The sequence below is a fragment of the Salvia splendens genome, chromosome 12, assembly GCF_004379255.2.
Source record: "Salvia splendens isolate huo1 chromosome 12, SspV2, whole genome shotgun sequence".
Classification (NCBI taxonomy): domain Eukaryota; kingdom Viridiplantae; phylum Streptophyta; class Magnoliopsida; order Lamiales; family Lamiaceae; genus Salvia; species Salvia splendens.
The window spans coordinates 31,280,934-31,352,033 of record NC_056043.1 but is presented as its reverse complement, the minus strand read 5'-3'; the positions used below and the strand labels follow the sequence as shown (position 1 = coordinate 31,352,033).

General features: G+C 38.0%; 6 protein-coding genes and 2 pseudogenes across 10 annotated transcripts; 3 read left to right on the top strand and 5 right to left on the bottom strand.

The window, feature by feature from the left end:
• Window positions 1-2,162: 2,162 nt before the first annotated feature.
• LOC121757886 (agamous-like MADS-box protein AGL29) lies at window positions 2,163-3,108 on the top strand. Its single transcript, XM_042153349.1, has 2 exons — window positions 2,163-2,464; window positions 2,616-3,108. Exons 1-2 carry the CDS (start codon window positions 2,163-2,165, stop codon window positions 3,106-3,108), a joined length of 795 nt encoding a protein of 264 aa, XP_042009283.1.
• Window positions 3,109-9,325: 6,217 nt separating this feature from the next.
• On the bottom strand, window positions 9,326-10,639 carry LOC121757885. Its single transcript, XM_042153348.1, has 5 exons — window positions 10,544-10,639; window positions 10,453-10,457; window positions 10,042-10,358; window positions 9,913-9,935; window positions 9,326-9,835 (listed from the first exon to the last, which is right to left on the bottom strand). The coding sequence occupies exons 1-5, from the start codon at window positions 10,637-10,639 to the stop codon at window positions 9,326-9,328; spliced, it is 951 nt and encodes a 316-aa protein (XP_042009282.1).
• A 5,512-nt stretch (window positions 10,640-16,151) lies between these two features.
• LOC121757075 lies at window positions 16,152-21,782 on the bottom strand (annotated as a pseudogene).
• A 2,718-nt stretch (window positions 21,783-24,500) lies between these two features.
• Window positions 24,501-28,989, bottom strand: LOC121757067 (serine carboxypeptidase-like 18). Of its 2 annotated transcripts, XM_042152547.1 has the most exons (14): window positions 27,112-27,344; window positions 26,891-27,036; window positions 26,688-26,764; window positions 26,475-26,597; window positions 26,268-26,370; window positions 26,165-26,202; window positions 25,981-26,082; window positions 25,753-25,839; window positions 25,513-25,668; window positions 25,367-25,438; window positions 25,172-25,290; window positions 24,970-25,083; window positions 24,833-24,893; window positions 24,501-24,743 (listed from the first exon to the last, which is right to left on the bottom strand). In XM_042152547.1, the coding sequence occupies exons 1-14, from the start codon at window positions 27,243-27,245 to the stop codon at window positions 24,660-24,662; spliced, it is 1,416 nt and encodes a 471-aa protein (XP_042008481.1). In that variant the 5' UTR covers window positions 27,246-27,344; the 3' UTR covers window positions 24,501-24,659. The 2 variants fall into 2 exon arrangements, with proteins under 2 accessions (XP_042008481.1, XP_042008483.1); XM_042152549.1 differs by lacking the exons at window positions 26,891-27,036; window positions 27,112-27,344 and adding an exon at window positions 28,978-28,989.
• A 6,211-nt stretch (window positions 28,990-35,200) lies between these two features.
• On the bottom strand, window positions 35,201-37,508 carry LOC121757884 (annotated as a pseudogene).
• A 2,214-nt stretch (window positions 37,509-39,722) lies between these two features.
• LOC121757069 (dentin sialophosphoprotein-like) lies at window positions 39,723-43,574 on the top strand. 3 transcript variants are annotated; one of them, XM_042152554.1, is made up of 3 exons: window positions 39,723-39,964; window positions 41,351-42,796; window positions 43,310-43,574. In XM_042152554.1, the coding sequence occupies exon 2, from the start codon at window positions 41,631-41,633 to the stop codon at window positions 42,786-42,788; it is 1,158 nt and encodes a 385-aa protein (XP_042008488.1). In that variant the 5' UTR covers window positions 39,723-39,964; window positions 41,351-41,630; the 3' UTR covers window positions 42,789-42,796; window positions 43,310-43,574. The 3 variants fall into 3 exon arrangements, with proteins under 3 accessions (XP_042008488.1, XP_042008487.1, XP_042008489.1); XM_042152553.1 differs by lacking the exon at window positions 43,310-43,574 and having other exon boundaries at window positions 39,725-39,964; window positions 41,351-43,028; XM_042152555.1 differs by lacking the exons at window positions 39,723-39,964; window positions 43,310-43,574 and adding an exon at window positions 39,991-40,166 and having other exon boundaries at window positions 41,351-43,028.
• Window positions 43,575-47,017: 3,443 nt separating this feature from the next.
• LOC121759340 lies at window positions 47,018-49,174 on the bottom strand. Its single transcript, XM_042154895.1, has 2 exons — window positions 48,437-49,174; window positions 47,018-48,003 (listed from the first exon to the last, which is right to left on the bottom strand). Exons 1-2 carry the CDS (start codon window positions 49,012-49,014, stop codon window positions 47,295-47,297), a joined length of 1,287 nt encoding a protein of 428 aa, XP_042010829.1. The 5' UTR covers window positions 49,015-49,174; the 3' UTR covers window positions 47,018-47,294.
• Window positions 49,175-63,209: 14,035 nt separating this feature from the next.
• LOC121757108 (serine carboxypeptidase-like 18) lies at window positions 63,210-67,688 on the top strand. 2 transcript variants are annotated; one of them, XM_042152598.1, is made up of 14 exons: window positions 64,822-65,078; window positions 65,154-65,299; window positions 65,426-65,502; window positions 65,582-65,704; window positions 65,803-65,905; window positions 65,995-66,032; window positions 66,115-66,216; window positions 66,362-66,448; window positions 66,533-66,688; window positions 66,763-66,834; window positions 66,911-67,029; window positions 67,115-67,228; window positions 67,305-67,365; window positions 67,446-67,688. In XM_042152598.1, exons 1-14 carry the CDS (start codon window positions 64,957-64,959, stop codon window positions 67,527-67,529), a joined length of 1,404 nt encoding a protein of 467 aa, XP_042008532.1. In that variant the 5' UTR covers window positions 64,822-64,956; the 3' UTR covers window positions 67,530-67,688. The 2 variants fall into 2 exon arrangements, with proteins under 2 accessions (XP_042008533.1, XP_042008532.1); XM_042152599.1 differs by lacking the exons at window positions 64,822-65,078; window positions 65,154-65,299 and adding an exon at window positions 63,210-63,224.
• The last annotated feature ends 3,412 nt before the right edge of the window (window positions 67,689-71,100 follow it).

The following is a 71,100-nucleotide window of genomic DNA, read 5'->3' as shown; positions in this document are numbered from 1 at the left end:
ATCTCTACATTTACTATATTAAAATACCTATTTTACTGTTGTTGATTTATCAACTATCAAGTATCCACAAATTATGAATAAAGTTATTTGTTTGCTTAGTGTTTCTTGTTGTTTTTACTGTCTTTAATTTATATTGTTGGGTTCTCGGTGGTGCACACCCGAACTCCACATTAGTAATAATGACACCCAGCATGAAAATCTTGTCAATGTGGCCACTGATAATGAATGTGTTTTCATGGTGCATGATCTGATGTATGTTAATGTCTCTCCTATGTGTTCCTTTACTTCAAATGATTGGCTTTGTGATTGCAAAGTATGGACAAAATATAAGTAATTCACCACTAATAAGATCTTTACTACATCCAAATTATACGAAAATATAATGAATTTATAACTCACCAATGACTCACTTTTTTACGGCTCAACACAATCCAGAGGTACCTAATCACTAATCTATTGAATGAAAAAGGCACAAGCAATTATTCAAATAACCACGAGAGCAAGGAAAAGGAGAAATCAATAAGACATTCAATGGCACAAGCAATTATTCAAATAACCACGAGAGCAAGGAAAAGGAGAAATCAATAAGATAAAAACTTATGAATTTAGTTCCTCATATTCACAGCTACTCAATGTTCAAACAATTAAACTAAGAGAAATCAAACTAGATAGTCCCAACGGATGAATTATCGGAGTAGAAGCTTCAATTCTTCAATCTTCAATCTACAATCTTCACGTCCAAGAATGTTCTTGAGCGTTTAGGTAGTGTGTGTGGCAGCGGGTGCTGAATGGGGATAACACTAGGTATTTTTTTTCTTATTTCCCTCTCTCCATGTAAAAAATCACGCAAGGATGCGTGCAATTTACCTATCGAGTTGCAATAAGGGCCAAAATGACCAGGCCGGGTGGAACTTTTTGGGTTCGGTTTACATTAATAAATGTCCTCCCCGGCCGCATCATGCGTATGCACACGTGGCATCGCTACATCAGTGATGTACACGTTAACATTCTTACAATTCACCTATTAATTAATTTGCGATCAAGATATTACGACGAGAATCGCTCATTAAATAATGCAACTCACGGCCACGGATATGTTTAGCCTATATTAGTACTACCTCCATCCCTAAAAATTCGTCCCTTTTTTTCATTTTCGTATGTCCCCCAAAATTTGTCCCATTTCACTTTTACTATTTTTAGTAGTGGGTCCCATATTCCACCAACTCATTCATACTCACATTTTATTATAAAACTAATATATAAAAGTAGGTCCCACAATCCACTAACTTTTTCAACTCACTTTCCATTATATTTCTTAAAACCCGTGCCTGGTCAAACTGTGACGAATTTTGGGGGACGGAGGTAGTATTTTTTAAAGGCTAATTCACAAGTAAATTTGTTCTCAACCCTAGAAAAAATATCATATGTATACAATACTCCCTTCGTTCCATAGTAGTATAGTTATTTTGACATTTTGGTGCGTTCCATAGTAGTAGAGTTATTTCCATAAAAGTCAACATTTTTATTCTCACTTACTTTACTCTATCTACATCTTTCTACATTTTTCATTTCCTACTTTATTATCATTTACTTAACTCACTTAACACAAATTTTCTTAATTCGCGTGCCGAAAAAAAATGCCTATACTATCGCGGAACGAAGGGAGTAGTTCTCAATGAAATTTATTATTGTTTGTGACTTTAGTCATGCATTCCCAATTAAGAACGAGCTAGTACTTCACGTTCAAAAGTAACCAATCTTTACTTTTTATCTATAATTATATTAAAATATTATTTCAAATTTCATTTTAGATGTGCCCGAACCCGCGTCAAGGATTGTCATTTTTTATGTTAAGAAAATACTGATAATGGGTCTTTATTGTGACACCTATATAAACATAACAAAGAATCCTCAATAGTGATTTTTTATGATTAAAATTGAACAAAACGATGGAAAATTAATTAGAATTCACCTGTTCAAAGATTTGTCTCTTCCTCTGTTGGATTCTCCACGTGACAAAATCAGCAAGAACAATTACTCAAATTAATAATGAAGTAAAACCAATTTCAAAATTATACCTCACTCTCCATTATAAATAGAAACTCAACCTAGTCATTTTGTACCAAACACAAATATTATCCAATCAATTTTCATTTTTCACAATGAATGCATCAGATAACGGTAACGACTACCCGATGCATCCCGAAGACGGCGACGACCACATGATGGTGCATCCCGAAAACGAGCAACGGAGGAAGGGCAAGGGGAGACAGAAGATCGAGATGGCGAAGATCGAGAACGACACCAATCTCCAAGTCACCTTCTCAAAGCGCCGCGCAGGCGTCTTCAAGAAGGCGAGCGAGCTGAGCATACTGTGCGGCGCCGAGTGCGCCCTCGTGGTCTTCTCCCCGGGCAACAAGCCCCACTCCTTCGGCCACCCCAGCGTCGAAGCGGTCACCAACAGGTTATTCTGAAATAGTGAAAAAGCGCTAGAAAAATAATATTTCTTAATTCATCATATAATAACATTCTAAAATAGTTAAAAAGGCGCGAAGAAAATAATATTTCTTAATTCACCATATGATCTGTCAGTTCATAGTGGACTTCTGTATCAGGTTCCTCCAAGCTAACGGCGGAGGTGGAGGGGCTCCGCCGCCAGTGAATGCAGCGGAAAGGATGATCATGGTCCACAGCGAGGCGGCCACGGCCCAGCGCAACCAGGAGCTGGTTGCGTTGGAGACGCGGGTGGAGCAGGCGAAGCAGAGGAGGAGGGAGCTGGACGGCATGGTTCCTCCGCTGCAGATGGAAAATCTCAACTACGAGCACCTCGAGCAGCTGAGGAACTCGGTGTTGATGTACAAGCACGGGGTCGGAGCCAAGTTCAGCGGTGCCACGTCATCCTCGGTGGGCCCCGGTGCTTATCGCTACGGTCAGCCGGAGTTGGGATACACGGTGCAGTATCCGGCAATGGGGGATAATAATGGTATGGCTGGCTACAATTATGGAGATCCCTCCGCCGTTGTTCCGTATGACCCCGCCACCGGTACCTCTAACGCTAATTATGGAGGATTTCCCGGCAACTACCACCACCACCACCCTGGGTATTAGTTGCATCGTTGCTACCAACTTCACTCCACCACAGTTTACAGTTTTTCAATAAACATCTTCTCATCTCTACAGTGACAGTAGTTTATTAAAGTACCTATTTTATGTTGTTGAATTATGAAGTATTCACAAAGTTTTGAATAAAGTTATTTATTTGCTTAGTGTTCTTTATTATCATTAAGCTATCATTAATCTATTGATTAAATTATTCAATAGGCAACTTCAAGTTTTGCTTTATTTTAGTTTAGTTCATGACAACCCTACGGTGACACCAAATTAAATATTCATTAATTATGTCTTTTAAGTTTGCTTTCTTAATCATGATGTAGTGAGCTTCTTAACTAGTTACATAGATTAATAATATGTTTCATTTTTACTCAATATATTAAATGGAGTACATTGCAATGTGCATATGAGAATCATTATTAATATATGAATCCTTAGAGCATCCATAATGGCGCCTAGCGCACCGCCTAGCCGAGCGTCGGCGCTAGGCGGTCGCTAGGCGAACCATTGGAGGATTCGAAAACCGCCGAGCGGTTTTCCGGAAATCAATTTCGCCTAGCGCTAGGCGGTCAAAAACCGCTGGGCTATGCGCTGGGCGATCCGCTCGGCTCCATTGCAGCGCCCGGATCGCCCAGCGCATAGCCCAGCGGATTTTTTATTTTTGATTTTTAATTTTCGAAACACTATATATACGCGATTTGCACTTCATTTTCATTCGCACCACTTGTATTAACGAGTACTCTCTCTATCTTAATTTCTGTACAAGATCAACACCGAGAAATGGATCTGAACAACGAGCCAAGTTCAGGGACGAGCGGTTCTCAAACTCCCCCAATCCCCGTTGGAGGAGGATGGAATCAGATGCCCGGGTACTACAACATGTACCCGTGGCAGCAGATGCTACCCGGGATGCCGACCGGAGGGAGTCCGCCGGGGGGGTTCCCGGCGATGCGGGGTTGGGCACCCAATATGCAGATGATACCCGGGGGAGGTTCGGCGACGCAGGGGATGCCGGGGGGCGTACCGGCGACGCAGGTGACGCGGGGGGACGTCTATATCCCCAGTTTTGATTTTTTTACTGCTTCATCGCACACATCGACCCCAACGGATGCGTAGTTCACGCCGAGCGGCTTTGATGATTTTGTGTTGTCGGATTTGGGGTTTGATAGTCTCGGAGTTCCGGAAACTCCCGTTCAAACGGGGGGAGCAGTGCAGGGTAGTGGCGCCCCAAAGAAGAAGGGCAAGGGAAAGAAGGTCGGGGAGTCGTCGCAGCCGGGTGGGGATGACCCCACGGTACGGAGAAGGTGGACGGACGAGGAGAATGTTGCGCTGTCAAAGGCGTTGGTGAGTGTTTGCGACGATCCTTTTGTTTCTAATAACCAGAGGATAGTCAACGTGTGGGGCAAGGTAGCAGCAGCCTACCAGCTATTTTGCCCGGAGGGGAGGCCACACAACGGGGAGGATTGCCGGAAGGCGTGGAACCGAATCATGGCTGTCGTCTCCCAATTTTCGGGTTTGTACGCCAACGCCCTCCGCATGCAGAGTAGTGGCCAAACGGAGGACGACTGCAGGATGATAGCGGAGAAAGCCTTCCCCCCAGCCCGGGTTGTATAAGGACTTCACCTACTGGAACTGCTATCTTGTGCTGAACGACTCCGAGAAATTCCGAGTAGGTGTCGACGTTGGCTGGCCGAAGAAGAAACGATTGAACTATACCGGGGATTACAGCGGCAGCAGTGGTGGTTCCCACGACCTCCCCGAGACGGAACAGGTGCTCCCCAACCCTCGTTCGTTCGGCCGCCGACCTCGGCCCGCTGGGCAAAAGCGGGCGCAACGGGAGGCGAGGGGGGTCGCCGGGGGTTCCCAGGAGGTCCAGTCGGCATCCCCCTTTGACCGCCAGTCTACAGAGGAGCTAAAGTATTTCGCGCGTCAACAAACGCGCCAGATGATGGTGAAGACGTTAGCCGAATGGCGAGCGGCGACGGACCCCCAGGAGAAGAGATTTCTCTTCACATTGCTCGAGAGCATGAATGACGATCTGCGTGGAGGCGGCAGCGGCGGTGGCAGCGAAGGCGGCGGTGACAGTGGCGACGGAGGCGGCGGTGGCGGTGGCGACGGAGGCGGCGGTGGCGGTGGCGACGGCGACGACGGAGGCGAGGGAGCCGGAGAGTGATTTTTTTTAAAGTAATGTACTTTTTCGATTTTGAATGTAATTTTTTTATTAATGTACTTTTTAAAATTTTTGTACTTTTTTTAATTTATTGTACTTTTTTAAAAAATTAAAATAGTATTATTAATGTTTCCCGTATATGTCTCGTAAATTAAATTCCGTATATTGTGTTATTAGTGATGTGGCTATTGATGTGTCTGGGCTATTTATGATATGACTAGGCTATGGCTGAGCTATTTCTGATGTGGCAGGAGGATTTTTAGTATTGATGATGTGGCAGGAGAAGTTTGTGGCTAGACTATGGCTGGGTTATTGTTGGGCTATAACCACGGTGGATGCTCTTACATGAAGACAAAAGAGAAAATACAGCTGGTCAAATCTGTGCAATGTTGTCAACAAGGAATATTTGAAATTCTATGTGTTAGTAGTACCTCATTTCGTAACTGAAATATTGAATAAAGAAATACTCTACGTTTATTATTACTTTTTTCATTTTAATTTAATTTTGATACAATAAAAATTATTATTGACACTATTAAGTTCAAAAGTATAAAAAAATATTAAAGCTTATTTTGTCTAAAAGTTACATAAAAATGAACATATCAAATTTTCATGTTAAAGTAATTTGTATAATAAAAAAAAGTCAATAACAATTTTTAAGGCATTAGAAACAAAAAATAATAGTGAAAATGAATTTAACGAATTCAAATATTTTGAAATTATTTTAATGGATGAGTACTCAACTCATTGCTATCCTATATAAAAACCACATTAATTTTTACCTAAGAGTACGAAACAAAATCAATCATATACTATTATATATACACAATGATCACATACCTCCAGTCATCATAATGATACTCCCTCAGTCCCTAAAGAATATACATTTTGGGTTCGACACTGATTTTAATATAAAATTAGTAAAGTAAGAGAGAGGTAGAGAGAAAAAATAATTAAAGTATTGTTAGTGGAGAATGAGTCACATCACATTAGAGAGAAAAGGCTTTACAAATTTAGAAAGTGCATATTCTTATGAGACGGACTAAAAAGGAAAGAATGCATATTTTCGTGGGACGGAAGGAGTATATAGCAATCCAAAAGTAAACATGGATTGAAAAATTATTTTAAAAATTAGGTAATTAAAAAAAATACTGCAATCTACAATTAAATATATTAGTGGATTGCTGCATTTGTAAACAAATATTTACTTCCTATTGATTGATTAATTGTACACTTGTTTAACCAATTTATCATCAAAATTTAATACTGTAGTAGTATATTTTATCAATATACATATGAATATGAGTTAACTATAAAAATGGTCCATGGACTATGGGTTTATCTCGCTCATAGTCCATGAACTTTAAAAATATCGTCAGACATTCATGGTTTGAGGGTTTATCTCGAAAATGGTATTTTTTTTCACTGTTTTCGGTCGAAAATACCCTTTTGAGGGTTTTGGTGGGTTTGAGCAATTTGGTCTTTTTACACTTTTAACATTTTAAATCTGATATTATTTCAGTTAAGTACTAAATTTGATATTATTTCAAAATTTTCATTCTTCTTCCCTTTTGTCATCCTTCACTTTGTTTCTTTATTTCAAGATTTAATTTTAACAAATTAAATTTTAAATTTTGATTTTTAAATATCAATAAATTTTTATAATTAAAACTATTAATTCATGGACACTATAAATATTGATTAAAACTATTAATTTTTGTTATTTAATATAATATTCAGCTGAATTGAAGAAGTACAGAAAAATAATATTAATCATGATGGAAAAAATAAGAGTTATTCTACTTCGCCTCCGTTCGGTTGTTATAATTGTTTGTGATTGAATATTATGAAGTTGACTAAAAATTTGATCCTACTAAAAATTTTATATAGGAGTATTTTTGTTGAAATTTTCTACTAAATTTTGATTGTTTTCAAATTAATAAACGAAAATTATATTAGTCTTACATTAGATGCATATTTATTTCAGAATAAATCGTGTTATATAATCTATTTATGATTAAAGCTATTAAATATAGATTAAAACTAAGGCGTTGTCATACCTTATTGATTAAATATTAGACACTATCAAATATTGATTATGACTATTAATTTTTGTTATTTAATAATTTTTATAATTAAAAATTATTGATATTTAAAAATTGAAATTTAACATTTAATTTGTAAAATTAAATTTAATATTGAAATAAAGAAACAAAGTGAAGGATGACAAAAGGGAAGAAGAATGAAAATTTTGAAATAATATCAGATTTAGTACATAACTGAAATAAAATCAGATTTAAAATGTTAAAAGTGTAAAAAGACCAAATTAATCAAATCCCCCAAAAGGGTATTTTCGACCGAAAACAGTGAAAAAGACCATTTTCGAGATAAACCCTTAGTCCATAGATGTCTAGCGATATTTTTAAAGTATAGGGACTATAGGTGAGATAAACACATAGTCTAGTACCATTTTTGTAGTTGGCTCTATGATTATATGAATTAAAAGGTGTGCGTGATATTCATTAGTCATAGAAGCAAAAAAGATTATTTCTCTCAAAATTATTTCCGCGCAAATCTCACCGCCACTTTTTGGAACAAAATTATTTCTCTCAAAATTCTCAAAATTTCACCGCCTCTCTAAAGAACCCTAAACCTCCCTTCTCTCTCTAATTCTTCGTCCCACTCTGTTGTTAAACGAGATTTGACCTATTGGGTGGCGTTTAAGCATTTGGAGAAGATCGTCGAGCCGAGATCGGTGAGGTTATGTAATTGCTGTTTTTGATTTTTCAAAATTTCTCGATTGGAATCGGTGAGGTATCATCGATTTCTATTGTACTATCTGATTCGATTGAGGGTTGGATTGTTGACTCTGGTGCTTGATTGATGAGCTTTTAAATAATTTGAATTTTCGTGCTTTAGAAGAGTCGATTGAGGTTTGGATTTAGTGTGTGTATTTGGCTGATTTTGTTTTTGTGTGATTGCAAACGCGAAGAATCGCCTCTACTTGTGGAGGACTGCATGCATCTATGCTCATCACGGTTGGTTTCTACTTTCTATAGACTATAGCTATCTGTTTGATTACACAATTTGTCAAGTTACAGTGGTAAATGATGCACAATTATTTGATTTCCATGTAATTAAAGTTTTTTATTGGTTTGGAAAAATAGACAAAAGTTAAATGGGGAGTAATTGACATGGCTTCCCGGTGGGGATCAGCTAAGGCATAAGCTAAGCCACCACATAATACACTAATGAAAAATAGACATGTGGAATATATTTATAAAACTAAATAAAAGACTTAAAGTATAAATAAGTATAATGCATCTTATGCTACACCAATATTAATTAGACACATGGACAATCTTTAATATTGACTAAAGAGGATTAAAACTAACATCCGTTCACTATTTTAGTTAGAAAACCCCTTCATTTAACGCCAATTCCAAGTATTTGTGGTTAAGATGTTGAATTTTCCTTCTCCCACGGTTTTATACATACTTTTTTAATTCCATGTAATTAATGTCTTTTTTTATCATCTGCTGCTACTGTTTTTTTTAATACTAGTGGTATGTTTTAAGAGGTAAACATGAAATCGTATTTAGTAATGAGAAGCTGCAAATATTAACACCTCAAACAGATTTGCCAAACACTGAACTGCTAACTCAACTCCATCCATTCAATAATAAAACCTAAATCATGCTATTTGATCTGTAGAAAGAAATCAGATTGATATCAAGAAAAAATCATTTATCAGAATGAGAAGCTGCAAATATTAACACCCCAAACAGAATGTTCCTATCAACACAATAAAAGTAGTTAAAACAATAGAATAAATGAGTCAAACACAATCATGTAGAGGTAAATTGATAATATCAGAATGCAACTCTTAAATTAAAAATGAAACTCCCACAAAAATCTTAATCAAAACTTAACACAAGTCTGCCAAACAGAAAAGATCAAATAAAATTTATCCTTTGCAACAACGCCAAAATAAAATGACTTGCTCTTCATTGATGGCTGACTTGCAGCATTGCTAGACTAAAATTATGATGTTCTTTGAGGATCAAAAGCACTGTATGTCACGTTCCAGTAGTCATCATTAATGAGTGTAGTCTCTTCAGATTCCTGCATAGAAGAAGCATGTTGCGAACCACTCTTTGTTTCTTTTGGCTTTGGTTTTCGTTTTCTACTAATAGCCTGTTCCAAAGCATTTTTCGGCCTCTTACATGAATGATATGTAACTCTCCCTTTAGGTTTCAAGCCTTTAATTTGACTTTCATTGGTTTCATCATCAACTACAACATCTCCGTCCTTTGCCTCAATTGTCACATTATTTGCCTTCCCTATCATTCCATCCACACTGTTTTCCATTTTCAAGAGACAATCTAAAGCAGAAGTGTAGCTATCTTCACTCTCAGCTGCTTTTATTGCCACACGCATGAAAGAGTTACACAACTCTTTATACCGCTGCTTCTTTCTTATTTTTTCATCAACAGTGACAACTCCTACATCACAAACTCTTGATGTTCCACCCTTTGCATGTTTGGTCCATCGCTTTACGATATATTTATCGGGTATTTGAACAACATTCATAAATGTTAAGATTTTTAGACTATGTGAGCATAAAATACCTGAGAATTCAAACTTTCTACAGCTGCAAAAAATGGAACCTTCAATGGAATCATATGTGACCATATGTTCATTAGCCCGATGAAATGGTCTGACCTTATATATCACAGAAGTTTCAAGTTGACTCTCACCTTCAATCTTGCTTTCAATTGTCTTCCTCAACTCCTCACTAAACAATGCAAATATCTTATGTGTATATACGGTAGCCGCATGCTTCAATATTTCTAATGGAAATGTCATAACAGGAGAACTTTGAGCATTCTTGAAATCTTCTGCCGACTCTATTATTTTCTTTGGAGCCAACCCACAACTCTGAGCAACATCAACTTGTGTTTGCTGAATATTAGACATTTGTCTAAAACATCTAAACATGTAAGATTTTTCCGGATCACACAAATCATGGTTGTGTTCCTCGACAAACTTCACAATCCGAAACTTTCCACTATACCTACAATTGATTTTCATCAAAGCCTTACATCCACACCTAATTTCAGGACGGGGATTCTTAATTGTAACACATCAATTGTTTGTTGCTCTAAAACCTTCCCTGCAACAGCAAAAACTAATGTCCAAGATGTTGCCCGTAATTCGATCTCTGTGAGCAGATAGTTTTCGAGTTCCGAAACCTGTTACCTTAGCATATTTCATATAGAAATCATATGCCTCAACTTCTGTTTCAAACTCCATTCCTATCTTAGGAATATGGTCTTCTAATACATTGTCATCCATATCTGCAAAAGAAAAAATCGTATATTCAATAGCTATTTCTTTTACTCCATGCCAATTTCTTTGAGATAGTAGTTCCATTACAACGTTAAAAGCTAGACAACATAAATATGTATCTAATTTTATTTTGTTATGTCATTAAAGTTTTGAAGACATGTGCTAATAATCCAATCCTGTTACAACTCAAATAATGTAAATAGTTACTGTACTATTTGTATTATATTACTGTATATTTTATGAGTTGCTCCCCTGATGGTTTTATAAATTAGCTTCAAAGATTTTTAGCAAAATCCATATATTGAGACAAATGAACTAGTCTAAAATTGTTTTATTCAAAGTGATAAACATTAGTTGAAAGTTATTACCTTTTGATACGGTGAAATCTTATGTAAAGGTAGGTTAGGTTTTAGTTTTTATCCTCTTTAGTCAATATTAAAGATTGTCCATGTGTCTAATTAATATTGGTGTAGCATAAGATGCATTATACTTATTTATACTTTAAGTCTTTTATTTAGTTTTATAAATATATTCCACATGTCTATTTTTCATTAGTGTATTATGTGGTGGCTTAGCTTATGCCTTAGCTGATCCCCACCGCTTACTTCCCTCTCATTCTAAATGAACCATTTTCCTTTTTGGGATATTTTACACTAAACGACTCATTTTTTAAATATAAACATCACTCTCCACTTAACTCACAAAAAACACTACATAAAATCCCGTGTTGAAATAGAAATGCACCACTTAAAGTGGAACGAAGTGAGTATTAGAGCATCTCCAATGGCGGACGTCCGGTCGGACATCCGGTCGGACGTCGCGACGGGCGACCGGGACGTCCGCCATTGTGGCGTTTAGGTCGGATACGGACGTCCCGTGAGGACGTCGGGTGTCCTCGGACGTCCCGGCGACGGGCGGGCGGACGTCCGCCACTGTGGCAAGGGTCGGACGTCCCGGTCGGACGTCCGGAAATTATTATTTTTAAAAAAAAAAAACTCTATGTATACGGCTCGTTGAACTTCATTTCAACGCGGAGTGGGCCGGGGATGTTGGATTATGTAGAGGTTTAGGATGAAGCGTTGCATCCCTTCATTTCACAACCGAAAATAACTGATTGTTGGCGGGTTATAAAATTGCAATTTGGTCCTTCAATTATCGAAAATTCCATTTCCAGATGAAGATTTCTGCACAGTAACTTTAATGGCCCCAGCCAGAGGCTCTGCCCCTTGGACCCCGCCAGGGGCTGCCGCCCCTTGGACCCCGCTCTCGGGGGCGCTGCCCCCGAACCCCCGTCTAATCATAACGAATTCAAATAAGTGTGCACTCCGCACTTCCAACTTATTTGATGTCTCGTTTATAATTATATTGATCAATCAAGTTAATTCAATTACACTAAAATATCCAACAGATTATGTATTTTGCTTTTTTCGAATGACTATGTATTTTGCTTTTTTCTAACTATGTTTTTTTATGTTTTATGAATATGTATTTTTGCCCATATTTTGCTTTCCCGTATTCCGTGTCAAAATTATATTTCCGTTTTTACGTAATTAAATTATTGTGATTTTTTTTATTGCCGGATGTCCTAGTGGGAAGGGCGATGGGAAGGGCGGATTGTGCAGGGGATGTCCTAGTGACGTGGCAGTGGGATGGGAAGTCCTAGTGACGTGGCAGGAGGTGTTTTTGGGATGTCCTAGTGGATGTCCTAGTGGGATGTCCGCCCACTGGAGATGCTCTTACATCCGGTGAGTGAATAATCCAATTATTTTCAATTTTTGGCGCCTTCGAAAAATTTTATGGTAGGACATTTGGTGACTATTTCTTCCGTAAAAGCTATTTAATCATAATAAATTTTGTCACGCACTATTTATAACTCTCACACCTACTCCGTCCGCGAATAGGAGTCGCATTTTCTTTCTGACACGGATTTTAATAAGTATTAGGAAAAATAGATGGAAGAAAGTTAGTGGAATATGAGTCTCACTTGTATAGTACTAGTTTTAAATGATATATAAGTGTGTATTGAGTTAGTGAAATGTTAGACCCATGGACGGAACCAGAAATTTAAACAAGTTGTTGCTGATAATGAACCACAAATGCAACGAGCCACATATTTTTGATTTGTGAGTTTAAACTAATTATGCTGCCCAGACATGAGCGACTAGTCTTCTCTAGTGGTATAAGTGGTATGAAGTGACCGTGTCCAAGATTTTCAAGTTAGGAATTTAAACAAAATATTAATAGTATATTTTTATATTACTATAAATATGATATGAGATAGCTCAAGAGTTTACAAAATAAGCAATTAACATAGTAATTTAAATAGACATGATAATTAACCATAAATACAAAGAATTAATACAATATATTATTATACATATAAATAACAGAAATCTGACAAAGTAGTTGGCATTTTGTATTGTGGAAAAAAAATTAAAATTGAAGAAAGATTATATAATTATCCTCAAATTTTAAAACATAATTAGCGTAATTATATTCTTCCAAACTTATTTACATAGACAAAAAGAAGAAGACACAGTATATAATTCCCTAAACTTGAATTATTTAGAATATCCCCAAGGCCAAACTCCGTACACACAAAACCAGAAAATAATTAAAAGGTAATCTCCACTTCCAATAAAGTTAACAGTTTACAAGTATTATTAGTTATATTGTCCCTCTCTGTCTTCTCTATCTCTTCTCTCATCGTTCTAGATCCAACTTCTCTATCTTCCTCTATAAAAAAATCACAAAACACTTGCACAAGGTGAATGTGGCGGACGGCACCGGCCAAGCCTCCGCTGGAGTGGCGGCTTGGGATGTGCTAACTCTGCCCTTATAATTATGAACCGAGACTTCTATTTGCATTAAAATGAGAAATAAAATTTGAAATAAAATTTCTAGTCATGGATGGAGAAAGTACTCCTTTTTTAAAGAAAATAGAATTATGATATAAATGAATCGTGAGGGAAATATACTGCTGGAAATAAGTCATCACCGACTTTGCCGAAGATTCTCGAGAAATCAAGAGTAAAAAAAAAACTGATTAATTAATTAGGAGATATTTTGTGGTCATGCAACTTGTATTATTAAATTAATTAGTACTAACTATAATTCTCTAGTTTTAGAGATTCGGTGCTTAACCGACTTAGAACTGCTATAAATATAGGAATATGTAAGAGCATGCGTAACGCCATGGGCCGGGCCGCAAATCGATAGTCCCGGCCCGTCCCATGCATTACACGGAAGGCTGGCACGGCTCAGGCCCGTCCCGGGGCTGCGTTCCCGGCCTGGGGAGCGTCCCGCGTCACTGCCCGGGACGGCGTTGCACGGTGACGGGCCGCAACTGGCGAGTCCCGGCCCAACGTTACACGATCCTCGGGCCGGGCCGCAACCAATTTTTTTTTTTATTTTAAATTCGAAAATTTTTCTATAAATACTACTCCATTTTCATACACATTCAACTTCACATTCAACTTCAAATCTCTTCCTAGAATTCGAAAAAATGTCTCCTCGTCAAAGAATATTCGAAGATCAATTGACCCTAGTGTTAGGAGAGGCGGTACCGGCAATCCAAGAAGAAATGAACAACGAAGTTGAACGCTTCCAAGCTGCTATTCAAGCTTGGAACGAACAACGTTTTCCAGCATTGACGTTATGTTTTTATGTATTTTATTTTCAGTTTGAAAATTTATATGTTGTAATTTTGCCGTATTCGATGAAATTAAATTTTCCGTGTTATAAATTTTCAGTGTTTTTTATTTTACTTTCAAAATAGGTTGGAGTTGTGAATAGTGTCATTTATTAGTTGCGGCCCGGGCCGCAACCTGCAGGGTTACAGCAGTTGGGGCCTGGGCCGCAACTGTAGAAGAATGATGACGTGGAGGTGATTTGGGGCCGGAAATGGGGACGGGGTTACTGATGCCCTAATGTAGCAGAGTGAAGTGTGTAGTGCACTGGCGGATCCAGGTGGGGTCGGGCGGGGTCGGCCGACCCCACCACCTGCCACGGAGTGCACCGGAAAGCTACTTTCTTCAGCCTCCGACCCTACGGCGTTCACGTCTCCGCCCCCACCTCACGTCCTCACGCTGTGTGAGATGATGAGGAGACTGATCAGAGAGAAAGGAAGGAAGTGAGGCAGCCGGATAGGTAGACTGTCGTCGAGAACGAAGGAGTTGGAGGGGAAGAGTCCTTCCGCGGTTTTTGTTTTCGAAGAGAAAGAGGAATGGTATTGGCGATGTCATTATTGTTTTCTCATCCCTATATTCACTCGTAAAATAGAATAAACCGGCATCAATAAATTTAACTAAGTTTAAAAGATTAAATATCTTAAATATGTTATCTAATTGTAAAATGGGCTTTGAAATATTTTCTTTATTAGAATTAATTCTTAGAAGTCCATTAAAAATATTTTCTCATCTTATCAATTAATGTTAAATAGTAGTAGTAGTAATATTTTTTTTACAGTATATCAAAATCAATTTATCTAAATTAACCACCTACTTATATAAAGTAAATATTTCTTAATTTCTTCTACTCTTAGTTTTATAATTTAAATTTTCAACCTTATTATTCATATTCAATTTTTAAATCTTTAAAAATTTGGTATGTTACAGAAAAATTATGCTATGTGTATGTCATTTTTTTTTGTCAAAATACGTAATATAACATAATTGTTCTCTCTTACTTTATTATTATTTGCATCTTTGTTTTATCTAAGATCATATTTTATTCTTTCTTCAGTTAGCTCCATAAACGTCTTTTTCTTAAATTTTGTATCCAAAAGAAGAGTCTCGCTTATAACGGGACGAAGAAAGTGGAGTATGTTGTTTTAAGAATATCGATACTCGCATGAATTATTTATATTAAAAAATATATTTATAAAAATAATTAATTTAAACAATTATTTTAAATAAATATTTACTATCTTGTTCGACCCCACGATAATTTGTTCCTGGATCCGCCATTGGTGTAGTGTACAAAAAGTGGAGTGTACGTGAGGTCAAGTGTGAGTGAGTTCTAGCTACTGTGTGAGGTGTGTCCTCATCTAGCTTGGGTTATTTTGTGAGGTGTTTCCTCCAAAAGTCGTAGTGTTGTGTTCTGTTGGTGTTGTGTCGTGTATTTGGTGTTTCGTACACCTTCACCGTGTTTAATAAAATTCCGTTAATGTGTGTTTTTATAATCGATACTAGAGTACCGCTGATATCCAACATATACTAGCTGGAGTAATATTTATAGATAAATGTGTGACTTACTTTCTTTTCATTTTAACTATTTATTAGTATCATTTTCTCGGAACGCGGGTAGAAAATGAAATAACTCAACTAGTCACCCCCGTCTAGAATGTCGCCCACACACCACAACAATTGGTGGAGAAGGGTGTGTCCTCAGCAATGACCCTATGACATGACATACGTTGCAACATAATTTTACACGTTGCGGTAGTGTAGCACGCATGTCGACGTGACGGCGTCATACTTTTTCCCTTGCGCGTGGCGTGTAGTGCGTGCCGCATAAGCATTACGTTGTCAATGCCCTTAAGGACATCTAAAGAATTCAAAAACATGTACATAAAAGAGTGATGATAGAAAAAGATCTTAAAAGATCTACAACGGGTACAAAGATATCCATCCTCCGATCACTTCCAAACATTCTGTAGGCTGGAAAATTTATTATTGAAATGAAGATGAAAGAGAGAATCTAGAGTGGGGAGAGAGATAACCATCTTTTAAACATTTCAAAACACTCCCTAGGCTTGTATGGTGGTGCTGTATGCCCTGCCCCCTGCATATATGCATTCCGACCATAAAATTTGTTACCAATAATATACTTCATTTCAAATCAAATATATAAAAAAGTTGCATCTTTATCTTGCCTTGACTGTAGCAAACATGAAGTCAGCCTCCTTGATCTTACTCTTGTATAGCTCTGTGTATCTGCGAATCATATAAAACACAAGCTTGAGCAATGAGATTTTTGCTTCAATCATCGGTTGCTATACCAGAAAAACTCACCCTGCAACTTGACCATCAACGGTCCACGCCCGCCACTCATCATTCACGGACAAATTCAGTTGGCGTATCCATTTCAACGTTGCCATGTAAGGTATACGCATGTCATGATCACCGCTGAAATAAAGAGGCGTATAGCTTCACTAACAATGTCGAAAAATAAATGCGAGTATCAAGACTGTGGAATCAGATTTGATTTCACCTATACACCAAGGCTTGGAAGCCTCTATCACTCAGATTTTGATGATACTTGACGACGCTTTCTATGTCTTTTTCGTAGATGAAGCTCCGGTTACATCTAATCCAATCACCTACCGTTCCCTGATTGATTGGTTAATGTTCAAGCAGCACAACATGTTAATAATGTGTTATAGTCAAATTCAAAAAGTTGGGTCATGTTTTGTACCTCTCTGATGTGCAGAGCTTCTCACACAGTTTCATCGTTAGCCCACACGTTGGAGGTCACATAATTGTCATCCTGCAAAAGACGACAACTTTGAGTTAGGCCGATGATGACATGAAGGCAATGTGACAGACAGAGTGGAGGAGGAATACACGGAATGGTGGTTCATTTAGGCTGGAGAGGGAGAGGAAGTCGATTGGATCATCTACTAAAGACGGTAGGAACCTTGTAGAACCACTTTGTTTTGGATTCACATACTGTCCGTTGCAGCTGATTCTTGCTTGCTAAAGTCATTATTCAAGACACGAAATGAAATCATCTTTGAGCAGAAACTTCAGTAATATAAATAATCATGCTCCTAAACAACACTTGAGATGCACTCCGTATCTATAGCACTAGTTTAAATTTGCAAATAAACAACAAACAACACCTTAAATTGTTTGTCGGAAATGAGTGCCATTCTGTGAGCATAAGGTATCCTTTCATTACTATCCGCATCTTCATTAGTCACCGGATTTCCGACAGTGTAGCCCTGTTCCCATTCAACAAAAATAGTTTAATCTTCTTAGGCCTAGAAACCAATGATATGAAAACAAATCAACAACTCCTATTACTTTGAGTGACATTATTGGCTCAAGTCCAGCTTCATTGCCTGCAAATTTTCAGACTTCAATGATGAGGAAACGACAAAAAAGGTTATAAACAAAGCATAAGCATATTTAAGTCTTCAAATGCACCTAACTACCTTTAGCTATTTGAAGAGCAAGTATGGGAACAATCTTGCCTCCATAAGAGTCACCACTAACATAGAGACGATTCTTGATAAACTCGGGATGAGTTAACAACCACTGTATTTGAAACCAGCAAAAGAAGGTAAACTTCATCATCGCCAACAACAACAACAACCAAAAAATGAAAAAAACATGTAAAGCAAAAGCAACCTTGCGTAGAAATGTGTAATTATGTTGGGTTGAATTAGTGTCGGAGGAAGAGTAGCCTTGATACGATTAATCCCCACAGCCCGGCGGAGCCAGACGACGGCACCACAAGGGAGGAGGTAGAGGATATACATGCCCCGTCGATGACTTACGAGACGAGGGAAACGGCGAGGCCGTCGACGAGAGAGAGGAGGGAGCAGAGGAAGTCGGCGAGGAGAATCAAGCCGCCTGTTAAGGGTGTTTCCCTTAACAAGCACCGGCGACGAGTTTCGCTCGGCGGTGGAGATAAATTTCCGGCGGCCGACAGGCTCGGCAGATGATTGCAGAGTTTCTGTGCGCGGGAGTCGCTCCCGTCGGGCAGATAACTCGGCGATTGATAGAATACTCCGGCGTCCAATTAGGATCGGCGGAGGGAATCCAAAATTAGGATTGGAAAAAACACGAGAAAATATTTCATTAATTGATTGAATGAATAAAAAAGATAACAGTCTATCCTATTTATAATGCTACTGACTTAATGAACAAGAAAACAAAGATATAGAAAAAGATATGCTAAATCCCTATAATATCTAAACTAAATAATAATAATAGAGGTTCGTATCAACTCCCCCACGGTTAAAATCCACATTGTCCTCAAGGTGGGAACCACGAAGCAAAAATGAGAGTTGAAAGCAGAAGCTTCGGCGATTTATCTCCTCCGGGATCAAATGTAAATATGCACGGTCGCTGTATTCGAGCTAATGTAGATCCATTTCGTACCCCACCCTTTATCTCGAACTCCCATTGTGTTGGATCAAGAAGATCACCACTCTTGTCATCAAATACCGAATCAAATGTAAATTTCCTTTCATCAACAGCCAGTGAATCTTTGGAAAGTTTTCTCAACATCGCACTTTCATTTTCACCCCAAGAATTCCAAACATCATTTTTGGATGGCCCTCGAACAACATTGGATGAGTCGACGACATTCTTCCCTTCGTCAGTAGAATCGTCCCCCTCATCTTTGTCTAACGATTCCTCTTCCTCCTTTTTCCTTACTCGTTTCTCACTAGGCAATCTAATGGCAACGTTTGATACAGATGCTATATCCGAACTGACAGCAACACGATCCCCGGTCTTATTTGCTGCTGTCTCTAATATGGAGTCCTCAAAATCACCAAGCTCCTCTTCTTCACCAATCTTCTCATCATATGCCCCGACAAGCACTTGCAGCGGCGTATTGTCGCTCTTGACGATCTCTTCCATAGCCTCGTCGTTTGGAACATCAAGATTAGCGCCCCCATTCTTAGCGGCATTGTTGGGAACATCCTCAACTAGATTATTGTCATCAATATTCTCCTCAAACAATGCATTCACGTGGGCGAGAAGAGCGGCTTGCTCCATTCTATAAATCCATAATTTCTCGTTGTAATCGTCTAAGGCCGCTTGTTGGACAGGCGTGAGTGATCGAACCATGAGTTCGGGATTATTGGGGAGACCACGCTGTTGCCTCGAATCCCTAAACTGTCTGGACATTTGAGGCAGGTTCACAGAGCCGGATCGGGTCCGGGCAGCTGCAGGTAGCATCGTTGTGTGGTGACTCGGAGATTGGTCAAACTGTTGTGGCTCTCCAGACGGGTGGTAGCTGCGGCGGGGTTGGTTCGGCTGTTGCCAATCCAGAGAGTCGGTAGGTTGATTGGGTGGTGGCTGGTATGATGGCAGATGGTGGCGCCGAGGCTGGCGGCTCACGTGCGGGCTTCTATCAGGCTGATAGGGATGTGACTTGTCCGGTTCCAAACAGGATGGTTGTTCCTCGCAGGTAGAACGACGCACGGGCAGTAGTGGACAACGGCGATTGGTTCGATGTCTGGGCGGATCCCAGCAACTAGGTGGACGCGGCGGTGGTTGATCATAATCCGAGTACCCCTGCGATGTCCGGTGAGGCGGTGGTTCCCAATAAGAGGGTTGTCGCGTCGGTGGAGGGTCATAGGGATCGAAATCCTGGAGTGATCGGTTACCGGGAGGATCCCAACAGGTAGGGTGGTTACCGGGAGGATCCCAACAGGTAGGGTGGCGGATCTGGACCGACTCCATTTGGTGAGGCGGTTGCGTATCCCTGTGGTATTTTGCACGGTGCCCAACTTAGGTGTAGCTGCGTGACATATGGTGGTGGTCGGTGTATGCGTATGACATGTTGATGGATTGAGGCGTGGCTGTGGTGGATGATATCGTCTGACTTCAATGCGGCACGCAGGAATCCTTCCCGTCAGGCGTTGCAGAAGTAGAGTTGTCCGGCGGACAGGCGGGACTCGACAACCAAAGCAGTTGCTGTGCGCGGAATGGTTTCAGTCGGGCAGCGGTGTAGCTTCGGTTCGAGATGGTGGGAGGGTCAGCTCTCAATGAAAGCACCAGTTGTTAAGGGTGTTTCCCTTAACAAGCACCGGCGACGAGTTTCGCTTGGCGGTGGAGATAAATTTCCGGCGGCCGACAGGCTCGGCAGACGATTGCAGAGTTTCTGTGCGCGGGAGTCGCTCCCGTCGGGCAGATAACTCGGCGATTGATAGAATACTCCGGCGTCCAATTAGGATCGGCGGAGGGAATCCAAAATTAGGATTGGAAAAAACACGAGAAAATATTTCATTAATTGATTGAATGAATAAAAAAGATAACAGTCTATCCTATTTATAATGCTACTGACTTAATGAACAAGAAAACAAAGATATAGAAAAAGATATGCTAAATCCCTATAATATCTAAACTAAATAATAATAATAGAGGTTCGTATCACCGCCCTTAAGGTTCGGGAAGTACGTTTCCAAATAGGGCGCGAGAAGGTGGCGCGTAGAGTAGGACTAGTTTTGCTTATCTTTTAATTCTGTTATTTATTTTTTATTGTTTTGGATTGAACTCATGGGTCGAGCAGTTTATAAGCTCCGGGCCGGGTTTTCTTTGTTGATTCTTTCCCGGCCCGTAAGTCGAACCAACCCTAGGGTCTCTAGATTACAAATAGGCATGAAATTAATAAAGCAGGATGGAAAAATTTTCGCCTACTCTTCTTGCCTCTTTCGTTCTTTTTCTTAACAAAACCCTAGTGGTCGACGGGATTTCGCCTCCCGGGACTCCTAATCTTGTTCGCGGCGTCACGTTAGGGAGTTTTTCCTTAACAAGCCTCTTGTAGCTCCAACATGGGAATCTAGGAATATAATGCTCGCAACCTAACACCATCGTTCATCAACACCACCATCATCATGTAATGTGGATGAATTCAAGAATCAATTAGTTAATGTATCAAACCTTAGTCCAAGAATATGGGTTCAATACAAGAGAAGGTAAGCTTCCATCAAAGCTCTCAAAATCAAAGGCCAGTGTACCTACAAATTGTCATTAAATATTCTAATTAGCACCAAATCCAACACAAAACTACATTTCTCTCTGTGTGTGAGACACAGAGAAAGAAGAGACCGATTTCATAAACGAGGCCGGAAAAGGCAGAGCAACCGGGGCCGCCGGTGAACCAGAGCAGCAAAGGGTCTCTATTTGGGTCGTTTTCGGACTCGATGAAGTAGTAAAAGAGCTGGGCTTCATCATTCTCTCCCACACCAATATATCTGAATCCCACAAAACAAAATCAATTCCAAAGAAACAGAGAAATACAGAGAAACTAGAATGTAATAAAGTGCGAAATGTAGAGACCCTGTTTCAAGTTTGAAAGGCAGAGTTCCATCGTAGCCGGGAAGGGTTTCCACGATCGATTTTGAAGCGGCAGACTTAAATCCGACAAAAAGTAAAACAAGGAAATGCAACAACAATGGCATCATGGTAACCGACTTTCATTCCTAATTTATTTCAAACGTGTCTAAATAGTGTCTGCAGCTGCTCAAATCAACACGTGATCTTACTTTAAACCAATAATAATGATCCAAAACACCATTCACATCAATGTGTTATAAACCAGACCGGCGGGCGAACCAGCGAAGCAACTGGTTCATGGTTTAATTCATCGTACCAGTCCAACAACTGGTCGGACCATTTTACTGTAGCATATATAATTAGATAATACATGGAGTATATAAATACATCAATAATAAAATGTAGTTTTGATAATGTCAATTTTGATCTAAACATATAACCAAAATATGAATTTAGTACAAAACATTCACTTTTTGAAAGGTCCCCATCTCTACTACGAATATGCAGTTTGTAAGACGTTATCCATTTTTCAGTCACGGTGTGAGGAGCCAGTGGTGCATTGAAATTCTCAACATCAAAGGCCAGTGAACCTACAAAGTTTAGCATTCACTGAGCACCAACGCTTTTAAATGGAGTTTGGTTTCAATCCCTATATGCTTGATTACACAATCTGTCAACTTTTCTCAATGTAAAGTTGGTTTTAATTTATTTATTTTATTATTTTCTAATTATTATCATTTTTTGGAGAGTGAATTTTCTTACCCAAAAATTAATGACACATTAAAGTGAAGTTAAAATATCGATTCTGAAGCTTCAAATCGATATAACATTACTGTACCTCTGAATCGAAAATTCTGGATCCGCGACTGCTTGGATATCTTGAATAAAATGGAGGTATTACTGTATTGTAAGCATCAATCTCATGTGTTCATTTTTCCGTACCGTACTACCCAAATTTGGTCTCGATTCATGACTATGATATACTGAGTGGATATTGTGTGGCTTGGAACGTGTGACGTGGCAACATACACCACATAATCAATCACCATCCCCATTTTGATATCTATACCTATAGTCCTAAGTACACTAATACTTTCAGTATAATGGTATCGTTTTCTAGATAAAATAGTACCAAGATATAATTTAGAATTGAGTCGTGAGATTATTTTAGTTGGAAGGAGTTAGTTATGACTAATTATCATATGATAATCGATCTATGATTGAATTGTGAGAATAAATCTCATAAACCAAACACATTACATATTTAATCCCGAGATAAAATCTTGCAAACCGAACACTCCATATATTTATTATTCTATTTGTCCCATAAAAAATACTAATAAATTAAAAAAACAATAACAGTGAATTACAAAAATTGGAATATGAAATTAAAGATAACATAATTAATACTCAAAATTAGAAAAACAACAAATTTTAGATATAAGAAGGATTATATGTGTAGAAAAAGAAGAATAGATTTTTGTGTGTAATAGTAACAAATTAGTTCTGAGGATGAAAAATTAAGAATTTTGATATAAATTTTTATTTTTAAAAATTATATATAGTAAAAGTTACTAATTTTGTTCTTTAAAAATAGAAACTACTACCTCTGTCCCTTAAAAGCAGAAATTATTTTCATTTTAGGTCGTCCCTTAAAAATAGAAATTATTTACATTTTGAATTGTCCCTTAAAAATAGAAACTTTTGAATCTTTCTAGTATTTTAGAACGTGGACCCCACAATGCACTAACACTAATTCCACTATCTTTTCTCCTCCTTTCTCTTACTTTATCCATTTTTCTTTTTCACTCTCTTACTTTACCAATTGTGCATTAAAACTCGTGTCGTTTCAAAAGTTTCTGTTTTTGAAAGACGGATGTAATATGTATGCCCTTTAAAATTAAAAATCTTCTATTCACTCACCCATAGCATATTCTAATTTAATTCCATAAAAACCTTACACTATCATTTGATATCTCTTTGTAAATTAACACTACAATGTGCTATTAAAACCATATTAAATTTGATATTAAAACCATATTAAAGGCAAAGTAATAAACCGATAGTAATACATATTAAAGGCATTTTTTACTACTCTCTTCTTTCGCGAAATATTGTCCACCTTTGATTCAGTGCGGATTTTAAAAAATGTGAAGAAAAATGAGTGAAAAAGGATAATGGAATGTGGAACCTACATTCCACTAACCTTTTTCACATAATTTTATTTACAATTTATAATATTACACTGCACTACTGATGATGTGCAGATCACTCTCAACTAACACTACTTACACTATCCTTTATTTATCTATCTTTGTTACATTATCGATTATACACTAAAACTCGTACCGAACCAAATATTTATATTTTTCAGAGACGGAAAGAGTATTTAAGACATACTAAGGAGAGATAACTTCAACCGTTTCATAATTGAAAAATTCAATTTAATCTGATAACCCACATTTTCTAACAAAATTGAAACTTTTATTATGCAACATTTGATAGCATGGTCTATAAAACCCAATCAATTCTCAGCAAAACTTAAAACAATCAAAACTACACTACAACACATCTACTCCAAAGATGAAGCTTTCTTTGTTCATTACCATGTTTCAACGAGGGCTTATCATTTCTTGCGTTGTTGCATAGCACTCCACCATTTCTGATTTCATAATTGGATTGAGTTAGTTAGTTTTTCAATATATGTGACTTTAGAAATCACTTTATATGGTGGGATGATCCTCATGATTAATTAGCATCTAAGATTTCCTTTGGCCAAATTAATTTAACTGTATATTAGTGACACAATTTTTATATACATAGTAAGTGAATGGAGTATGTGTTGATTTTGCAATAAAGGGGAATGATTTTACTACAGTGGGATGACAAAAAAATCGATAGACGAGTTTTGTAACATACACAAACAGAAACAAAAATAGAAAATTCCAGTGCTTTAATCCAAGCAAGAATGGAAATTTATTATAGAAATGAAGATGAGAGAGATTTTAGAGTGGGAAGAGAGATAACCATCTTCTTAACATTTCCAAACACTCTCTTGGCTTGTATTCTGGTGCTGTATGCCCTGCCCCCTGCATATATATATGCATTACAATTTGCAACCACCAAAAAATGTTACTAATATTTTCTTTCATTTCAAATTAAATATTAAATAACTTGCCTTGATTGTAGCAAACATGAGGTAAGCTTCCTTGATCTTACTCTTGTATAGCTCTGTGTATCTGCAAATCACATAACACAGTGTTGAGCAATGAGATTTTTACTTCAATCATCAGTTGCTAGAGCAGCAAAATTCACCCTGCAACTTGACCATCGACGGTCCACGCCCTCCACTCCTCATTCACGGACACATTCAGTTTGCGTATCCATTTCAACGTGGCAATGTAAGGTACACTCATGTCATGATCACCGCTGAAACAAAGCTCAGGTGTATAGCTTCACTAACAATGTCGAAACATATACGCAAGTATTAAAACTATGGAATCAGATTTGATTTTACCTATACACCAAGGCTTGGAAGCCTCTATCACTCAGATTTTGATGATACTCGACAACGCTTTCTATGTCTTTTTCGTAGGTCACACTCACGTTACATCTCGTCCAATAAGGAACCATACCCTGATTGATTCATTTGCAAGCAAAACAACATCGTAATAATGTGTTGTACTCAAATTTAAAAAGTTGGCTAATGTACCTCTCTGATGTGTAGAGCTTCTCTCACAGTTTCATCGTTAGCCCACACGTAGGAGGTCACATATATGTGACACTGCAAAGTACGACAGCTTTGAGTTAGGCCGATGATAACATGAAGGCAATGTGACGGGCAGAGTGGAGGAATACATGGCATGGTGGTTCATTTTGGCTGGAGAGGGAGAGGAAGCCGATTCGATCATCTACTAGAGACGGTACGAACCTTCTAGAACCACCTTCTGGTAGTGTTGGGATTTCTTTGCAAATTAGGTCCAGAATTTGAACCTGATTGACAAACTTGGTGCACTGAACTTCATTAAAAGGCAAAGCAATCAGCATCATCTAAAACATCAAGAAATTTGCAAGGAAAATATCATTAGTGATGTATACCTGATTAATAATATAAAGAGCAAATAAACATTCGATATTATTTGGATCTGGATTCGCATACTGTCCGTTGCAGCTGATTCTTGCTCGCTGAAGTCATTATTCAAGACATGAAATGAAAGCATCTTTGAGAAGCAACTTCAGTAATATAATCATGCTCCTAAACAACACTAGAGATATACACCGTATCTATAGCACTAGTTTAAATTCGAAAATAAACAACGAAAACACCTCAAATTGTTTGTCTGAAATGAGTGCCATTCTGTGAGCATAAGGTATCTGTTCATTCGAATCATGATCTTCATATGTCACTGGATTTCCAACAATGTAGCCCTGTTTTCATTCCACAAAATTATTACTATCTTCTTAGCCATATAAACCAATGATAAAAAAACAAATCACTAACTCCCATTACTTTGAGTGACATTATTGGCTCAAGTCCAGCTTCATTTCCTGCAAGTTTTCGACTTAAATGACGAGGAAACAAAAAAGGAAATAAATAACCCGCAACTAACTACCTTTCGCTATTTGAAGAGCAAGCATGGGAACAATCTTGCCACCATAAGAGTCACCCGAAACATAGAGACGATTCTTGATAAACTCGGGATGAGCTAACAACCACTGCATTTAAACCAGCAAACCAGCAAAAGAAGGTAAACTTCATCATCGCCAACAACAACAATAACCAAAAAATGAAAAAAAAAAACATGTCAAGCAAAAGCAACCTTGCATAGAAATGTGTAATTATGTTGGGTTGAATTAGTGTCGGAGGAAGAGTAGCCTCTTGCAGTGTTGGAATATGAGAATCCAGCTCCAACAGGGTAATCTAGGAATATAATGCTGGCAACCTAACACCATCGTTCATCAACACCACCATCATGATGTAATGTGGATGAATTCAAGAATGGCAATCAAGAATGGAAATTTATGTGTCAAACCTTAGTCCAAGAATATGGGTTCAACACAAGAGAAGGTAAGCTTCCATCAAAGTTCTCAAAATCAAAGGCCAGTGGACCTACATTTCAACATTAAATATTCTAATTAGCAACAAATAGGCCACCAAGCGCAGAAAACGTAGGATAAAGTTACAACACAAAACTACATTTTCATGGTGTGTGAGTGACAGAGAGAAAGAAGAGACCGATTTCATAAAAGAAGGCGGAAAGGGCAGAGCAACCGGGGCCGCCGATGAGCCAGAGGAGCAAAGGGTCTCTAGCTGGGTCGTTTTCGGACTCGATGAAGTAATAAAATAGCTGGACTTCATCATTCTCTCCCACACCAATATATCTGAATCCCACAAAACAACATCAATTCTTTCCAATTAAACAGAGTGTAGCTAAGTGAATTGAGAAATGGAGAGACCCTGTTTCGAGTTTGAAAGGCAGAGCTCCGTCGTAGCCGGGAAGGGTCTCCACGATAGACTGTGAAGCAGCAGACTTGAATCCGATAAAAAGTAAAACAAGGAAATGCAAGAATGGCTTCATGGCAAGCCACATTGCATTCCTAATTTGGTTCAAACGTGTCTAATTAGAATGGCTCAAGTAAAATAGTGTCGGCTGCTGCTCAAATGAACTTGTGATCTTTACCTTATCCAATAATGGTCCAAAACACCATTCATACCTTATACTCCTTGTTTTTTTTGGAGTACTATTATTGAGTATCAATACATCAATACGTTGATAAAAATATCTCCCTACCACTACAATCAATTAGTTAAAAGATTCATATCTATTAATGAGGTTAGGTGTGAATGAGTCTCACACTTATTTTTACATATAATAACACTCTTTGCTTTCAGTACAATATACCCTAAAATCGATACTACAAAGGTATTCAAAATTTCAAATTGTTTAATACCAAAACAAACTTCGGTATATAGTAGTTCAGTATATCAAAATATTTGATTAAGTAATGACATGATATTTTCCCATACTGATATTTTCGGTATGATATACGATACAACATTTTTAGTACGTTATACGATACCAACCCACTCCTACTCTTGTATAGCTCTATGTATATGCAAATCACATAACACAATGTTGAGCAATGAAATTTTTGAATATTAGTATGATTATATCTGGATCTTTCATACGTGTAATTGATTTCACAAACATCGGCCCCCTTGGATATATTGAATCGGCCAAGTTCTAGCACATACTCTATCCCTCCACGAAAAACAGTCTCATTTGTGGACGACGCGAGTTTTAATGAAAAATTAGTAAAGTAAGAAATATTAGAGAAAAAGTATAGAAGTAAAAAAAGTGGATTAAGTATGAAATAAAATTTTCGTTTTCTAAATGAGATTATTTTTCATGTGATACAGGTACCCCAAACCCGAAAATCATGTAAAATACCTATCCTATACCCGGCCCGATATATTTTTGGATACCCAAATACCCACTCCGGGTAACCCAATCCGACGAATCGAGTACCCAAATATGAAATATCCGACTCTTTACATATGTTAATAACTAATAAAAATTCAAGTTAATATTATATTAATATAAATATAAAAATATTTAAATAGACTAATATCTTTAATATACCATATATTTTATTGTATAAAACTATAAAAATTGATCACGTTTATTGTCTTTATGAGAATTGGTCGTGCAATATGCAAATGTTATTACAAATCGAATCATATACAGAAACAATCAATAATATAATTCAAAAGTCAAAAACCAATCTAGTATTAAAAAATTAACGAATCGGGCATTTGGATAATACGCGATACCCGACCGGGTTGCCCAATACCCAAATTATTTTAAATTTCATTACCCGGTCTCATATCCAATTCCTAGCAGGTATCGGGTCGGGTTCAGGTAAACCGAATACCCGATATCTGTATTCCCACCCTTATGAGATATTGTAAGCATCAAATTCATGTGCTCATTGTTTTGACCGTGCTACCCAAATTTGGTCTTGATTCATGACTCCGATATATTGAGTGGATATATCGTAGGAATATAATGCTGGCAACCTAACACCATCGTTCATCAACACCACCATCATGATGTAATGTGGATGAAATCAAGAATGGAAATTTATGTGTCAAACCTTAGTCCATGAATATGGGTTCAATACCAAAGTAGGTAAGCTTCCATCAAAGCTCTCAAGATCAAAGGCCAGTGGACCTACAAATTAACATTAAATATTCTTCTAATTAGCACCAAATCCAACACAGAACTACATTTCTTTGTGTGTGAGAGAGAAAGAAGAGACCGATTTCATAAAAGAAGGCGGCAAGGGCAACAAGCAGATGCAGGAATGTCTTCATGCACAGTGACATTGCATTCCTATTCTAGTTACAATGAGTACGAACCCTATTAAATGGAGTTTGGTTTCAATCCCTATCTTGATGGTTCACACAATTTGAATTACACAATCACCTTGGTTGCACGATCACCTTGATAGTTTCAATCACCTTGATTGCACGATCACCTTGATAGTTTCAATCACCTTGATTGCACGATCTTGATGGTTCACACAATTTGTCACGTTATTACATTCTGATTCAAATTACCTTGCTATTTGAATCCCATGGACGATATTTTATACTGCTCGTTGTCCTTTCTTTTATTTATCTCTTTCATTTTTTGTCTTGTTAAATATTTTAATCTTTTGAATGCATTTCATTTTGTTCATCTTTTTGTTGTTGTACATTCAAAAACTTCTAATTAATTTATTTAATATTTCTTATAAACATTGTTTGATTCTCTTATCATGCATATATTTTATCTTATTATTTCTTTATCCTTTGCAAATAATTTAATTTATTTAATGCATTTTTAAATATTTTACTCTTTCTAATGTATTTAAATATTCTCATTGTTATATATAATAAAGTTTATTATAAAAAAAGATATCAAATGATTAAAACATGGTTGAACTTTGAAACTCTAAATCGTTATAACTATTTATCGTGTTGAATAATGGTGATGGACTTTAATTGGGCTGGTTTTATTTTTGGCCCATGTGTTGCTGATTTGGGCTTGGCCCAAAACTAATGCACTCCACTCCAGATGCCGCCACATGTACTCTTCACTCGGATCTTGGCCTTCAGCCGTCGGATTGCAGAGTGTGCTTGTTATGTGAGTAAGTCCCTTGAGTTTCTCATTCATTCAATATTCTACTCTCTTTCTCCTCTCTCGAAATTCTCTCAGAAGCTCTCTCCATTCTTTTCTCTTTCTGCTTCCTTCTCCGACGGTTCTCCGGCGGTTTCTTTGTGATCTTGCACGGTTGAAAGTGTTGAAGGTCTTGCTACAGTAGCAGAGAAGGCAACCACTTCGGTTGCTGATGTGTTGGGTAAACTAGGGTTTCTTGTGTGAGGTTTTCTGTGCGAGATTGTTCTCGAACGGTGTAGATCTGGAGTGTAGGAGTCGGTTAGGCCTGGAATCTGGAGTGTGAGGTTAATCACTGGTAGATTCGGCGGTGCTCCTTTGGATCTGTGTTCTGGAGAATAGGCTTGTATCATCGGCGGGTGGCTGAGCCGTTGATTGTTGTTTCCTTGTGTTTCTTTCTGCATATTTCTTGTTTCTGTGTAACTAACCTTGATCCGAGAGGATCTCTTTTATGTTACTGACTAGTTTTGTGAGTGTGCAGGTTTTGGAGACTTCAAGAAGTTCGGTGACTAATTTCTAGTTTGTAATAGCTAGATAATTTGTCTGTAATCAAGTTTCATGTAAACTTACCTTTGTAAAATCAGTCGCATGGTTAGAGTTTGACTGAGCTATCTAATGAAGAACAAAGAGGTCTTTGTAATTAGTGAACCGACCCTAGTCTGATCCCTACAGTGGTATCAGAGCCACGGGGGGACTAGGTCGGCACGCCAAGTCGCATAAGGAGGTGGGCAAGTGGAATCCTCCTTCGAGTGGGGATTCACTCTGGTAAATTGGCTGTGACCTTTCTTGTTTTACGTTTTCTGGTGTAGTGCCAACCTTAGGCTTGGGTTATTGCTGCTGGTAGTCAGTTCTTGGCAAGAACTTAGGGTTGTTTGCTTTCTTGCGTTTGTTTGTTGCTTCTGCTGTTGTTTTCTGGTACTCTGAGTATCTGCTCTCTTATTGCTTGACCACCAAGCACTGATACTGCCAAAGTGACCCCCTGCGCCCTCCAAGAGTGAGTGATTGCGAGCTGGGATAGCCTTTGCCAGTGTGCTCGTGACAGTCAGGGATTTGAGACTGGTTCTTTGTGAGAAAGTGTGCTTTAAGTTTTCTTGCTTCATGTCTGTGTGCTTTAAGGTGTGTAAGGCTCTGTGTGTTGGTCTTGCTTCCTGTGCTCTTATGGAGATATTTGCAAAAATTACTCAGTCTGTTGGCTTGATCTCTTTCAATGGTAAAAATGATTTTATGATCTGGAAACACAAAATGAAATGTGTGTTGATTCAGCAAAAAGTGTTTAAGGTTGTGGATGGCTCCTTACCTGATGATACTGCTTAAGATAAAATTGATGAGATGAATGAGTTGGCTAGAGCCACTATTGTGTTAAATCTATCTGATTCTGCGATTAGGAAAGTTGATCATATTGAATCTGCTTCTAAAATGTGGAAAAATCTTGACACTCTGTATACAGAAACTTCTATGTCTTCTAGGATGTATCTGCTTGAGAAATTGTTCAAATTTAAGCTTGATTTGACTAAAGACATAGATGATAACATTGATAGATTTCAGAAGCTTGTGCAAGACATTAAAAGATCTGGTGATAAAACCATAGATGAATGCACAAGTATAGCTCTAATGAATGTCATACCTGATTCATATAGTGATGTTAAAGCTGCCATTAAGTATGGCAGGGATTATGTCCCTCTGCATTTAATTGTAAGCTCCTTAAAGGCTAAAGAATTGGAATTAAGGGAAAGGGCTGTTGATAAGAGTGCTTTTAATAGGGCTCTAAATGTTAGAGGTAGATCTCAAACTAGAGGGGGTAAAGACTCTAATAATGGATCAGGTACCAACTCAAAATTCAAGAAAAAGAACAAATCTAGGTCTATGAGCAGGGATCCTAAATCTTTCAGAAAGTGTTTTAATTGTGGGGAAGTAGGGCACTATAAAAAGGAGTGCACTAAGCCTAAAAAGATGAAAACCCCTAATAATGACACCCAGCTTGAGAATCTTGTCAATGTGGCCAAATATGATGCTGATAATGAATGTGTTTTCATGGTGCATGATCTGATGTATATTAATGCCTATCCTATTTGCCCCTTTACTTCAAATGATTGGCTTTGTGATTCAGGATGTACATATCATATCAGTCCTTTTAAGAAGGTGTTTTCTGAGTTAAAACTTGTCACTAATACTTAAGTGTCTATGGCTGATGATAAGAAATGTGAAATTCAGGGTATAGGCACAGTGTGTTTAAAGTTTGATAATGGTTTTGTGCGCAGTTTAAAAAATGTGAGATATGTCCCTGACCTATGCTATAATCTGATGTCATGAACTGCTTTAGAAGCTGCTGTATGGGTGAAAATAGGGGGACGGGTTTGCGTTGAAAATTTGACAGAGATCTATGTGCTTTTTAAGGCCAAAAGAAATGTGGTTTTATAATACACAACATCAGAGAACTTTGTTGGTGGCCTTGTTTCTCTTCTAACTCTGTCCCTTGCAAGCTGATAGTCTCTGATAGAGTCTGATATAGACTCACCAGCCTGGTTGCCCTGAGTTGGAGCCTCTTCTTTATCTGAATCAGACTCACTCCCTGAGTCAGTGACTCCACCTGCTCCTAGGCCAACCCCCACAGGCTCCACCTTGAAGAAATCACCCTCATCTTCACTGGAGTCCAACTTATCTTTCAGGTATGGCATCTGATCCTCCAAGAACACCACATCCCTACTCACCAAGACCTTCTGCTTACCAGACTCAATACACCAGAGCCTATACCCCTTAACACCCCTCTGATACCCCAGCAAGATACATTTCAGAGGCCCTAGCTTCAAGCTTTACTTTGCCTAGCATGAGCATAGCTGCCACACCCAAACACCTTGTATTTTGAGTAGTCACTATGAGCTCCATACCACATGTAATCAGGAGTTTCAGATTTCAGGGCAGTAGATGGGCATTTATTGATAAGATAGGCTGCTGTATACACAGCCTCACCCCAGAACCTGCTGCTCAAACCAGAACCAAGAAGTAGGCACCTCACCCTCTCTAGGATTGTCCTATTCATCCTCTCCACGACACCATTTTGCTGAGGATTACCAGGAACAGTCCTATGCCTCTTCATACCCTTCTCTTTACAAAACAGATCAAACTCAGCAGACAAGAACTCTAGGCCATTGTCTGTTCTTAAGCATTTAACACTTCTACCCTTCTCTAGCTCAACCTCCTTACACCATATCTTGAACTTTGTGAGTGTTTCAGATTTTTCTTTAAGAATATATACCCACAACTTCCTTGTATAGTCATCAATGATAGCTAGATAATACTTTATTCCTCCACCAATTGAACACACCGGTGAAGGGGCCCCCAAAGATCACTATGTATGTAGTCTAAAGGGGCTGTAGAAGAGTGAATACCTGTAGGATAGGGTGCCTTCTTTGCTTTTCCAAGTATACACTGCTCACAGGGGTTCATCTTTTGAAATCTCCAGAGATCAGACCCTTCTTGATGAGTTCTTTCAAGCTTCCTTCAGCTGGGTGGCCCAATCTCTTGTGCCATAGCATTATGGAATCATCTGACACTGCATTGCTTTCTCCATCAACAGCCTTAGCCTTCAAATAATAGAGAATATGCTCTCTGTCAGCCTCCATCATCACTGCATCTCCAGATTTAACAAACAATTTTCCTTGACTCATCAATATGGTGAACCCTCTCTGCTCCAGCATTCCCAATGAGATGAGATTCCTCTTCACTTCTGGAATATACCTCACCCCAGTTAGGATCTTTATAGAGCCATCTTGTAGGCTTAGCTTTACCTTCCCTATTCCTCTGATCTGACAAATGTGATTATTACCCAGCACCACAGTGCCAGTTGCTTCTTGAAGGTCATGAAACCAGCTCCTATTTGGGCACATATGGAAGCTGCACCCTGAGTCCATAATCCACCTGTGACTGACCCCACTGTCACTAATATTCATAAGTTGAGCCGGGGGATCAGCACTCTCCACACAATCAGATTGGTTGTGTCCCTCAGAGGCCATCTTCCTCTTCCATGCATGACAATCTTTCTTCAAATGTCCAGGTTTCTTGCACCAATAGCAAGCTCTGGTTTCCTTCTGAGCATCTGAACTTGAGGGTTTAGGGCCCTCAAACTTCTTCTTGAAGTTCTGCTTCTTGAACTTCTTCACATTCAAGGCCTCTGCAGCTTGAACATTGGAGCTTGCAGAGCCTCTGTTGGCTGTCTTCTGGAGTTCTTTGGCCATCAAGGCTGAATAGACTTCTGCATAGGTGATAGGTTTATCTCTTCCATAGATAATTGCATCACTTAACTGGTCATACGAGCTAGGCAAGGCATTCAATGTGAGAATGGCCTTATCCTCATCTGAAATCTTGACATCAACAGATCCCAGGTCATCAATGATCTTGTTGAACTCCTCTAGCTGCTCAATGATGGACCTATCTCCAGAAAAACTATAGGCATACAGCCTCTTCTACAGCCGGTTAGCCAAGGATTTGGCCAAGTAAACTTCATCCAACTTGTCCAAGATCTCCACCGCAGTCTTGGCTTCTTGAACATCCCTCAAGACCTTATCTCCAAGGCACAGAATCACTGCAGAATGTGCCTTGAGCTGCATCTCCTCCATCTTTGCCTGAGCTTTATCATCAAGCACTGGAGCCTTTCCTTTCTCCTCTGGTTTTGCAAGAACTGCGGCCAAGCCTTGTTGAATCAAAACCGCCTTCATCTTCATCTTCCACAGGCTATAATCATTCTTTCCTGTGAACTTTTCTGCATCAAGCCTTGCTGCCATTTCTGAAACCGTTTGATCCTCTGCAAATCAGCTTCAATATCCCTTCCCGCAGACGGCGCCACTTGTTGGGATTTACGCACACAAGGCTTTCACACACTCAAGAAGATCACACACACACTCACTGTTGTATGAGATCACACAATGCAGAAACACACACACTCACACTTTGAGTATTGAAGATGATAATCTTGGAGAGAAACTGGAAAACTCTTTATTGATAAAACTACTACTAAACTACATACACGGTTTATGAGCTATTTAAAGCTCTACAAACAAGTAGCAACTGCTACTAACTAACTACAACAAGCATCAAGAAAACAAGAAGAATAACCGCTACATCTCAGCTAACTAACTGCTGCTCCAACGGCTAGTTCGGCTAGGTTGCTTCTTCCTTCTCGGCTTAAGGCCGAACTCCCTTCTCGGCTCAAGACCGAACTCCCTTCTCGGCTCAAGACCGAACTCTCTTCTCGGTTCACAACCGAACTCCCTTCTCGGCTAGTTCCAGCTCAAAGCCGAGCTTACAGAACTCCCTTCTAGCCGAGCTTACCGAACTCCCTTCTAGCCGAGCTTACCTTCTTCTGCCTTCTTCTTCCAACTGAAATGAGCACTCCATTATTACAGTGCCCATGTCAATGAGTTGAACCTCTTATTGTTCCACCAATTTGTGGGCTTCGGGTCGCTGCAGCTTCCTTCATTCCCCTTCCAAACGCACGCGTCGATCTTGTGGTCCTTAAACAAGGCCACAAACGGCGCCTTGCTCCAGTCGATCTTGTCTTTCCCGCCATTCGTGGCCCAGCTCTCGCCGTCCCAAAAACTAGCCTGCACGGTCATAGGCTGCCACCTAGGGTATGCCACGCCTTTGTCCGCGTGGTTTCTGTACGTTCGGATCGGAACCCAGTCCACCATGAATCTGAACACACATTTATGATCATGTTTTTTTTGCGTCAATGAGGTAAAATTGTAATTTCACAATTTAATATTTAAAAAAAACATCAAACGACGTCGTTTGATGTTTTTTTAAAATATTAAAAATTATGCAGATCAAAGGAAGGCCATAGCATTTTCTGCCAACCCTAAAGAAATATTAGGCTCTCATGGCAATTTGGGGCGGCCACCCCTCCTAAATCTGCCACTGTCATTAGCAGCAGACCCAGAAAATTAATTTGAACATTTAAAATCAAAATAAAGTGACAAGGACCCTAATATTAAAAAAATTAATAAATAAAAGAACTCCATATATGTTCCAAGAAATAGTATCTGTTTCTCAAAACTCTTTTTACTAAACTAACCTTATTCAATGTTTGTGAAGTTGACATAAGGAATGGAGCATAAACATAAAGCAAAATAAACGATTTCATATATATAGGATTATTTAATTAGGTAACATTTTTCAAATCATATTAATTAGCTATTAAATATGGACCAAAACAAATCATATTAATTAGCTATTAAATAGGATTATTTAATTAGGTAACATTTTTCAAATCATATTAATTAGCTATTAAATATGGACCAAAACAAATCTTTATCGACTATCAAGCCATATTAATACTAAGACCATTTGGAATTTTAAGATTCTTGTGAAATTTTGATTCTTTGATTTTGGTTGAAGACCAAAACAAAAGGCACGTTGAAGGAAACTAATGAAATTCTTACACAATTTGGTAGAGGTTCCAAAGTAAGAATATGTATGGAAATCTTTGGTTGGATCAAACCATAGCTTGATTCTCTGCTCTCTCTCATCAAAGCCATTTGCATACACATTAGTTTGTAGTGTATAAGGTTGTCCTTCTACGTTGCCCAAGAACTCGAAATCCAGCTCATCTCAATTGGGTTGAGTAGATGTATACGTAGTTTAATTAGTAACATGACACAAGTTTCATTACACAAGAGTTTGTAACAATCAACTCCTTAAGGGTCAACGTCCTATTTGGTCACGACAGACTCCTTCCCAGAGTTGGCTACCAAACGTTCTTGTTGGTCTAGTGTTGCCGTTGGTTCTGATTCTATGGGAATGGAACCGTAACAAACCGGAAACCTTATTCGCGGTTCCAGTTTTGAACTGAAAAATCGGTGGTTCCCAATTTTGGACTGAGATCGTAAGTTAAACCAGAATCGGACCGGTAGAACCGATATGCCATTCCGGTTTAACTGGGTAGCACAACTCACGATTCCAAAATTGGAACCGGTGGGCCGGTTACGACTAAATCGGTGGTCTAGTTAAAAAAACTTAGCAACTCTACGTAGGTCGACTGCCTCCTTCCCCAGACCACCACTCTCTGAATAGTCGGACGTCTCACTCAAAGCATTAATGTTATAAACCAAGGATGGAATTTATCCCAAAAGACTAGTCCTATCACAAAAAAATGGCTCATTTGGTCTACAAACCTCATATCAATTGCTTTACACGATCGATATGAGACACGTTAATTCATTGTACAAGAGTCCGTAACAAACACATAATAAAATATGGACTTACATAAAAGGCCACAACTGTGCCAGCTGAGTTCCCTGGCACCAACTTAATTTTCATGTCAAACTGTCCAAACAAGAACATGTCATTTGAAGCAAAACCAGAACCTAGACAAAAAATAAATAAATTAATTAATACATAGTAAATTTTACAAATGTATAACATAACTAGTACTACTAAAATATGATAATTAATTAATTAACCAGAATCCTTGTCAAGAACTAAACTTCTGCTATGGCCATCAATAGATGTATTAACATGACTAGGTGACCATGTCACAAAGAAATCCTTGTTGAAATCTCCTGTTGAAACAATCGAAGCCCAACAATCTTGGATCAAGAAAATCGAAATCAAAAGGACAAAAATAAATAAATTATTCATGATTTTGTTTTTGTGTGATGAAGAATGAGTGTCATATATATATAGGTGTTGCATATACGGTAGGGATATTGTAACGATGTGAAGAGAATCACTTAGATTTTTTGCATAAGCAAGAATATCTTTAGGAGCAAGCAATGAAATATACTAGTACTATACTATATATCACCAATCATAATTAAGCACAGCTATAGATTCAATTTAACTAACTAAGTTTGCTTGGAGTTACATCAAAAGATAACCACCTTAAATTAGTTAGTAACAAACTACAATCATGTTAAAACTGAACTTAATTAAATGCAAAATGTGGCTGTTTATTTATTATTTCTTTTTTTCTTTTGCAAATATTCCAAGCTTTTGGCGTACATAAACATTATCAATAGGCTTTTCAATTTTCATGGTATTCCTATTGAAGAAAGTGTAAGAAAAGAGGAAAACCTGAGCTGGAAAATAATTTGATTACTTTTGTATTCCAAATATTCTTTGTTGTGAGTCCAAATATTCTTTTCCTTGGATATGATCTACCTATTATATTCATCTATAAGTAGTTAATTTTTTGGCCCCATTTATATGTAACAATGATTAATTAAAACATTAAACTAAATTACAATGAGACAAACATGCGTTTCAGCCTTGTTTTGTTTTGTTTTGTTTTGCTCGGCTCCCTTAATTTTACAGTTATTATGGTATCATAGTATTGGATCTTGATTACTTTTAATTTCCACGTGGTCGGTTTGAATTTTACTTTTTTATTTATGTCTCTCGTCGTGATGTATATAATTAAATGTAGTTTTTTGGCTAAAAATTAAAGTTTTCCTATGATCTAGGAATTTTTCTGGTTAGAGATATTATAAATTGAAATTTTCAAAATGAAAGTGTGAAAAATGTGTACTTTTTAAAGAATATTTGTATTTTTGATGTCTGTTCCCACGGACCAATCACTAACTTAGAGGTTTTTGAGAGGAATGCCAAAATAGATGCATCTTTGTTGATATAAATAACATGAATCACATCTTTTAAGCTTTTCTCAAATATGCAGTCTCATATTTGTATACTTTTGGAATCACTTCTATTCTGATATGTTTTGATACATTAATGTTCGCCTCCGCTTTAGTAAGAGTTGCTCCTTGTCTCTAGTCTATACACCTGTCTATGCACCGACATTCACTCGGCCTCTACTTAGCTAAATGTTTTTTTTCATACATAGGAGTTCGAGATAATGTTGGCTCGTAGACTGCACTCCCTTCGACGAGTTCAGCCCCGGTAGACTACCCGCCACCCTCAGACGCGTCCAGGCTCGAAAGCTTGCCAAGCCCCAAGGAAACAACCTTGAACAGGCCCATAGGGAAATTAATCCCAAAGTCGCGCCATCCAGGACTCGAACTCAAGACCTCCAGGATGGTGCCATATCCTTGCCACCCTTCTTAATCACTTGAGCTGGGGGCTTGATTACTTAGCTAAAAGTTAAAGGTTTAGTACTTAGTAAAATAATTTAGGCATATTTTTGTTTGATCCATTATAAATTAAAATTTTCAAAAGGGATTTTCTGAGTGAGAGGAAGGAGTAATTCTTAAAAATATTTTTTCTTTTTGATTTAATTTTTGGTGTTAAATGTGTTAGCAAGAATGCATTGTAGCCCAAAAGTAATGGTTTCGAAAAATTCAGCTCGATTGATTTAAACAATAATTAGCCCAAGCCCAAATGGGCTAGATCAAAAACCGAGTGCATTGTCCCAATAATATCGAAAAATTTCTTATCGCTTGATTATCAAACTTTGTTAGTGTGCTTTTGGATTCAAAGATACCGTTTTGATACTTGTGTGGAATGTGTATTAATTTTCTTCAATACTTAATAAAAATTTTCTAACAATCAATGGAAGTTTATTGCAGTATTTTGGATTTTCTACAAGTTGTATTGAAATTTATGGACACTTCAAAAGTATTTAGCAATATAAATAACAATTTATAAATCGTCAAAATAAGCATCAATAGCTTATAAATTCTCCAAAAATATAAGTTTACAATCAATAATTATAAAAGTATTAATCTAACTAATAAAGCACACTACATTAAGCTCAAATTGAAATTTAAATAATTGTTGCCGCCTTCAATTAGTCACTTTTCCTAAAAACATTACCATCAGAAATTAAAGGTCAGAATGAAGCGACTCATGGCGAAATTGTAAAGTACTGTATGGAAGAAACAGAAGATGACCCGGTCATTATATGGGCCAACCCGAAAGCCCGGTTCAACTGTATGTCGTATCCCTCTGCTCTGTGTTAACAAGGAACACTCTCTTCTATCATTATCAGTAGATCAGAGGAGAGAGAGTGTTGAAGGGAGCTGGCAAGGCCTCCTATTTACAGCAAAGAGACATTTTCCAGCTATTTCGAGCTTCGAAGTTTCCATCCTTTTGTCTTTTTTAATCGATTTCTTGTTTTTCTTTGGGACCGCTTAAAGGTATGCCATTGGCTTCGTGTTCTGTAAATTCGTAATTGATTAATTAATTTCGCAATTTGTTGAGTGTTTTCGTTTACTTCGGTATGACCTGTTTGGCGGTTCAATGATGGCTGTGTGATGCCTGCGGTGGAATTGAATTTTTCAATGTCGTGGTGATTATTGCTTCTAATCAATTGTTTCCTGTTTCCTGCTTCGGCTTTGGGTAATTGCTGTATAGATTTGCTTCTGACTTCATTTGCTTGGGATTTTGCTTCAACGATTTATTTAGCTGTGAATTTTTATAGTCTCTCATTTTTCTCTATGTGCTTGTTGTATCGGAGATAAAGGCCTTTTTTACAATCTACTGCTCTAATTTATGCCTAATTCTTATTCTTGTAGATTTTCTGTTTTTTTGTTAGATTTTTTTGGCTGCAGACTACAGTAGAGAAAATCTAAAGGTAGATTGTGAATTGTTTTTGGAATAAAGTATGTGGAGTCTCCCTGTCTTTTGTCTAAACTATGAATGCTACTTAATAGATGCTTTCAGCATTTGCTTTCATAAAGAGTGATTTGATCTTTAATGTTTAGTGTGTGCTAAAGAAGGTAAGTAACTTTGTTCAGTCAAATGCAAGCTTGCTTGCCTCACTGAGGGGTCAGGTCGGGGGTAATTAACTTGGTCGTGAATGAAGCTTCAGTTTGCAATAATGTGTGGATCTTTTGTTCCTCTTCGTCTTTCTATATGTTATGTTAGTCAAACTGATGCTTCTGAGGTTTACATTCTACATGTGATTTAGTGTGGTTTGAGGTGTTTCTTGTGATCGCTTTCTTAAGCATGGTTCGTTACTGGGGTCCAGAAAAAACCATATGCAGTTTGTTCCTTTTCTCGAGTACTCTGGTGCAAATAATTGGTTAGAAACAAAATGATTAATTCTAAATAAAGAATCCTTCAATTCATATGTTGTGGAAGACTGCAAGAGATATTGAATACTTTTCGTGAGGTTTGATCTTTTGTGGTGATGTAAACTGTATTAGGACTTTTTGTTGCTCTCACTAGTTACTAGTTAAAGGTATCATTCTGCTTTACGTCTCACCCTGAGCATATTGATATTATTAACGATCTCTAACTTCTGTCAAATATAAGATTGTATACAATTGAATGGCCATGGAAATCATGTTTTGGGTATGTACGCGAATATGTTTACGTACGAACCCAAATATATATGAAACCATTTCTTGAATCGGAACCATGCCCCATGGGGAGATATTTTCCACGAATGATCCTTTTCTAACGTGCAATGATGTGAATTTATCAGTGAAAATGATTTCCTGGTCATCTTATGTTTTAGTAGTGTGATTGTCATAATGAAAATTCCATTTTTTATGTTTCTTTTTTCTCTTAAATGGCAGGTTCTTTTGAGTAGCGGTGAGAAAGGAGAATACTTGTAGAAATCATAATGTATAGACAATCATCGAGCAGGAACCAAAGATCCAAAGGGGTCAAGGTTAAGAATGTGCTGCAAGTTTGTTTGCTGCTTGCTGTTTGCTGTTGGTTGCTATACCAAGTTAAACATTCCCATGACAAGAAGGCAGAATTTGATGAAACTAATGCCAAAAGGTCGCTTCAAAAACAAGTCGTGACGATCTTATAAGTCTTGGAAGGAAAGATATCCGTCCTCGAGTAGATGACATGGACTCTAAGAGTGAGATTCATGATGAAACATCAGAAGAAGATGAAACTGCTGAAGAATTAGAGGAAGAGAAGCATGATGAAGATGATCCAGAAGACAAGAAGGTCGATGAGAGGGATGACGACGAGGAAGGAGGTAGAGATGATGAAAGAGAAGAGCACGAACAAGAGAAATCTGATGCCGAAGTTGATAGGGAACATGGTTTGGTGGATGGTGGGGAGAGGGAAGATGGTGAGGAGAATGAAACTCAAGAAACAGATTTTGAAGGTCATGCCCAAACAGAGAATGAAACGACTGTTGACGATACTGACCGTGATACGAAAGATAGGAGTGCCCACGAAGCACATGAGGAACATTACAAGGCAGATGACGCTTCTAGTGCTGTAACTGAAAATGAGAACGAAAAAGTGGAGAACTCGAAAGAGAATAAGAGTGAAGAAACTTATAAAAGTGAGAACATGAAAGACTCGGAGGTGGATGGCAGTGAGGCAGCTGGAGATGTCCATCAACCAAACGTCACAGCCACTTCAGTCAAGGATGATACGTTACACGACCCTGAGAATGGCTCTACTCCTAATAATGCAATAACAGAAGGATACACTGATCATTTGATTAGTAATAGCACAACTACTGATGTTACGATAGAGAACTCGACGTTGCCCTTAGATAATGCAACAGAGAGCAAGTCTGAGTTAGGCACCGAGCGTACATCTGTAGAAGGATCTGACTCTAAAACTGTTGATCCTGAGGAGGCCAATAAGTCTACCTTAAATGTAGACAATACTCGTTTGGACTCTAATTCAACAGGTTCTACTGATACAAACGAGGCAGAATCACTTCCCGAGGATTTCTTGAATAATAGTATAGACTCTTCTGTATCATACGATTCAAGGTTAGAGGCTTCACATGTAGAAGAGGACAACACTACAGAAGAGAAAACTGAATTTGATGGTGAGATATCAGATACAAGTGATGGCACAGATGAAAGCTCGGATTCTACACCAACTGATAACGCTGAAGAAGAAGTTCAAGAGGATGCTATTGATATATCTGATACTTCCGATTCCTTGGAGGAGAAAGATACTCGAGTGGATCTCGACACACTCCCTGAGATACAAACAGAGGCGAGCAATAGCAAAGATGTTGCTGCAGAGTGAATATAGAGGTAGCAGGGTACTGTTAATCGCATCGATTTCCTTGTTTTCCCACTTAAATATCAGGGTCCCCGTAGTATATTTTTGGTCCCATTTTCCTGTGTATGAAATGTCAAGCTTCTGCTTCCAGCTTTACGCGTAGAACTTAGGCAAGGTGATGCCCCCCCCGGCTTCTGGCTCATATTGTATGAATCAACTAATCTAATTTGCTTATGTTAGTAAGTTTGCAACCATGTTCTTCAATCCATCATGCTTCATTATATGATTATATGAATCAAAATTGTACAAAGACCTTTGAGTTTGGGATTTGAAGTCATTGACATCAAGGGTCTTTGTTGCTGCACTTGGAGCCAAAATGTTAATAGATGTGGTTTAAGATTTGGTGAAACTATTTATATCAGAATTAGTTGAAAAGGACTTGCAGCATTAGTTGTAGTATTTGTTTGTTTTGCTATTCAATGTGATAGGTTTCTTGAATGCAAATTTCAAAATAGTTTGTTGAATTTAATAATATTGTGGTACAGGTTGGGTGCAATATACTCTGGAAGCATTGAAGACTTTAGTTGAAGTCAAGAATTAGCTAATCCACTTCAAAACCTCAAAGTAAGCCTTAGAAAATGGGTATGAAGATACGTTAAAATACAACTGAGATGGTAAGACACTTATTCCCCGATCAATAAGTGCAAAGTGATTAAATTAATATATAAAGAAAAGGAAACTTGTAGACTTGGAACTCTCTTATATTCGATCATTTCATTATGTAGATAGTATACTTTATAATTATTTCCAACCTAACTCATAAGCTGTAATTTATTGGATGAGTGGAGATTAAATTAAGCTTTGATGAAATAAAATAAAGAGTGGGTAGGTCAAAATATGTGGACATGAAACAAGCCGTGCAATTTGAACTGTCAACCACTAATAAGGAATTTAAAATACTCCCTCCGTCCCGCACTACTCGCACGTTTCCTTTTTAGCACGGATATTAAGGAATGAGTGTATAGCAAAGTCAAATATTACGGCTGTAGGTGATAATTTTTACTAAAAATGTAAAGAGTGCAAATAACTTGGGACGCCCAGAAAGGAAATAAATGCAAGTAACACGGGATGGAGGGAGTACATAATTGAGGTTTTAGCTAAACAACAAGATAGTGTTATATGTATAGTCTCGAAATACTCCAGGAAGGCAGGAACTGACCAATTAAATTACTAAAAAGGAGACAAATTGGCAGAAAATTATGAATTTTGATCAAATTCTAGTTCGTTTCGCAATTTAAGAACAGTAGTAAAAATGATAAATTTTAGTACTATTTTTCTTAAATTTCTCATGGGGTCTAATTTAGTTGAAATTGTATTTAATTCGGTGTCTGAAAAAAATCTTCGGAGGAGACCTTTTGTGATTTTACCAATTTTCTCAACACAATTAGCAAATAATTCAATCACATCATCATTTTAAAAACATGTGCACTAATTTACCAACATACTTGCAAATAGAAATCTGAGTATTTTGTCATGGGAAAATTGAGAAAATGTTAAAATTTATAATTTTTATGATTAATTTTGAAAGTTCCGGCCGGGAGGGGTCAAAATTTATCGAAAATTCATAATTTCCCCATAATTTACCTATATTTAATGATATAGTGAAAAAAAAAGAGACTATAATTCCACTCACGCATTGAATTAATTCTGTACAAAAATATTTACTAAGTACTAGTGATAAGCAATAGTTTATTTCGGTTATTTAAACATTGTTAATCATGTTTATAGAGCTTTGGAATTAAAGAAGGCACTGAACTGAAGTAGAAGATTTAGGATTTTGGTTTGTTGATAATGATAATAATTTCGCCTATTTCATTGTTCATTAATATTTCGTAGTCTTTGCAATTATACTAGTAGAACTGTAATTTTGTACATTATGACATCTAAAAAAATACTGGAACATGGAAAGATGCTGACTCGTAACGGTGATTTTGCACATCGTAGCATCTAAATGTCTTGACGAGATGTAAATCATGATAGGGTTTAAGACTTTAGAAGGATGATCTAGTTTCAATAAGTTTTCATTCTTGAACAAAAATACCGAAACAAGAAAATATACTGGCTTATAATTGTAATTTGCACATCATAGCATCTAAATGCCTTGACTGATGTAAATCATTGTAGGTTAGACTTTGGAATAATGATCTAATTTCACTATGATTTCATTCTTAAACAAAAATACCATAAATTGAGAAAGATATGGACTTGTAACGGTAATTTTGCACATCATAGAATTTAAATATCTTAATGAAGGGTTTAGACTTTAGGGCATCCGCAATGGGGCGGACGATAAGCCGCCCGATGCCTCGGGCGCGTCATCGTCCGCCACTGTGGGTGTGCGGACGATGCCCGATGCATCGTCCGCGGACAATACGCGGACGATAGGGCATCGTCCGCGCCATCATCCGCCCACTATGGGTGACGCGAACGATGCAATGGGTTTTCGTTTTTTTTTTTGAATTTTTGTCTATTTAAACCTCGTCTCTCATTCTATTTTTCATACAAACATTTATCTCATCTTTCATTTTCCATACGAATGTTTCGATCATCTATCACAAACAAAAATGAACCACGACTACGACTGGAGTACCTCGGAGGGCGTTAGTCGGACCTTGACTTGAGCCTTATTCGATGTCGTTAATGACGCAATGGCAGATTGCTTAGCCGAAATGCAGCGCGAGGAGGAGGAGGCAGCGGCGGAGCAGATCCCCATACATATTCGACGTCGGACATTTGTCCGCCGCGACGACGCCGTAGCTCACGAACGTCTATTTGCAGACTATTTTACCGAGCAACCACGGTGGGGCCCGACTGTTTTTCACCGCCGGTTTAGAATGCATCGTTATCTTTTTCTCAGCATTGTCCAGACGTTGGAGTCACGTGATGAATACTTCCAGTATCGGGAAGATGGCATCGGTAGACCTGGACTTACGCCGTTGCAGAAGTGCACGGTTGCACTTCGGCAGTTGGCCTACGGCACAACGACCGACATGTTCGACGAGTACTTTCACGTCGGGGAGACAACTGGCCGCGAGTGCCTGCAGATATTTTGTAGGGGAGTTGTGGAGGCTTACAGTGACACATATTGCGAACGCCGACTGCTGTGGATTGTCAGGGCCTAATGAAGATGCACGAGACGGCGCACGGCTTTCTTGGGATGCTAGGGAGCATCGACTGTATGCACTGTGAGTGGAAGAATTGTCTGACGGCGTGGAGAGGCCAATTTACTAGTGGATACAAGGGCAGCCACCCGACGATGATCCTCGAAGCCGTCGCTGACCATTAGTTCTGGATCTGGCATGCTTACTTCGGTGTAGCGGGGTCGAACAACGACATCAACGTCCTCAACTCATCCACTATCTTCACCAAGCAATGCAATGGCAACGGCCCGGCCATCGAGTTCACTGCCAACAGACGCCAATATCACATGGGGTACTACTTGGCCGATGGCATATACCCAAGGTGGCCTGTTTTTCTGAAGACGATCAGCTGCCCAATGGGTGAGAAGAGAGTTTTATTTGCGCAAAAGCAGGAGGCGGCGCTGAAGGATGTGGAGCGGGCATTTGGTGTGCCCCAATCACGGTGGGCAATAGTGAAATCACGCTCGAGGATTACCGACGGGCTTCAATGAGGTTCTATCTAGACAGGCCTCAATGCGCAACCAACAAGACCATGCTCAGCTCATGAACGACATGATTGAAGAAGTTTGGGGCCGTAACCGCCGTCGTTGAGAATGAGTATTTTTTTTTAATTCGTATTGTAATTTGTTAATTTTAAATGAAATGAAGATTTTTTTCAATTTTTGTAGTTATTTAAATATTTAAATAAAGAAAATGCTTATGGCGGCTTATAGGGCGCCCCACTGCTGGTGAAATGGTAGGAGGATAAAATGATGATGTGGCGGTGCATAGGGTGCCCTATAGGGCGCTCCATTGCTAATGCCCTTAGACATTAAAAGGATAATCTATTTTCAATAAATTACATATTTGAACGAAAATACTAGAATCCATGATAGGGTTTGGACTTTAGAAGGATGATCAAATTTCAATAAGATTTATTTATTTCATTTTTTCAATGACCAAAACAAGCTGGTCGGATTTATTTACTTTTTTCAACAATATACTCTATAAATTACATTTAGAGTGGTTGATGGACACCTTTTTATTGAAATTTTGAATTTATATATACAGATCTTTAGCATAAGCCAACCTGTGACCAATACTTTTATTTCATTCTTAGCTAACCACAATTACAATAAAATACTACTCCTCGGATAAATAACTAAAATTTCGAATTGAAAACTCGCAATTGTACAAATGAATTGACTCAATAAAATTGGAAGATGGGAATATGTTTAAAATGAAAAAAAATAGCTGTCAATGACTATACACTATACACTAGCAATGGAAAAATTGATGTAAAACTCTGGGTCTCGGACCAACCGAGACCCGACCCGAATAGGGCAATACCCTATTCGAGATCCGGTTGTCGCAGCTCTTTGCGGAGCTTTTTCGAAAACGGCCTGCAAGCATCCATGCTGAGATCTACGGCGGCCGCCAACGCCACAAACGCCGCCGCATCCTCCGTGCAGCTCACGTGCTGCACCCCGACCTCCACCTCTGGCTTCGAGCACCTGCCGTCGCCTTGCACCGTCGAGGACATCACGAACCCTCGGTACAAGAGATGCGCCCACGACCCGGACCCGGAAGCCGACCCGAGGTCCGACCCGGACCCAGATCCGGAGCTGAGGTCAAAGCTGCTGTTGGGGCTCGTCATCGGCGTGGGGCCGGTGGTGATGTCGACGGTGAACTTCCCTCCCTTCTTGGTGGGGATGCTGGAGCTGGCGAGGGTGGCGGCATCGATGCCGCCGTCAGGGACGAGGTCGAACCGGTAGCCGAGGTGGTTGCCGTTGCTCCACGCCTCCAGCCGCCCCCACGGCCTCCACGTGTTGTGCCCCGGACGCAGGATCAGCCACGCCCCTGGGTTGGACCGGCTCACTCGGTCCGTGCCCGGTGATGGCACAAACGGCGTCACCATCGAGGCAGCCGCAACGGGAGATCCGGACAAGTCGTGGATGGTGATGGACCATCCCTTCCGCTCTTTCGAGGGATGCTCCTTGTTGTTGCCGGCGCCGGAGCCGAAGCAGCTTGCTGATGTGCTTGGTTCTGATAGTGAAGATCTGTTCATCAACAAATTCAAAGATTAGATTATTTTGTGATACGAATAACATTTTGCTAATCAAACACTGCTAATTAATTAAGTGTGGCCATTATTGAATCCCAATCATAGAAGATCTGTTTGAACATTTTAACAAACACATGGAAGAAGATGCCATGAATGTGTTCATAATTTTTAATTGAATTGGGGCAAAATCAAATCTGCAATCAAATTCTCATATTCTCTTATTACTAATTCAATCAACGCTATAATCAACATTCTATACAAGTAATCATCTGAATCTGATTTCATTCCTAAAATTATTCATTTCCTAATCAAAATCAAACTCAGAACTCAAAAGCAATTAAAATTGAGGGGAAAACACTACAGCTCTAAATCTCTAATCAATTAGCATAATCGAAAGAGTAATTGAACAAAGGAATGAAGATATTCACCTCGATCTCATGATCCTCTCATTAGAACTCCTCAAACCGAACTTGCAAGTGAAAACCGGCTGCTTAACATTCCCATTCACCTGAAAAACCTGCGGGCTGCACTCAGGCTCTCCGTCAAACAGAAACACAAATCTCGGGTCGGGCTCGGCCCGCACATTCAGATGCAGCTTCAAATCCGACCCGCCGACCGCGACCCAGCCGTTATGAATCACGCACTTCCCCATCTTCTCGAGAATCTCCCTCAGGTCCAGCTGCACCGCGACGCAGCCGACCAGCTTCCCGCCGCCGCGGAGGCCGCATCCGGCGGCGCCGCGGCGGTGAATCTCGATCTTCAGGGAGGAGGATCCGCCGGTTTTGTCGGCCAATTTGTCGAGCTCGAGCTTGCTGAGGGAGAAGCAGGCGTTGATTTTGGTGTCGACGGCGTCGGAGTCGGAGGATTGGAGGGAGAGGTCGGCGAATTGGTTGGGGAAGGGTTTGAATTTGAGCTTGCAGTAGTAGGAGGGGGGGAGGAGGGGGTTTAGGGGAAATCGGAGGGAGAGATTGGAGATGAGGATGCGATGGAAGGGGCAGGGATCCATTGTGAGGAGAGAGTGATGGATGGGGAAAGAGGGGAAGAAGGTAGATAAATGAAGGAAATGGGGAAAATGAAGAAGGAGAAGGAGACAGGCTGGATGGGGGCGGGCGTGCACCTACACTGTGTGTGCCAGCTGAGGGGAATCCCACACACATCTGTCAATCACTCTTCCTCTTATCTTTTTTTATTTAGCTACTAATAATAACCGCATATTTCCGGTTAAATGTCTTGTTTCGTAGGACCAAAAAGAAAATATTTTCGAGAAAAGGATTGGCTCTGAGGACTGGGCACAGGGTCCCAGTCCCGAATCCGTCGGCTGCCGGTGAATGAAGCAGCCGCGCCGTCCTATCTATTTAAAGTTTGAGAATAGATCGAGGGCGTTGCGCCCCCGATGTCTCTAATCATTGACTTTACCTGATAGAACTCGCACGTCAGTATCGCTGCGGGCCTCCACCAGAGTTTCCTCTGGCTTCGCCCCGCTCAGGCATAGTTCACCATCTTTCGGGTCCCGACAGGTATGCTCACTCGAACCCTTCTCAGTATATTTAACAACGAACGGGGGAATATATAAATGATAAATTGTCAAAAAAAATGGACAATTTTTGGTAAAAATCATGAATTTGTATTTGATAAAGCAACAAAAAAAAAGTTAGATGTGAACGTCTTTACCGAAAAAATGAATAATGTAGTTTGTTTATGAATAAAATGATATCGAATAGATAGATGAAAAAGACAACAATGCATTATATGGAAGACCGACTAAATTTTTTGTTGTCTGGTAACTTCGAACAAATATAGACATCGTGGTTTTTACAATTGATTTTTAGATTTGCGGGACGGATACAAAATTCGTGAGTTTTTGTCAGTTTCTCCGCCCGCGGCATATATCATCGGGATGTGTCATTCGGTTTTGAGTCCATCTACAACGCTGTCTTTTATGCGTCTCTTAACCGTCTCATCTCTTCACTATTCATGGGTCCCACTGTACTTTTCATCTCATCTCTTAACTAAGAGACAACACCTGTAACCCTCCATCTCTTAACCATCTCATCCCTTAACTATTCATTAAATTTCATTTTTTTATTTTTATTTCTAACAAATTCAATTAATAAAAACACACATCATTAAATAAAATAAAATTACAATTTAAAATCCTAAAAAATAAAAATGTAGAGTGTTTGAGTGAGAATAGAGAGTTTTTTTTTTGATTAATTTGTGGGAATGATTTGATATTTATAGAAGTGATTGAGGCTTAAAAAAATACCCAAAAATAAAAAAAATTGTAAAAAAAATTTTGTATAATTTTTGGGGTTTTTTTTGAATTTTAAAAAAATACATTTTTAATGGAAATAAATGACGCTCACTCGCGGGCCGGCTAGTGGGCGTCACGCCTAGTGCCAGCGCTCGCCACGTGGGCTGGCGCGCGGGGAGCTGTCTCGCCAACTCTCCCTCCGGGACGAGACGCCCGACGAGACGAGACCGAGACGGAGGGCAGCATCGCCGTCTCTTATCCGTCTCGTCTCTCCGAGACGAGACCGAGACGGATAAAAGACTCGTTGCGGGTGCTCTGAAGCATTTTTCAGAAAAGAAAACACTACTTTGTCTATTTTATTTTTTTCTATCATTATGTAGTTTCTCCACTTTTATAAAATAACTGTATATAAATTTTCGTGTCAAACTGAAACCATAGTTAGTACAATGAGACATCAATGTATTAAACAAGATTTATTGTTTCGATTAAAAATATGATTCAATTGATTAATTTTAACGTATATTGTTCGATTAGTGATATGATTGGATGGATTAGTTTTTAACGCATCTTGATATTTTACAATCATAAATTAATTTCGAATAAATTAAAGCTAGATTTATCTAAGAATTAATTGAATGTTAACATATATTCTTCGATTAGAGATACGTTTTGATGGATTAAATCTTAACGTATCTCGACATTTCCCTATTCTAAAATTAATCTCGAACCAATTCAAGCTTCGTGTAATATAACAATCATATTATTAATCTTAACCTTATACTGTTTTGGTGTTTTGTCCTTTCTATGTATTTGATGATTGGTTACATGGAATGTTTTAACACTAGCCAGCTGGTAATTGAATTAACGTCTCTTCTCTCTCCTCTTTCTCTCTCAAGATTGCATACGTTTGAATTGGCAGACAGCTGTAATAGAGGATTATGTTTTGAAGATGACTAGGATTGGACGGTAGTCTTCTTCTAAAAGCATCTCCATAAGCAATAGGACACCCATAACCTACCCATAAACTCCTTCTACCACATCATCAGTACTAAAAACTTCTCCAGTCATATTATCAGGACAATGAATTGGACAAGCAATAGGTTAGCCACAATAAACAAAATTATAAAAAACAAATAATTAACACTCACACAAAATACAGAATTAAATTTACGACACAAATACTGGAAAATTCAATAATAATATTTAATTTAAAAAAGTACATTAATTAAAAAAAATTACATAATTAAAAAAAAGTAGATTAAAAAAAATTACATAATTAAAAAAAACTAACGTCGTGCAGTGCTCCGCACCCACAACTCTTCAATCGCGTATATATAGTGTTTCGAAAATTAAATAAATAAAAAATGGGCTGGCCCATCGCTCGCCGATTGGGAGCCTGCAATGGCGGCCAACGCCCGAAAATCGGCGTGCGCTCGCCGATTTTCTCCCCGAATTGCCGCTCGCCGCCTGCAATGGTTCGGCGAGCGAACAGGCCAGCGCCGGGAATCGGCTAGCCGGTCCGCTCGTCGCCATTGTTGATGCTCTAACATAAATGGACTCCAGCCTAGGGATGTCAATCGGGTCGGGGTTTCTGGACTCCGGTCTAGGGATGTCAATCGGGCCGGGCCGAAACCCCGACCCATCGGGTTTCGGGTCGGCCCTACTCAGGTTGCGGGTCAATCGGGTGCGGGCTAATCGGGTTGTGAATTCTTTCGGGTTGTAAAAGTTCAACCCTGACCGGCTGACCCTAAAAGCTCGGGTTTCGGGCTAGCCTAACGGGTTAATCGGGTTGCTATCGATAAGATTAATATGCGATCAATCCAATAAATAATGATGAAAATTAGTTATATTCATAAAATGTAAAATATTTAATTATGATAAATTTGAGATATATGGTCAAACTCAATCATAAACATGATCAAATACTAATATTTTAGATATTTCGTGAAATTTTAATGCATGTTTTAGAAATTTAAATATTTTTTAAGTGAATTTGAAGTTTTTAATTTATTTATCAATTATTATATTAATAAAAATTTAATATATAATTTGAATATTTAATATAAAATTGAAAGTTATTTTTTTAGTTATCTATATTATAAAATTAATCAATGAAGTGTCGAATTAGGAGTAAAAAATAGAATAATAGAAATTTTATCAGGTTTTCGGGCCAGCCCATCGGGTTTTCGGGTCTGGCCCTAACGGGTCGCGGGTTAATCGGGTGCGGGTTAATCGGGTTTTAATTTTATCGGACTAGAAATTTCCAACCCTAACTCTATAAATTTGGCGAGCTATTCGGGCCAGCCCACGGGTTGTGGGCTACATTAACATCCCTGCTTTGGCCCCACTCCCAGATATTTCTTTTTTAATCACAAACATGATTAGATTGATTATGATTTTTAAGGAATTAAGCTTCTATTATCATAAAATATCATTTTCCCTCGATTGAATTGACAACTTTTTATTCAAATAATACAATTACATGTGCGAGAAAAAGGAGAAACAAATTAAAGGAAATTAACTTAAATATTTTTCATAGTCAAAATGCTTTAAAAGGTTGAATAATCAAGTTAAGGAAAGGAGATCTTTCCCGGAAATGCTACAAGGAAAAGAGGACTTGGAAATATAATTACATGAGTTGGTGATAATTTCCATATTTGCATAATAAAACGTAATCAATCTTTCATTTAAAAGGAAGAAATGTTCAAACCTGCAATATTTCTGATTAATTTAATGGCAGAACTGGCTACATTTTCCTTACAAACGTAAAAAATAGAAAGTGTAATTATAGTATATGACTAGGAAATTTTATGGGTTGTTATTTTGTTTATCATTTCAAAATTATCCAGACATTTCACTGATAAAAAATCCAATAGCTACGAATCCAGAATTTGAAAGATCATATCAATCAATATAGGACTACAAATGGTGGATAAATATAGGACTATAAATGGTTGATAGTATCGCACTCATACTAAAATTTGTGTATCTATGTATAGAACATATGCAATTTTTTTAATTTTGGTATATACTTGACCACGACAGAATTAGGGGGGGCGATCGCTCCCCAGACTACCCGATAAACTCAATTTTAGGGTTAATTGGAAATGCCATAGCTACATCTAAAAAATATTGCTCTGCCACGAGCTCAATCACATCTCGAGGATGATCGATGTTTATATGGAATGAATAGACGGACAATGGAACACCTTAGAGCATCCACTATGGGGCGCCCTAAAGTCCGCCTTATGCACCGCTACGTCAGCATTTTATCCTCTTGTCCTTCCACCTGCAGTGGGGCGCCCTAAACAATTTCTTCTATTTGAATATTTAAATAACTATAAAAATTAGGAAAACCCTTCGTTTCATTTATAAAATTAATACATTACAATACGAATTAAAAAAAATACGCAAATCTCCATTGCGTCTTGCACGGCTGCATTTAAGGCTCGAGTCAAGGTCGGACTACCGTCCTCCGAGGAACTCCGGTCGTCGTCGTGGTTCATTTTGGTTTGTGAGAGATGGAGAAATGTGATAAATGAGAGACGCGAGAAATGTTCGTATGAAAAATAGAATGACAATCGAGGTTTAAATAGACAAATTTTGAAAAAAATAAATAAAAACGCGTTGCATCGTCCGCGTCGCCCACAGTGGGCGGATGATGTCGCGGATGATGTCCTATCGTCCGCGCTTCGTCCGCGGACTAAGCTTAGGGCGCGGACGACGCATCGTCCGTCGTCCGCGCACCCACAGTGGCGGACGATGGCGCACCCGAGGCATCGGGCGACCTATCGTCCGCTCCACTGTGGTTGCCCTTAGTGTTGTTGATTTTCAAGTGACTTTGAAGTACTAATGATGTGGTCAATGAACATATCTCAATACTTGTCCAAGGATCTCGTGACATGCTTCCTCTCACTGTTGAACATCCCTCTTCGAAAATTTTAAAAAAATGTGGATTTCGAAGTTTTACATCCATCATATAGTCGAGTTGGAATATCATAAGTAAATGGACTTTCCAAGAATTAACACCAAATCGGGAGTTCGAATTGTTGCTATTTACCAGTGGGTGCAATATTCCTTTGTCGTTTCACTGTCATTTGCTTCTATTTTTCGTGAGTAAATAAATTTAAAGGTTGCGCGACAGTGGACTTGAATCCGAGACTTTGGAGTCAAGCATTACACACTCGAACCAAAAGACCTTTTGTCATTTCATATCATTTGCTTTTAAGTCAATCTTAGGTTGTGTTACTTATTTTTTGTTGTGTGCGATATTTTTGGCTCCATCTTCAAACCGTGTGCTTCTTTCTGTGTCCCTGTATTAGACTGACTAAGTTGGTGGTTTTGGCATTTTGCCTTCATTAAAAATGAGTATGAAAAAATAAATGAAAATATTCAAAAAGAATTCGAGGCAAGGTGGGGAAATAGATAAATGGAGGAACTGGAATTGCGGCTGTGAGATGTGATTGACAACACATACCTACAGTTGTTGCTTTCAAATAATAGTAGTAACAAATAATTAAGACAGCACTCCCATTTGCAAATGTGGAATAGGATTGATTGAGTTGGGCATATCCTACCCACAGATTTCCAATCCGCATTTTTCAATTATTATCATAATTATTACTCCCTCCGTTTCTTCATAATTGAGTCATTTTTTTATTACGTAAAATTTGTTCATAGTTGAGTCATTTTCATATATGGTAATTTTTTTTCCTGTTTCTTACTTTATTCTCTTTGCTTTATTCACTTTATACTTTATTCTCTCTACATTTTCATCTCTTTTATTTTTTTTATCAATTTATTTAACACACCTAACATTCATTTCTAAAACTTCGTGCCGAAAAGTTTCACCTCAACTATGAAAAAACGGAGGGAGTATTAATTACTTTTATTTAAACTATTGAGTATGCAGATATCTACTAATCATTGATATATTTGTAATTAAGTACTTGATTGAAAAATATTAATAGTACTTATTTAATGTAACAAAATTCTTGAAAATTAAGAGGTTCAATCCTCGTGGAAATTGAACTGGATTTTAAAAAGTAAATTAAAAAAAATAAGTTGATATGAGAACAATGTGGTATTGATGTCATAGCAAATTTATCAATTGGCCAAGATCAAACTATCAAGGTTAATAATTGAATATATATTGACATTAAACGATTTAACAAATTTATCGGTTACTCAATATCACAATGTTAGTTTCATCAATTACTTTTTGAGAAAATTATTTCTCAAAAATAAAAATTTGAGTTTAATATCAATATCTTACCTAACTTATTTTTGGAAATAAAATACTAATAGTTTATCATATGACAGGTGTGTTACAACTTAACGACCAGAATGAAATTGAACTGATAAAATTGATACTATTATAAGTTGAGAAGAATTAGAAGTTGAAAATATTATGATAAAATTATATGAATATTATGAAATTGAACCGTTTGTAGCTCACATAAAAGTGTATTAATGTTATGTGTGTTGCCTATTCATTTTTCTTTTAGTTCACATGAGCAAAATTAGGAATGGTGTCTCAAATCAAACAAACTTCTTATGATTGGCTTTGCTGGCAAACATTGAACTCGTTACATCCATCACTTTCATGCTTTAGAGCAAAAAATAAAAAATACTTAAAAACAATATTTTCGTTTTGTTGGGATTTACGCACACAAGGCTTTCACACACTCAATAAGATCACACACACACTCACTGTTGTATGAGATCACACAATGCAGAAAACACACACACTCACACTTTGAGTATTGAAGATGATAATCTTGGAGAGAAAACTGGAAAACTCTTTATTGATTAAACTCTTAACTAAACTACATACACGGTGAGCTATTTAAAGCTCCATAATCACGTAGCAACTGCTACTAACTAACTACAAGAAGAATCAAGAAAGCAAGAAGAATAACCGCTACATCTCAGCTAACTAACTGCTGCTCCAACGGCTAGTTCGGCTAGGTTGCTTCTACCTTCTCGGTTCAAGACCGAACTCCTTCTTCGGCTCAATACCGAACTCCTTCTCGGCTTACAACCGAACTCTTCCTTCTCGGCTCATTCTAGCTCAACGCCGAGCTTCCTTACCGAGCTTCCATACCGAGCTTTCATACCGAGCTTCTTTACCGCTGAGCTTACCGACTTCTGCCTTCTTCTTCTTCTCGGCTAGTTCCAGGCTAGTTCCAGCTCGGTAAGCCGAGCTTACCGAACTCCTTTCTAGCCGAGCTTCTTCCAACTGAAATGAGCACTCCATTATTACAATTCTCCACCTGAGGGCTCATCTCAGTTCTTGCACAAACATTGATCAATTTCTTGCAATGATCAAACTTGTCTCTACCTAGAGACTTTGTTAGCATGTCAGCCGGATTGTGCAAGGTGTTAATCTTAATCACCTTCTTTTTAAACAACCACTTGCAACTGATCAGCTTCCTCTCCTTACCATCTGTACTCAGCTTGGATTTGTCCACAAAAATCCATGTTTTGTTCTTGAGTAAAGACTCTATTTCCTCATTCATGGCTTCAATCCATCTTTCTCTATCTTTACTCTGCATAGCTTCTTTATATGTGAGTGGATCTGCACCATCAATACCTTCAGCTGCACACAGAGCATAATACACAACATCAGAGAACTTTGTTGGTGGCCTTGTTTCTCTTCTAACTCTGTCCCTTGCAAGCTGATAGTCCCTGATAGAGTCTGATATAGACTCACCAGCCTGGTTGCCCTGAGTTGGAGCCTCTTCTTTATCTGAATCAGACTCACTCCCCGAGTCAATGACTCCACCTGCTCCTAGGCCAACCCCCACAGGCTCCACCTTGAAGAAATCACCCTCATCTTCATTGGAGTCCGGCTTATCTTTCAGGAATGGCATCTGATCCTCCAAGAACACCACATCCCTACTCACCAAGACCTTCTGCTTACCGGGCTCAATACACCAGAGCCTATACCCCTTAACACCTCTCTGATACCCCAGCAAGATACATTTCAGAGCCCTAGCTTCAAGCTTACTTTGCCTAGCATGAGCATAGGCTGCACACCCAAACACCTTGTATTTTGAGTAGTCACTGTGAGCTCCATACCACATGTAATCAGGAGTTTCAGATTTCAGGGCAGTAGATGGGCATTTATTGATGAGATAGGCTGCTGTATACACAGCCTCACCCCAGAATCTGCTGCTCAAACCAGACCCAAGAAGTAGGCACCTCACCCTCTCTAGAATTGTCCTATTCATCCTCTCCACAACACCATTTTGCTGAGGATTACCAGGAACAGTCCGGTGCCTCTTCATACCCTTCTCTTTACAAAACAGATCAAACTCAGCAGACAAGAACTCTAGGCCATTGTCTGTCCTTAAGCATTTAACACTTCTACCCTTCTCTAGCTCAACCTCCTTACACCATATCTTGAACTTTGTGAGTGTTTCAGATTTTTCTTTAAGAATATATACCCACAACTTCCTTGTATAGTCATCAATGATAGCTAGATAATACTTTCCTCCACCAATTGAACACACCGGTGAAGGTCCCCAAAGATCACTATGTATGTAATCTAAAGGGGCTGTAGAAGAGTGAATACCTGTAGGATAGGGTGCCTTCTTAGCCTTTCCAAGTATACATTGCTCACAGGGGTCCATCTTGTTGAAATCTCCAGAGATCAGACCCTTCTTGATGAGTTCTTTCAAGCTTCCTTCGGCTGGGTGGCCCAATCTCTTGTGCCATAGCATTATGGAATCATCTGACACTGCATTGCTTTCTCCATCAACAGCCCTAGCCTTCAGATAATAGAGAATATGCTCTCTGTCAGCCTCCATCATCACTGCATCTCCAGATTTCACAAACAATTTTCCTTGACTCATCAATATGGTGAACCCTTTCTGTTCCAGCATTCCCAATGAGATGAGGTTCCTCTTTACTTCTGGAATATACCTCACCCCAGTTAGGATCTTTATAGAGCCATCTTGTAGGCTTAGCTTTACCTTCCCTATTCCTTTGATCTGACAAATGTGGTTATTACCAAGAACAACCGTACCCGATGCTTCTTGAAGATCATGAAACCAGCTTCTATTGGGGCACATATGGAAGCTGCACCCCGAATCCATAATCCACCTATGACTGACCCCACTATCACTGATATTCATGAGTTGAGCCGGGGGATCAGCACTCTCCACACAATCAGATTGATTGTGTCCCTCTGAGGCCATCTTTCTCTTCCATGCATGACAATCTTTCTTCAAATGTCCAGGTTTCTTGCACCAATAGCAAGCTCTGGTTTCCTTCTGAGCATCTGAACTTGAGGGTTTAGGGCCCTCAAACTTCTTCTTGAAGTTCTGCTTCTTGAACTTCTTCACATTCAAGGCCTCTGCAGCTTGAACATTGGAGCTTGCAGAGCCTCTGTTGGCTGTCTTCTGGAGTTCTTTGGCCATCAAGGCTGAATAGACTTCTGCATAGGTGATAGGTTTATCTCTTCCATAGATAATTGCATCACTTAGCTGGTCATACGAGCTAGGTAAGGCATTCAATGTGAGAATGGCCTTATCCTCATCTGAGATCTTGACATCAACAGATCCCAGGTCATCAATGATCTTGTTGAACTCCTCTAGCTGCTCAATGATGGACCTATCTCCAGAAAAACTATAGGCATACAGCCTCTTCTTGAGATACAGCCGATTAGCCAAGGATTTGGCCAAGTAAACTTCATCTAACTTGTCCAAGATCTCCACCGCAGTCTTGGCTTCTTGAACTTCCCTCAAGACCTTATCTCCAAGGCACAGAATCACTGCAGAATGTGCCTTGAGCTGCATCTCCTCCATCTTTGCCTGAGCTTTTTCATCAAGCACTGGAGCCTTTCCTTTCTCATCTGGTTTTGCAAGAACTGCCGCCAAGCCTTGTTGAATTAAAACCGCCTTCATCTTCATCTTCCACAGGCCATAATCATTCTTGCCTGTGAACTTCTCTGCATCAAGCCTTGCTGCCATCTCTGAAACCGTTTGATCCTCTGCAAATCAGCTTCAATATCCCTTTCCCACAGACGGCGCCACTTGTTGGGATTTACGCACACAAGGCTTTCACACACTCAATAAGATCACACACACACTCACTGTTGTATGAGATCACACAATGCAGAAAACACACACACTCACACTTTGAGTATTGAAGATGATAATCTTGGAGAGAAAACTAGAAAACTCTTTATTGATTAAACTCTTAACTAAACTACATACACGGTGAGCTATTTAAAGCTCCATAATCACGTAGCAACTGCTACTAACTAACTACAAGAAGAATCAAGAAAGCAAGAAGAATAACCGCTACATCTCAGCTAACTAACTGCTGCTCCAACGGCTAGTTCGGCTAGGTTGCTTCTACCTTCTCGGTTCAAGACCGAACTCCTTCTTCGGCTCAATACCGAACTCCTTCTCGGCTTACAACCGAACTCTTCCTTCTCGGCTCATTCTAGCTCAACGCCGAGCTTCCTTACCGAGCTTCCATACCGAGCTTTCATACCGAGCTTCTTTACCGCTGAGCTTACCGACTTCTGCCTTCTTCTTCTTCTCGGCTAGTTCCAGGCTAGTTCCAGCTCGGTAAGCCGAGCTTACCGAACTCCTTTCTAGCCGAGCTTCTTCCAACTGAAATGAGCACTCCATTATTACACGTTTGGTACCCATGGAAGTGATTTTCATAGTTTCCTAGACAGTGGGCTTTCCACATACATATAGACAGCCTTTTTAATGACTATATTGTATTTTGTACTCTAATTATACATCTCTGAAAGCCCACGGCTAGTTGATTGGTTGAAAGCCCAAGTTTATGAAATAATTACGAACTGACTAAATTGCCCCTCACTTGAGTTTGAAATGACGTAAAAGTCATCGGTTATAATTTGGGCGAATGACTTAATTTTGTGAAGATAAGTCCTAATTCGGGGATGAGGAATGCAGTGGTGGAGAGGGTTTCCGCCATGGAATTGTTGGGTACAAACTCATCTCACATCGGATAAGTGAGGGAAGTTGGAAGGTGTATATAATTCCTGTCCAACCCTTATTAGTTTGAGGTCTTTTGGGAGTGACCCAAAACAAATCCGTGCGAGCTTGACCCAAAACGGACAATATCAAACTAATGTTGTAGTCGACGATCCAAACAAGTGGTATCAGAGCCCAGGTGGCTATGAGTCAAGGCTGGAATGACCCATGTTCGTGTTAGTGTCGACTGCGTTCCCAATGTAATCTCGGTTTAAGGGTATGTTTGTTGGGTACAAACCCATCCCACATCGGATGAGAGAAGTTGGAAGGTGTATCATCGGATGAGTGAGAGAAGTTGGAAGGTGTATATAATTTTCGTGTTAGTGTCGACTGCGTTCCCAATGTAATCTCGGTTTGAGGGTATGTTTGTTGGGTACAAACCCATCTCACATCGGATGAGTGAGAGAAGTTGGAAGGTGTATCATCGGATTTGTGTCGACTACGTTCCCAATGTAGTCTCGGTTTGAGGGTATGTTTGTTGGGTACAAACCCATCACACATCGGATGAGTGAGAGAAGTTGGAAGGTGTATATAATTCTTGTCTAACCCCAATTAGTTTGAGGCCTTTTTGGAGTGACCCAAAACAAATCCATGCGGGCTTGACCCAAAGTGGACAATATCAAACTAATGTTGCAGTCGACGATCCTAACAAGTGGTATCAGAGCCCAGGTGGCTATGGGTCAAGGCTGGAACGACCCATGTTCGTGTTAGTGTCGACTGCGTTCCCAATGTAGTCTAGGTTTGAGGGTATGTTTGTTGGGTACAAACCCATCCCACATCAGATGAGTGAGAGAAGTTGAAAGGTGTATCATCGGATGAGTGAGGGAAGTTGGAAAGTGTATATAATTCATGTCCAACCCTTATTAGTTTGAGGTCTTTTGGGAGTGACCCAAAACAAATCCGTGCGAGCTTGACCCAAAACGGACAATATCAAACTAATGTTGTAGTCGACGATCCAAACAAGTGGTATCAGAGCCCAGGTGGCTATGAGTCAGGGTTGGAACGACCCATGTTCGTGTTAGTGTCGACTGCGTTCCCAATGTAGTCTCAGTTTGAGGGTATGTTTGCTGGGTACAAACTCATCCCACATCGGATGAGTGAGAGAAGTTGGAAGGTGTATCATCGGATGAGTGAGGGAAGTTGGAAGGTGTATATAATTCCTATTCAACCCTAATTAGTTTGAGGCCTTTTGAGAGTGACTCAAAACAAATCCGTGCGGGCTTGACCCAAAGCGGACAATATCAAACTAATATTGCAATCGACAATCCAAACAGAAATCGATAAGGAATTCCTACCATAATTCTGTTTTCTTCAAAACAATGGACGTGAGACTAAAAAGAGTGCATGTGACTAAATTTATTGTGTAATAAATACTACTATTAGCTGTTACGGTATCATTATTCACAAAATGCATTACTATATGATCTTCGAATGTGCCAAAAGAATTGAAAATAATTGGACTCAACATAGAACACTAACTGAATTTGTTAGAAAAAGGGAGATATTGTGATTGAAATCAATTGCTTCAGTTATGTAATTGACAAAATAAGTTTAGTAGAATAGGATTATGTTTTCGTACTCCCTTGTACAAGATATACCATGTATAATGTTTTCATACTCCCTATTTAAAGGTGCTATATATATTTAATGGAATAAACATTCCATTCTATACAAACCGTATTCTATGTCTTCTATATCATTTAACATGCTATCAGAGTGGGTCACCCATTATGGGCCAAATTTAACTGATCTAGTAGTATATCTGTGTTGAAACTGAAAAAAAAGACTGACCCAACAATATATCTAGGCTTAAAATTTGGGCCAATGATCCTATCGATCGGAAAAATATTTGGGTCAATCGTTCAACCGATCAGAAAAAGTCCAACCCCCTCCAAGTTCGGCATGAAGGATTTGAGAGAGGGTGTTGGCAATTGAAACTAAAGAATAATATTTAACTATCTCGCATCGGTATTAAGAGAAAACATGCCAATATTGGCACTAATGGTACATAAATGCAATTCGTCAGTCAAACAACTATTTAGAGTTCCTAGAGCCCCTTGCAAGGCTTGTTGGAAAACCCGTTGTCGGACTTGATTAATTGCCCTTTGCTGTTCAAACTGAATCGTTTCATTTTTGTAATTTTCTAATTGTCCCAAAGTCTTATAAGTTGAATTAATCAAATTTTCATTTGCTTCAAAAAAGTTTGATTTTGAAACTAAGTATATAAATCCCATGAGCCACTATTCTTACATATCACCAATTGGTTTTAGGATGGAATCCATGGATTTGTATCAAACGGTGGCGTATCCAGGATTTTCGATCTTGGGGTGCGATAAATAGTTATAACGATTTAGAGTTTCAAAGTTTAACCATGTTTTAATCATTTGATATCTTTTTTTTGATAATAAACTTTATTATATGTAAAAATGAGAATTTTTAAATACATTAGAAAGAGTTAAAATATTTAAAAATGCATTAAAATAAAGTAAATTATTTGCAAAGGATAAAGAAACAATAAAGATAAAATATATGCATGATAAGAGAATCAAACAATGTTTATAAGAAAATATTAAATAAATTAATTAGAAGTTTTTGAATGTATACCAACAAAAAGATAAACAAAATGAAATGCATTCAAAAGATAAAATATTTAACAAGACAAAAAATGAAAGAGATAGATAAAAGAAAGGACAACGAGCAGTAAAATAATAAACTATCGTCCATGGGATTCAAATAGCAAGGTAATTTGAATCAGAATGTAATAACGTGACAAATTGTGTGAACCATCAAGATCGTGCAATGAAGGTGATAGGGATTGAAACCAAACTCCATTTAATAGGGTTCGTACTCATTGTAACTAGAATAGGAATGCAATGTCACTGTGCATGAAGACATTCCTGCATCTGCTTGTTGCCCTTGCCGCCTTCTTTTATGAAATCGGTCTCTTCTTTCTCTCTCACACACAAAGAAATGTAGTTCTGTGTTGGATTTGGTGCTAATTAGAAGAATATTTAATGTTAATTTGTAGGTCCACTGGCCTTTGATCTTGAGAGCTTTGATGGAAGCTTACCTACTTTGGTATTGAACCCATATTCATGGACTAAGGTTTGACACATAAATTTCCATTCTTGATTTCATCCACATTACATCATGATGGTGGTGTTGATGGTGTTAGGTTGCCAGCACTATATTCCTTAGATATATCCACTCAATATATCGTAGTCATGAATCAAGACCAAATTTGGGTAGCACGGTCAAAACAATGAGCACATGAATTTGATGCTTACAATATCTCATAAGGGTGGGAATACGGATATCGGGTATTCGGTTTACCTGAACCCGACCCGATACCTGCTAGGAATTGGATATGAGATCGGGTAATGAAATTTAAAATAATTTGGGTATTGGGCAACCCAGTCGGGTATCGCGTATTATCCAAATGCCCGATTCGTTAATTTTTTAATACTAGATTGGTTTTTGACTTTTGAATTATATTATTGATTGTTTCTGTATATGATTCGATTTGTAATAACATTTGCATAATGCACGACCAATTCTCATAAAGACAATAAACGTGATCAATTTTTATAGTTTTATACAATAAAATATATGGTATATTAAAGATATTAGTCTATTTAAATATTTTTTATATTTATATTAATATAATATTAACTTGATTTTTTTATTAGTTATTAACATATGTAAAGAGTCGGATATTTCATATTTGGGTACTCGATTCGTCGGATTGGGTTACCCGGAGTGGGTATTTGGGTATCCGAAAATATATCAGGCCGGGTATAGGATATGTATTTTACATGATTTTCGGGTTTGGGTACCTGTATCACATGAAAAATAATCTCATTTAGAAAACGAAAATTTTATTTCATACTTAATCCACTTTTTTTACTTCTATACTTTTTCTCTAATCTTTCTTACTTTACTAATTTTTCATTAAAACTCGTGTCGTCCACAAATGAGACTGTTTTTCGTGGAGGGATAGAGTATGTGCTAGAACTTGGCCGATTCAATATATCCAAGGGGGCCGATGTTTGTGAAATCAATTACACGTACGAAAGATCCAGATATAATCATACTAATATTCAAAAATTTCATTGCTCAACATTGTGTTATGTGATTTGCATATACACAGAGCTATACAAGAGTAGGAGTGGGTTGGTATCGTATAACGTACTAAAAATATTGTATCGTATATCATACCGAAAATATCAGTATGAGAAAATATCATGTCATTACTGTATCAAATATTTTGATATACCGAACTACTATATACCGAAGTTTGTTTTGGTATTAAACAATTTGAAATTTTGAATACCTTTGTCGTATCGATTTTACGGTATATTGTACTGAAATGTTGCAAAGAGTGTTATTATATGTAAAAATAAGTGTGAGACTCATTCACACCTAACCTCATTAATAGATATGAATCTTTTAACTAATTGATTGTAGTCGTAGGGAGATATTTTTATCAACGTATTGATGTATTGATACTCAATAATAGTACTCCAAAAAAAACAAGGAGCATAAGGTATGAATGGTGTTTTGGACCATTATTGGATAAGGTAAAGATCACATGTTCATTTGAGCAGCAGCCGACACTATTTTACTTGAGCCATTCTAATTAGACTAAATTAGGAATGCAACGTGGCTTGCCATGAACCCATTCTTGCATTTCCTTGTTTTACTCTTTGTTGGATTCAAGTCTACTGATTCACAGTCTATGGTGGAGACCCTTCCCGGCTACGACGGAGCTCTGCCTTTCAAACTCGAAACAGGGTCTCTCCATTTCTCAATTCACTTAGCTACACTCTGTTTAATTGGAAAGAATTGATGTTGTTTTGTGGGATTCAGATATATTGGTGTGGGAGAGAATGATGAAGTCCAGCTATTTTATTACTTCATCGAGTCCGAAAACGACCCAGCTAGAGACCCTTTGCTCCTCTGGCTCATCGGCGGCCCCGGTTGCTCTGCCCTTTCCGCCTTCTTTTATGAAATCGGTCTCTTCTTTCTCTCTGTCACTCACACACCAAGAAAATGTAGTTTTGTGTTGTAACTTTATCCTACGTTTTCTGCGCTTGGTGGCCTATTTGTTGCTAATTAGAATATTTAATGTTGAAATGTAGGTCCACTGGCCTTTGATTTTGAGAACTTTGATGGAAGCTTACCTTCTCTTGTATTGAACCCATATTCTTGGACTAAGGTTTGATACATTAACTAATTGATTCTTGAATTCATCCACATTACATTATGATGGTGGTGTTGATGAACGATGGTGTTAGGTTGCCAGCATTATATTCCTAGATTACCCTGTTGGAGCTGGATTCTCATATTCCAACACTACAACAGGCTACTCTTCCTCCGACACTAATTCAACCCAACATAATTACACATTTCTACGCAAGGTTGCTTTTGCTTCGCATGTTTTTTCATTTTTTTTAGTTTGGTTGTTGTTGTTGATGGAAGTTTACCTTCTTTTGCTGGTTTGCTGGTTTAAATGCAGTGGTTGTTAGCTCATCCCGAGTTTATCAAGAATCGTCTCTATGTTTCGGGTGACTCTTATGGTGGCAAGATTGTTCCCATGCTTGCTCTTCAAATAGCGAAAGGTAGTTAGTTGCATCTGAAGACTTAAATATGCTTACGGGTTATTTATTTCCTTTTTTGTTTCCTCGTCATTTAAGTCGAAAACTTGCAGGAAATGAAGCTGGACTTGAGCCAATAATGTCACTCAAAGTAATGGGAGTTTGTGATTTGTTTTTTTATCATTGGTTTGTATGGCTAAGAAGATAGTAATTATTTTGTGGAATGAAAACAGGGCTACATTGTTGGAAATCCAGTGACATATGAAGATCATGATTCGAATGAACAGATACCTTATGCTCACAGAATGGCACTCATTTCAGACAAACAATTTGAGGTGTTTTCGTTGTTTATTTGCGAATTTAAACTAGTGCTATAGATACGGTGTATATCTCTAGTGTTGTTTAGGAGCATGATTATTTATATTACTGAAGTTTCTTCTCAAAGATGCTTTCATTTCATGTCTTGAATAATGACTTCAGCGAGCAAGAATCAGCTGCAACGGACAGTATGCGAATCCAGATCCAAATAATATCGAATGTTTATTTGCTCTTTATATTATTAATCAGGTATACATCACTAATGATATTTTCCTTGCAAATTTCTTGATGTTTTAGATGATGCTGATTGCTTTGCCTTTTAATGAAGTTCAGTGCACCAAGTTTGTCAATCAGGTTCAAATTCTGGACCTAATTTGCAAAGAAATCCCAACACTACCAGAAGGTGGTTCTAGAAGGTTCGTACCGTCTCTAGTAGATGATCGAATCGGCTTCCTCTCCCTCTCCAGCCAAAATGAACCACCATGCCATGTATTCCTCCACTCTGCCTGTCACATTGCCTTCATGTTATCATCGGCCTAACTCAAAGCTGTCGTACTTTGCAGAGTCACAAATATGTGACCTCCTACGTGTGGGCTAACGATGAAACTGTGAGAGAAGCTCTACACATCAGAGAGGTACATTAGCCAACTTTTTAAATTTGAGCATAACACATTATTACGATGTTGTTTTGCTTGCAAATGAATCAATCAGGGTATGGTTCCTTATTGGACGAGATGTAACGTGAGTGTGACCTACGAAAAAGACATAGAAAGCGTTGTCGAGTATCATCAAAATCTGAGTGATAGAGGCTTCCAAGCCTTGGTGTATAGGTAAAATCAAACCTGATTCCATAGTTTGAATACTTTCGTATATGTTTCGACATTGTTAGTGAAGCTATACACCTCTTTGTTTCAGCGGTGATCATGACATGAGTGTCCCTTACATTGCCACGTTGAAATGGATACGCAAACTGAATGTGTCCGTGAATGAGGAGTGGAGGGCGTGGACCGTCGATGGTCAAGTTGCAGGGTGAATTTTGCTGCTCTAGCAACTGATGATTGAAGTAAAAATCTCATTGCTCAACACTGTGTTATGTGATTTGCAGATACACAGAGCTATACAAGAGTAAGATCAAGGAAGCTTACCTCATGTTTGCTACAATCAAGGCAAGTTATTTAATATTTAATTTGAAATGAAAGAAAATATTAGTAACAATTTTTTGGTGGTTGCAATGCATATATTGCAGGGGGCAGGGCATACAGCACCAGAATACAAGCCAAGAGAGTGTTTGGAAATGTTAAGAAGATGGTTATCTCTCTTCCCACTCTAAAATCTCTCTCATCTTCATTTCTATAATAAATTTCCATTCTTGCTTGGATTAAAGCACTGGAATTTTCTATTTTTGTTTCTGTTTGTGTATGTTACAAAACTCGTCTATCGATTTTTTTGTCATCCCACTGTAGTAAAATCATTCCCCTTTATTGCAAAATCAACACATACTCCATTCACTTACTATGTATATAAAAATTGTGTCACTAATATACAGTTAAATTAATTTGGCCAAAGGAAATCTTAGATGCTAATTAATCATGAGGATCATCCCACCATATAAAGTGATTTCTAAAGTCACATATATTGAAAAACTAACTAACTCAATCCAATTATGAAATCAGAAATGGTGGAGTGCTATGCAACAACGCAAGAAATGATAAGCCCTCGTTGAAACATGGTAATGAACAAAGAAAGCTTCATCTTTGGAGTAGATGTGTTGTAGTGTAGTTTTGATTGTTTTAAGTTTTGCTGAGAATTGATTGGGTTTTATAGACCATGCTATCAAATGTTGCATAATAAAAGTTTCAATTTTGTTAGAAAATGTGGGTTATCAGATTAAATTGAATTTTTCAATTATGAAACGGTTGAAGTTATCTCTCCTTAGTATGTCTTAAATACTCTTTCCGTCTCTGAAAAATATAAATATTTGGTTCGGTACGAGTTTTAGTGTATAATCGATAATGTAACAAAGATAGATAAATAAAGGATAGTGTAAGTAGTGTTAGTTGAGAGTGATCTGCACATCATCAGTAGTGCAGTGTAATATTATAAATTGTAAATAAAATTATGTGAAAAAGGTTAGTGGAATGTAGGTTCCACATTCCATTATCCTTTTTCACTCATTTTTCTTCACATTTTTTAAAATCCGCACTGAATCAAAGGTGGACAATATTTCGCGAAAGAAGAGAGTAGTAAAAAATGCCTTTAATATGTATTACTATCGGTTTATTACTTTGCCTTTAATATGGTTTTAATATCAAATTTAATATGGTTTTAATAGCACATTGTAGTGTTAATTTACAAAGAGATATCAAATGATAGTGTAAGGTTTTATGGAATTAAATTAGAATATGCTATGGGTGAGTGAATAGAAGATTTTTAATTTTAAAGGGCATACATATTACATCCGTCTTTCAAAAACAGAAACTTTTGAAACGACACGAGTTTTAATGCACAATTGGTAAAGTAAGAGAGTGAAAAAGAAAAATGGATAAAGTAAGAGAAAGGAGGAGAAAAGATAGTGGAATTAGTGTTAGTGCATTGTGGGGTCCACGTTCTAAAATACTAGAAAGATTCAAAAGTTTCTATTTTTAAGGGACAATTCAAAATGTAAATAATTTCTATTTTTAAGGGACGACCTAAAATGAAAATAATTTCTGCTTTTAAGGGACAGAGGTAGTAGTTTCTATTTTTAAAGAACAAAATTAGTAACTTTTACTATATATAATTTTTAAAAATAAAAAATTTATATCAAAATTCTTAATTTTTCATCCTCAGAACTAATTTGTTACTATTACACACAAAAATCTATTCTTCTTTTTCTACACATATAATCCTTCTTATATCTAAAATTTGTTGTTTTTCTAATTTTGAGTATTAATTATGTTATCTTTAATTTCATATTCCAATTTTTGTAATTCACTGTTATTGTTTTTTTAATTTATTAGTATTTTTTATGGGACAAATAGAATAATAAATATATGGAGTGTTCGGTTTGCAAGATTTTATCTCGGGATTAAATATGTAATGTGTTTGGTTTATGAGATTTATTCTCACAATTCAATCATAGATCGATTATCATATGATAATTAGTCATAACTAACTCCTTCCAACTAAAATAATCTCACGACTCAATTCTAAATTATATCTTGGTACTATTTTATCTAGAAAACGATACCATTATACTGAAAGTATTAGTGTACTTAGGACTATAGGTATAGATATCAAAATGGGGATGGTGATTGATTATGTGGTGTATGTTGCCACGTCACACGTTCCAAGCCACACAATATCCACTCAGTATATCATAGTCATGAATCGAGACCAAATTTGGGTAGTACGGTACGGAAAAATGAACACATGAGATTGATGCTTACAATACAGTAATACCTCCATTTTATTCAAGATATCCAAGCAGTCGCGGATCCAGAATTTTCGATTCAGAGGTACAGTAATGTTATATCGATTTGAAGCTTCAGAATCGATATTTTAACTTCACTTTAATATGTCATTAATTTTTCGGTAAGAAAATTCACTATCCAAAAATTGATAATAATTAGAAAATAATAAAATAAATAAATTAAAACCAACTTTACATTGAGAAAAGTTGACAGATTGTGTAATCAAGCATGTAGGGATTGAAAGCAAACTCCATTTAAAAGCGTTGGTGCTCATTGAATGCTAAACTTTGTAGGTTCACTGGCCTTTGATGTTGAGAATTTCAATGCACCACTGGCTCCTCACACCGTGACTGAAAAATGGATAACATCTTTCAAACTGCATATTTGTAGTAGATGGGACCTTTCAAAAAGTGAATGTTTTGTATCAAATTTATATTTTGGTTATATGTTTAGATCAAAATTGACATTATCAAAACTACATTTTATTATTGATGTATTTATATACTCCATGTATTATCTAATTATATATGCTACAGTAAAACGGTCCGACCAGTTGTTGGACTGGTACGATGAATTAAACCATGAACCAGTTGCTTCGCTGGTTCGCCTGCCGGTCTGGTTTATAAAACATTGATGTGAATGGTGTTTTGGACCAGCATTATTGGTTTAAAGTAAGATCACGTGTTGATTTGAGCAGCTGCAGACACTATTTAGACACGTTTGAAATAAATTAGGAATGCAAAGTCGGTTACCATGATGCCATTGTTGTTGCATTTCCTTGTTTTACTTTTTGTCGGATTTAAGTCTGCTGCTTCAAAATCGATAGTTTTAGATTTTTTGATGATAAAATGATACTTTTGCATCATAAAATGATACTTTTGCAACATAAAATGATATTTTGACGGGACAAAATGATAGTTTCAAATGGATAAAATGATACTTTTGTTTAATAATGATAGTTTTAGATTTTTGGATGATAAAATGATACTTTTGCATCATAAAGTGATACTTTGACGGGATAAAATGATAGTTTCAAATGATAAAATGATTTGTTTGTTTCATAATGATAGTTTTAGATTTTTTTATGATAAAATGATACTTTTGCATCATAAAATGATACTTTGAGGGGATAAAATGATAGTTTCAAATGATAAAATGATATGTTTGTTTCATAATGATAGTTTTAGATTTTTTGATGATAAAATGATACTTTTGCATCATAAAATGATACTTTTGCATCATAAAATGATATTTTGACGGGACAAAATGATAGTTTCAAATGGATAAAATGATACTTTTGTTTAATAATGATAGTTTTAGATTTTTGGATGATAAAATGATACTTTTGCATAATAAAGTGATACTTTGACGGGATAAAATGATAGTTTCAAATGATAAAATGATATGTTTGTTTCATAATGATAGTTTTAGATTTTTTTATGATAAAAT

Coding starts and splice junctions, on each gene's coding strand:
- LOC121757886 (XM_042153349.1), top strand. CDS start 2,163: ATGAATGCATCAGATAACGGTAACGACTACCCGATGCATCCCGAAGAC. Junction 2,465..2,615: donor GTCGAAGCGGTCACCAACAG/GTTATTCTGAAA, acceptor CTTCTGTATCAG/GTTCCTCCAAGCTAACGGCG.
- LOC121757885 (XM_042153348.1), bottom strand. CDS start 10,639: ATGGATGACAATGTATTAGAAGACCATATTCCTAAGATAGGAATGGAG. Junction 9,936..10,041: donor AATTGAAAGCAAGATTGAAG/GTGAGAGTCAAC, acceptor CATTTTTTGCAG/CTGTAGAAAGTTTGAATTCT. Junction 9,836..9,912: donor TAGAAAGTTTGAATTCTCAG/GTATTTTATGCT, acceptor TATATCGTAAAG/CGATGGACCAAACATGCAAA.
- LOC121757067 (XM_042152547.1), bottom strand. CDS start 27,245: ATGTGGCTTGCCATGAAGCCATTCTTGCATTTCCTTGTTTTACTTTTT. Junction 26,203..26,267: donor TGCTCTTCAAATAGCGAAAG/GTAGTTAGTTGC, acceptor GAAAACTTGCAG/GAAATGAAGCTGGACTTGAG. Junction 25,439..25,512: donor AAAATGAACCACCATGCCAT/GTATTCCTCCAC, acceptor CGTACTTTGCAG/TGTCACATATATGTGACCTC.
- LOC121757069 (XM_042152554.1), top strand. CDS start 41,631: ATGGACTCTAAGAGTGAGATTCATGATGAAACATCAGAAGAAGATGAA.
- LOC121759340 (XM_042154895.1), bottom strand. CDS start 49,014: ATGGATCCCTGCCCCTTCCATCGCATCCTCATCTCCAATCTCTCCCTC. Junction 48,004..48,436: donor GAGAGGATCATGAGATCGAG/GTGAATATCTTC, acceptor GTTGATGAACAG/ATCTTCACTATCAGAACCAA.
- LOC121757108 (XM_042152598.1), top strand. CDS start 64,957: ATGAACCCATTCTTGCATTTCCTTGTTTTACTCTTTGTTGGATTCAAG. Junction 65,300..65,425: donor CGCCTTCTTTTATGAAATCG/GTCTCTTCTTTC, acceptor GTTGAAATGTAG/GTCCACTGGCCTTTGATTTT. Junction 66,449..66,532: donor CTCTTTATATTATTAATCAG/GTATACATCACT, acceptor AATGAAGTTCAG/TGCACCAAGTTTGTCAATCA.